We start from the raw sequence: 72,089 nt of genomic DNA on the forward strand, positions 1-72,089 counted from the left end.
AAATTTGAGCTATGTCTCAATTCATTCTCTGTTGCTGAGATTGGATATTTTATAAAGAAAAAAGTTTATTTAGCTCATAGTTTTGTAGGGTGAATGTTCAAGATCAAGCAGCCACGTCTTTTCTGCCACCAATGAGAGCCTTCTGACTACATCACAGTATGACCCACAGCATCATAGTAGTAATATCTGCAAGGGAAACAGAGAACATGGTGAGACAGCAAGACAGAGAAATTCAAGGACCAGGCTTACTTTTTCAATAACAACTGTCTCTCTCGTAGGAACTAACCACAGTCCTATGAGAAATACATTATTCATTTCTGAGAGCACAGTTTCCATGTCCTAATTACCCCACCAATAGACCCTACCTCTTAAATATTGCAACACCTCTCAACAGTATCACACTGATGACCAACGTTACAGCTCTTGAATCTTTGGAAGATGCACCATATTCCAAATTCAGTAAGGTTTCGGGTTACAAAAACCAATATACAAAAGTCAATAGCATCCCTATATGCTAACAATGAACCATCTGCAAAAGAAATTCCAAAATGACTCCATTTACAATAGCATCAAAAGATAACATAAATATTTAGGAGTAAATTACACCAAGGAGGTGAAAAATCTGTATACTGAAAACTATAAAACATTGGTGAAACCAACTGAATACAATGCAAATAAATGGAAAGAAAATCTATGTTCATGACTGGGGAGAATTACTGTTGTCAAGCTGCCCATACTATCCAAAATGATCTATAGGGTCAATATAATTCTTACCAAAATATCAAAGTTATTTTTTCATAGAAATAAAAAAAAATCCTAAAATTTGTATGGAAACCAAAAAAAGACTGCACATAGCAAAGACACTCGAGTGGCAAGAACAAAGTTAGAGGCATCTCACACTCTCTGCTTTCAAAATACATTACAAAGCTATAATAATAAAAACAACATGCTATTCACATAAAAACAAGATAGGCCAGTGGAACAGAATAGAAAGCCCAGAAATAGGGCTGGGGATGTGGCTCAAGCGGTAGCGCGCTTGCCTGGCATGCGTGTGGCCAGGGTTCGATCCTCAGCACCACATACCAACAAAGATGTTGTGTCCGCTGAGAACTAAAAAAATAAATATTAAAAAAAAAAGAAAGCCCAGAAATAAAACAAAGTATTTATGGTCAATTGATTTTCAACAAAAAGACCACAGACACACATGGGGGCAAAAGGAGAGTCTCTTCAATAAATGCTGTTGGTAAAACTAGATATCCACATGAAGAAAAATAAAATTGAGCTCTTACCTCTCAGCATATGCAAAATCAACTAACTATGGATTAAAAACTTAAATATAAGACTGAAACTGGGCAATTATTAGAAGAAAACATAGGGGCAGTGCTATTGGATAGGACCCAAAAGCTCAGACAACAACAACAACAAATAGAAAAATGGATTGCACTGAACTCAAAAGCTTCTGCACAGCAAGCCATAGTAAAAAGACAACCCATGGGTTGGGAGAAAATATTTGCAATCAAATAAGGTGCTAATATGCAAAATATGAATGATCTCAATACAAGAAAACAAGAAACCTCCATTTTAAAATGGGCAAAGGATATGAACAGACATTTCTAAATAGAGGTATGAGTTGGCATGGTGACTCACATCTGTAATCCCAGCAACTTGGCAGGCTGAAGCCGAAGGATTGCGAGTTCGAGGCCAGTCTCAGAAACTTAGTGAGACCCTGTCTCAAAATAAAAAAATAAAAAGTGCTAGGGATGTATTTCAATAGTAGAGTGGCTCTGGGTTCAATCTGAAGGAGGAGGAGGAGGAGGGGGAGGAGGAGGAGGAGGATGATGATGATGAGGAGGAGGAGGAGGAGGAGAAAGAAGAAGACAAAAATAAAAGTGAGATATGAATGTTAACAGATATCTGGGGAAAAAATGCTCAACATCTCTTAAAAATGCTCAACATTCTCATGTTAGCTTTTCATTCAATTTGTGGTAAACACAAATTGAAACCCCAATGAGATATGACTTTATACCTGTTAAAAGGACCATCATCAAAAGAAAAATAATAACAAGTATTGTTGAGGAAAGGGAATCCTATTTGCTATTAGTAAGCATGGAAATTAGCCATTTTGGAAAATAGTATGGAATTTCCTCAAAAAACTAAGAATAGAATTACCATATGATCCAGCAATTCCACTTCTGGGAATATATCCAAAGTAACCAGTTTGATGAGTATATGTGAGCATTCTCATGTCAGCTTTTCATTGCAGTGACCAAAATACCCAACAAGAACAATTTAGAGAAGAAAAGATTTTTTTTTTTTTTGGCGTATGGTTCCAGAGGATTCAGTCTATTAATTGCCTGACACATCATGATGGAAGAAAGCTGCTCAGCATGTGGCAGCTGGGGATCAGGAAGAGAGAAAGACAGGAAGGGGCCAGGGATAGATATAGTCCCCAAGGCCACACCCACAATGACCTACTTCCTCCAGGTACACCCCATATCTCTACAGTTACTACCTAGTAGTCCATTCCAGTTATTAATCCATCAAATGGATTAATTCACTGATGAAGTTACAGCTGTCATGATCTAATCATTGCCTTAAAAAGCCCCACCTCTGAACCTTGCTGTACTGGGAACCATACTTTCAACACACAAGCGCTTTCGGGGGACTTTCCAGATCTCAACCATAACACCATGTTGTTGTCTTTGACCAATAGAATGTTAGCCAATGTGACATGAACAGAGGCCTGAAATATGCTGGTGTGGTTGAGCTTGCTTTCTTGTGCTTCTGATGTGACATGTGCTTCCAAGGGTAGCTCAGTGGTTCCACAAGAATGAAAAACTCAAAGAAGCAGACCTGAGCCCAAGTTCTGCTGAGCTACATCCAAGTCCTGCTGAGCCCAGCTTAGATCAGATGACCTGCAGACACAGAGAGAAAAACAAATGCTGTCATCAGCTAATGAGTACCACAGTGGGTGGCTATGCAACATTGTTGTAGCAAGAGTTAATTGGTATAATGACCAAGGTCACTTCTTTCCTATTCTTTAAATTATTCCTTGAGCCTCATTATTTTTTAAATGCCTATCCCAAGGCTTGATAAAAATTTGAATTCGGCTTTACCAGATTTCAATATTTCAATCTATGTCAATTCATAAAAAAAAGTCCTCCCCAAAAATATTAACTAACCTTAAAGATTATTTAAGAATTTTATTTAAAAATAATAAGAAAAAAGAAAGAAAGAACGAGGCCATAAACTTTGCTGGCTGTGTAGAGTGATCAAAACCAATTGACTTAACCTTGACACATGATTCTGAACTTGGAACAAAGCTGGGAAAAATGAATCCAAACATTGAAATGATAGCATATCTGGAAGGAGCAAAAATTTACTGCTAAGAAATTGGAATGTTCTGGAAGGAAAAAAAATCTCTCCAAAATAGCAAAAAGTGATCCAAAATTATGAATATTAAAGACCAAGTCTCATGGGAAAGTTTTTGCCATTTACTGACCTCTTTGTCAGGTCCCATTTCATGGAGTGGAGATCACTGGAGAATATAAAGTTCTACAGAAATCAGTCTGCCTCTGCCCCAAGGAGTAGTCATGGAAACTATTATTTACATTTGACCTTCAAAATATTCAGTGGAGAAACCTTCTTAGTGTCAATCACTGACCTGCATTAGAATCCAAATGGATTATATTCTGACTTGTGCTTCTTATCCTACAGCACAGAAAGCTAGAAACTATAGCTTTCTGTGAAAAAGAAATCCTCGGACTCACGCTGTATTCTAACAAGTACTTTAAAACTTTTGAAAGTCTCCAATGTGGCAAAACAGAGCAGGTCAGTGATATTCTGGGGAGGAGAAGGGAAAAGAACAGATCCAAATTTTTAAAAAATAAAGTAATCCAGAGCCAGCTTTGTATGAATCATACCATGATTCACCTACATATGAATCACTGCCAGTGTGCCAGGAAGGATGCCCGATGTTGCATATCCAACATCTTTGACTAACAGCAGTAGTTAATATGTATGGCCTGCTTCTGTGAATCAGGCTGTGTGGCATCCCGATGACTGATCCTTTCCTCTCTTCCCTTGCTCAACAGTTTTAGAAAGGGATTCCTAAATTATGTAATGCCTCAAATTAGCCCATAATAGACAATATAGAATGTGTGTGTGTGTGACAAATCATCATTTACCATGCTTTCATTCTATTCAAGATTGTATGTCATACTGATAATTAATTGTCAAGAAAATTATTATTGCACTATAGAGATATACAACTTATTATTTACTGTTTATGCTATGCACTGCATACATCTCATTGAATCCTCCTATAATCCCAATCATTATATTAATTTCCCAGTTTCTCTATCAGTTGACCAGTTTATGTAGATCAGGAAACTGAGATAACCAACTTTCCAGGGGTTCCCACAGCTAATAAGATACAGGGCTGGAGGTAGAACACATATCCACTGAACTCCCAGGTCTCTGCGCTAAACAATTTCCCTAAACTACCTCTATTTTATCATAAATGAATTTTTAAGTACATGAACTCTTAAGGACAGAGAAGAGCTAATTGCACAGATTGTTGGAAGTGAGAAAGCAGATAAATATGTGGTAACAAACTTAGCAGAACTCAGAAAGCTGACTCTTGGCCAGAAGTAGATCAGATGCAGCCTGGGTTGACCCTCAAAGCCCCCAGAGTCTCAGGAATGACTGGCAGCAATTATGCCTGGGAGTTGGGTAGAGGTGAGGCTAAATGGCTCAAAGCCTTGACCTCAGTTCTCCTTCCTCAGTGCATAAAACCAGATGCCTGTCCCTCACCACTGTGGCTGAAAAAAACTGTCATCCTATAACCTGGAGAGGTCCAAGCCAGAGATCTCTGAACTGGGAGCAATTTAGTACAAGAGTACCATAGTGAAGACAAGAGGTTTAAGTAAATATTTATTCACTTGTAAGCTGAGACCCAAACCACTCCTCAACCTTCTTCCCAAACAGGCTCCAAGAATCAAGCAGCCAGGCCTATGTTGTCCAGGTAGGGGCTCCAGAAGCCTTGTCTGGGGAATATGACCATGCCAAGAGGTCAGACTTAAGGACCTGACATCAGTGATGCCCTCAAGGAAATTGCCCAACCAGATGGTCCTAGGGTGAACCCCACTGCCTCCAAGAATAATCCACCCACAGCCTTGGAATTCCCAATCCACTTTTTAGTGCCCCACTCTTAAATATAAACAGCAAGCAAGTGTCAACAGACATCTGAATTTCAAAGACTATACATCACTAGAAAGAAACAAATTTAAAAGACAGATCTTATGCTGCAAAACCAGCAACAAAAATCTATCATAGAAAGAAAAACATGTGCATCTTCAAAGTAGGTACAGGATACAGGATACTGGGAGGAAAAGAGAAAGAAACATTCAGAATATAATGAAAGTCCTTGGACATTAAAAAGCATGAAAATGATCAGTGGAAGGCTTGAAAGAAGATGTTGAGGAAATTTCCTAGAAGTAGAAAAATCCAGAGAGGGAGAAGGAGGAGAGGTAGAAGGAGAGAGATGGAGGGAGAGAGGGAAAGGGGGATGGAGAGAGGAGGGAGATGGAAAGGAACTATTAAATGAATGAATTGATGACAAATATAAGATGCACAGCACCCAAATAATAGGAAAAAGAAATCAGAAAAAGAACAAAGAAATCAGAAAAGAACTAATTATCTACCAAATCCAAGACAAATCTGCAGAACTGAAGTATATAAGTTTCCAGGTTGGAAACACCCTTTATATTGGGGGAGATAGAACCACAGTAAGGTGTGTCAATGTGAGATTTCAAAATATTGAGGACATTCTTACAAATACCCAGAAAGAAAAGACAGATCATATGCAAAGAAACAGAATCATAATAGCTTTAGACTAAGAGTAATATAATTAATATTCTCAAGGGAAATAATTTTTCATCTAGAATTCTACATCCAACCAAAGAATCAACTAAATGTTGGGGAATACAGACACTACAGACATCAAATTCTAAAAAAAAAAAAAGAAAAGAACCCCAGTATTCTTTCTTTAAAAGTATTTGACTTTGGGGGTCTGGATTATTTCACTCATCATGATATTCTCCAGTTCCATCCATTTACCAGCAAATGCTATAATCTCTTTCTTCTTTGTGGCTAAAACTCCATGATGTATCTTCTTTTTTTAAAAAAAATTATTTTTTAGTTGTAGTTGGACACAATACCTTTATTTTATTTATTTATTTTTATGTGGTGCTGAGGATCGAACCCAGGGTCTTGCACGTGCTAGACCAGCACTCTACAATCCCAGCCCTGGTTTATGTTATTTATCCATTCATCTGTTGATGGCTGTTTCCATGACTATTGTGAACTATGCAGCCAAAACAGGGCTGTGCCTGTATCACAGTACGCTGACCTTCATTCTGTTGGGTAAATACCTAGGAGTGGGATAGCTGGGTCACATGGAATTCTATTCCAAATTGTTTGAGGAATCTCCATACTGCTTTCCAAAATAAGGGGGGGGGGGAGATGAGGGATTCCCATGAACATAGAAGAGAAATAGATCAGTGGAACAGAGGAAGGGAATTGATGGGGAGGGCGGAGAGATGGGAAAAGGGAGGAACAGTGGAACAAAATTGACCAAATTATGTTATGGACATATATGAATACACCACAGTGAATTTCACCTCTATGTGTGTCTATACAGCATGAATTATAAAACACTAATTTAAAAAAAAAACTATAAATAGAAGGAAGAACAGTAGAGTAGAGGGAGGGAGGAGAGGAGGGAGAAAGGAAGTACTGGGGACTGAAGCAGAGCAAATTATATCTCATGCACATATGATTATGTCATAATAAACTCAGTATTATGCATAACTCTAATGCACTAATAAATACATTTTAAAAAGTTAAAGGAGAATGTGTTCCAATAAAGCAAAGTAGTAAGCCAAGAAAGAGGGAGACATAAGCTTGAGGAAGGAAGGGCTCCTACCCAGGAGTGAGCAACAGTGATGGTCATAAAGGGAGAATCCAGAATGGCAGGTGTGGGAGGGGGGGGGTGCAGAGAGCAGGAAAGACCTGAGTGTCAGGAATCTCCAGGAGGGAGAATTTTTTTCAAAAAAGATGAACTGGAAAAAAACCAATAACATGAACATCCTAAGAGGAGAACTGAACCACTGGAGCAAAGTCAAGGTTGAATGGGTAATAAGTACATAAGAGACCAAGCAAGCAAACAAGCAGAAACAGTGATTGCTAAAGAGGAAAACGGACTTTTCTGGAAAGGGAAGTAATCACGGAATACTTGAGCTTGGCTGTGAAGAGCATTTTTACAGCCAAATGAAGGTGAACATCAGCAGAACCCAAATTAGATCTGGATTGTACTGGAAGGACGACAGGACAGAGGCAAAGCTAGATGAATCTCCATCTTCCGAATACAAGACAATCCCAATTCCACACAAACCAAGTAGAATAAGAGCATTTTCTTCAGAGAATTGGAAATAATACCCAAAGCATTAGCCCAAAGAGTTGAACATGCTTCTTTTTCCCTGAGAAGAAAGATGTACTTGTTTTCATTACAAAACCTATTTTGTTCTTTGTATTATGAGCTTATATAACTTGATGAAAGAATCAATTATTAAAGGACACAATTAAACTGCACTCACTTAATGTTTTTCACTGCAATAAGTACATAAAAAATTAACCTTATTAAATCAGAGCTCTTGAGATTCATACAGTCTTTTTTGTCTCTTTTCAAGTAAGTGAATCTCCTTCTCACCAAGGAAGAGATACTGTTCTTGCAGTACCATGGGAGGCCCAGGAGTATGGGGGGATGGAAATTGAAAAGATCTGGGTCTCAGATCCCACCCTGACCACTTTTTTGTTAATTTATTTATTTTAATTAGGTATATATGACAGCAGAATGCATTTTGATTCATTGTACACAATTGTAGCACAACTTTTCATTTCTCTGATTGTACACAATGTAGCATTGCATCATATGTGCGGTCATACATGTACCTAAGGTAATGATGTCCATCTCATTCCACCATCTTTCCTTCCCCCATTCCCCCTCCCCACACTGCCCTCCCCTTTGCCCCATCAAAGTTCCTCCATTTTCCCCATGCCCCCGCTATTATGGATCAGCATCCACTTATCAGAGAGAACATTTAGCCTTTGGTTTTTTGGGATTGGCTTACTTCACTTAGCGTGATATTCTCTAACTCATCAATTTACCCACAAATGCCATAATTTTATTCTCTTTTAATGCTGAGAATATTCCATTGTGTATATATATATATATATATATATATATATATATATATATATATATACCAGTTTCTTAATCCATTCATCTATTGAAGGGCATCTAGGTTGGTTCCACAGTTTATTTATTGTGAATTGAGCTGCTATAAACATTGATGTGGCTGTGAACTACAGTATGCTGATTTTAAGTCCTTTGGGTAAAGACGGATAGTGGGATAACTGGGTCAAGTGGTGGTTTCATTCCAAGTTTTCTAAGAAATCTCCATACTGCTTTCCAGAGTGGTTGCACCAATTTGCAGTCCCACCAGCAAAGTATGAGTGTGCCTTTTCCCCCACATCCTTGCCAACATTTATTGTTGTCTCTATTCTTGATAACTGCCATTCTGACTGGGGTGAGATGAATCTTAAGAGTAGCTTTGATTTACATTTCTCTAATTACTGGAGATGTTGAACATTTTTTTATATATTTGTTGATTGAATGTATATCTTCTTCTGAGAAGTGTCTGTTCAACTCCTTAGCTAATTTATTAATTGGGTTGTTAGGTTTTTTGATGTTAAGTATTTTTAGTTCTTTATATATCCTGAGATTGGTGCTCTATTTTATATACGTGTGGCAAAATTTTGCTCCCCAAATGTAGGCTCTCTCTTCAACTCATTGATTATTTCTTTGCTGAGAAAAAGCCTTTTGGTCTGAGTCCATCCCATTTGTTAATTCTTGATTTTATTTCTTATACTTTAGGAGTCTTGTTAAGGAAGTCAGGGCCTAATCTGACATGATAAAGATTTGGACCTACTTTTTCCTCTATTAGGCACAGGGTCTCTGGTGTAATTTCTAGGTCCTTGATCCACTTTGAGTTGAGTTTTGTGCATTTTGAGAGACGGGTTTATTTTCATTTTGCTGCATATGGATTTAAGTTCTCCCACCGCCATTTATAGAAAAGGCTATCTTTTCTCCAGTGTATGTTTTTGGCACCTTTGTCTAGAATGAGATAACTGTATTTATGTGGGTTTCTCTCTGTGTCTTCTATTATGTACCATTGGTCTACATGTCTATTTTGGTGCCAATACCATGCCATTTTTGTTACTATGGCTTTGTAGTATAGTTTAAGGTCTGGTATTGTGATGCCTCCTGCTTCACTCTTCTTGCTAAAGATTGCTTTGTCTATTCTGGGTCTCTTATTTTTTTCCAAATGAATTTCATGATGGCTTTTTCTGTTTCTATAAGGAATGATGATGGGATTTTAATTGGAATTGCATTGAGTCTGTATAGTGCTTTGGGTAGTATGGTCATTTTGACAATATTAATTTTGCCTATCCAAGAGCATGGGAGATCTTTCCATTTTCTAAGATCTTCTTCAATTTCTTTCTTTAGCGTTCTGTAGTTTTCATTATAGAGTTTTTTCAAAACACTAGAAAAACTAGAAATAGTAGTAACATACCTCAACATTGTAAAAGCTATTTATGCTTAGCCCAAGGCCAACATCATTCTAAATGGGAAAAAAATTGGAAGCATTCCCTCTAAAACCTGGAACAAGACAGGGATGCCTTCTTTCGCCACTCTATTCAACATAGTCCTTGAAACTCTAGCCAGAGCAATTAGATAGATGAAAAAAGTTAAAGGAATACAAATAGGAAAAGAAGAACTCAAACGATCATTATTTGCTGATTACATGATTTTATACTCAGAGGTTTCAAAAACCTCCACCTGACTGCTTTCTAGTTGTGTGAACTTTGTTGTTATTGAAACTTTCTGAGCCTAAGTCTTCCTGTATTATTGACACCTCTCTGCCTTTGAAGATCTATTAGTCCCTTCACGCTGCTAAAACAGAGTCTCTGAGGTTGCATACATTTTCAATGAACTGAAGTTTATTTGGCTCACTGTTCTGGAGGCTGGACAGTCCAAGATGGAGGGGCTGCCTCTGGTGGGGGCCATCATGCTGCACCCACCCATGGGGGAAGGTGGAGGACAGGAGTGTGATCCTGCTGCAGTATACCCTCTTATAAATAGAGCCTAACTTCTGCTGTGAAGGAGCCTGGAGCCTCCTAAGGGACCCATTAAATGAAACATACAGTTTCCATACCTATCTTCGCTTGGTTCTGGCTCCCTGCTTCCATTGATTTCCTTTTGGACAGGTGATGGGCATAGGGTGGAGGGCTTTCAGAGAGATCAAAGGGAAGATGGAGAGGAAGCATACCAAGAACATGAAACTTGTCCAGCTTTCCTAGCTTAGTGACGGTGCCTCAGCACCTCAGTGACACTCATCACCACCTCCCTGCTTCCTTTGCTAGGTCCTCCTCTTTCCAACAGAGACCACCTCTCCCAACCAGCCTGGCCTCTGGCTGCATCCCTTCCTATTTATGACTTCAGGAGGATGTCTCTCTCCAGATGATAGTTGGAACAGATTTTTTAAAAATAAATATATTTTTAATTTTTTTCTTTTTTCTTTTGAGTTATACATGACAGTAGAAAATATTGTGACATATCATTCATACAAGGAGTATAACATCCCATTCTGTGGTTGTACATGATGTGGAGTTACACTGGTCATGTATTCATATATGAACATAGGAAAGTTATATCTGGTTCATTCTACTGGTTTTCCTATTCCCATCTCCTCTCCCTTCCCTTCATCCTCCTTTGTCTAGTCCAATGAACTTCTATTCACTCACCTTTATTGTGTGTTAGCATCCAATATCAGAGAGGACATTCAGCCTTTGGTTTGGGGGATTGGCTTACTTCACCTAGCATGATTGTCTCCACTTCCATCCATTTACCGGCAAATGTCATAAAGTCATTCTTCGTTGTGGCCGAGTAATATTTTGGGACAGGTTTCACTCAGCCAGCGAAGCCAGGGAGACCCTTCCCACCTGTGGGGCACATAGCCTTCTCCTGTGACCGCATGGTAGCAAGCACAGGCTGTGGAGGGAAGATGCGGTGGGAGACCTCTTCTTTCACCTCCTGCTTGGTCACCACCCAGGTAAGTGGGGCTCCTTTGTGAGAGGAGATTGCCAGAGAAAACGACAAAGAGTAAGTCTGATGCAGGAAATAATGTGAGGATGAAATGCAGGGCGGGAGTTATAAATGTCCCCCCTCACCCAAAGAGCAAGTAAAGAACATTTTACCTGTCCAGGGTATCAAATGGTATCAGACACCTCCACAGTTTCCCAGGAACTGTGCAAACCTGGATTTTATCCTGACCTCAAGAGTGAAAACAACAACATCGCAGGGAAGCCGCAGCAGGGACATGCATCTGTCCAATGATTCAGCCACGTTCCCTCCACCAGGGTTTAGGGATTATTCAGGGGCTCAATTTTTCGCCACATGACTTGTCATTCACGGGCTGTCTCAGGAAGCTAAATGGGATGTACAGAGGCCCCCAGAGAGCCCAGAGCTGTGGATGCCAGCAGAGTTCAACAGTTCTTGAACAGTTCATTCTTGAACTGGGCACTAAAGAGACAGCTTCTATGGGATAGGAACTATCGCCAGCAAAAGTTTGCCCATTTACTGAAAAAGTCATCAGGCTTGTTAGGCTAGTATGAGAGCCCTTATTTTTAATGGACCCAAGTGTGGGCGGAATGTCTTGTAAAAAAATGACAATAGAGCTGGGCATGGTGGCTCACGCCTGTAATCCCAGCAGCTCAGGAAGCTGAGGCAGGAGGATGGTGAGTTCAAAGCCCAGCCTCTGCAAAAGTGAGTCACTAAGCAACATGACAGTGGCCCTGACACTGGGAATCAGGGGGGTGGCAGAGAGGTGAAGCAAGGGAGTGCACCCCTGAGGCCCCCAGGGCCATCCAAGGAGAACCCTGTCCACTGGGGAGTACGGTATCGAGGGACTGAAAGCTGCAGTGTTCATTCATTTCAAAGCACAAATGGCCAGGACACTGTCCCTGGTACTCAGCTCTGCTTACACCTGCTTCTGTGTTCTTCCTTGGTGTAGGAGCCGGGGCCTGGAGGAATCTGTACCAACCTGGTTTCAGTTACAGTGTAGGTTTCACACTCACAGCGATTTAGAAGACAGAGGGTGGCAATTGCCATGCTTCACCCAGCAGAAGCTGGCGCATGTCCACACCTCACAAGTCCCCATTTTTTTGTTTTTTGTTTTTTTTATTTTTGGTACCAGGGATTGAACCCAGGTGTGCTTAACCACTGAGCCACATCCCCAGCCCTTTTATAGATTTTCTTTAGAGACAGGGCCTCTCTGAGTTGCTTAGGGCCTCGCTAAGTTGCTGAGGCTGATTTTGAACTCACAGTCCTCCTACCTCAGCCTCCTGAGCCGCTGACACTGACTGTCTACCCTACCGGTCACCTCACTTGAGCCTGCTGAGCGATTGGGAAGTTGACAGCAGTTTCCCACAAGTGCTAGACATCCTGGAAATAGCAGCAGCTCTCTGACTCCTTGCACCACAGCTGCTGCAGTAAAACCTAGAGCCAGCTGACTTTTCTCCATTAGCTCTTTGGCCAATGTTGCCAGCAACAAATTCCATGAAGCCTCTAGAAAGCCCTGAGGGGAGCTTTCTACCAGCATGGTGCCCCAGGAACCCACAGGACATATTAACTAAATAAAAGTGATGCTCTCCACCCTTGGGTAAGTTGCTTTGGCATGAGATGAACCAGCCTGCCGGCATTATTGAATAAAATAATTTGATTGACACTTTGCACCTGGTTTTGTTGGAGCCTGGGAGAGGGGATTTCAATGGTTATGGCTGGTCATAGGGTTGGAGCATGCTTACATACTTACATAACCAGCTCACTGTCAGACACTACCATAACCAGACTCTGTTCCTGAGATGCTTCACCACTGTGCTGCTGTGAAGCCCAGAGACAGGGGACATCCCTGGGAATCAGCAATGTGAGGACAAGGAAGATTGCACTTGAGATCGCTGAACCCCTTTGAATTTTGTTTTCTGCTGCTCTTGTCCCATATGTACAGGTGTCCAGAAGGAGTATTTTTGCTGATGAATTTAGTTCCTGGGGAAACTTTGGGGAAGGGAAAAAACATACTCAATTATTTAGTGTCAGGTGTAGATTCAAACAGAAAAGGGTTCTGAGGACTGAAGCCTAACAGTGACCAGGAACAGGAAGGGACAGCAACAAAGAAGGTGAAGGAGCAGTGAGATAGGACAAATGCCAGGAATGTATACTGTCCCCAAAGTCGGTGAATTGAGTGTTGTAGGAAGAGAGAGAGTGATCGTCAAATGCCGCTGAGAGTAAGATGTGGGCTGAGAGTTGGCCTTAGGATTTGGGGGCAAGTAGGTCACCGATGGCCCCAATAAACATGCTTGCAGTGAAGTGGATCTGAGAGAGAATGGAAGGTCAGGGAGGGACAAGAGGAAAGTTGGACCATTCTTTTGAGGAGTCCTTTGAGGACATGGCAAGAAATCTGAGGCCAAGAGAGAGGCTTTTAAGCTGAGAGATATTACAATATGTTTTATGATAATGTTATCAATCGAACAGGAGGGGAAAGTGACCCCACGTGACTTGTCTCTTGACAAGTCTGAGAGTAGGCAAGGGGGACCGGGGGCCAGGGTGTGAAGGGAGAGCCCTTTTATTTGGGGGCATCAACAGTTCATCCATAGGGCTGGGCTTGTGGCTCAGTGGCAGAGCACTTGCCTAGCATGTGTGAGGCACTGGGTTCGATCCTCAGGACTGCATAAAAATAAATAAAATAAAGGTATTATGGCCACCTACAACTAAAAAAAAAAAAATTTAAACCCAGTTCATCCATAAAGATGATAGGGTAGGTAGGCAGAGTATGTGGGTGAGCAGAGGTGTTTACAGGAGCCTGCAGATGGTCTTATCTGATGACTTCTGTTTCCTCAGTGACATAGGAAGCAATCTCATCAGTGAAGAGGGTGGATGAGGGAGGAGGTGTTAGAGATTCAAAGAGAGAGGAGAAAAAGTGTGAAATGCTTATCTAAAAGATTGGAAATGTAAAGGTCCATTTTATGATGGTTGTTAAGAATTTAAAGTGACACCATTCCATATGGTTTTGTGGGATTGTTGTTTTGTTTTTTGTTTTTTCTCCTCTTCTTCTTCTTCTTCTTCTTCTTATCCAGATATGTACAGCTACTGGGGTACAAATCAGAGTAGGTAGAGAATTGGGCTTAACTGGGATTGAGTGGTCAGGTGAATAGGTCAGAGAGAGGAGAAGGGACTGGGGTGGGGTGCACACATGACATTATTATCATAGCAGTTTGGAATTTGATCCAGAAGAGAAGTGAGGTGATGAGGGACATGAAGGACAGTGAGGTGCTAGTGTCACGTCTTAGAGACCACAGCAGAGTCAAAGAAGTGAAGTTAGCCAACTGTTCACGGAATGGAAGGATACGCAAAGAGGGGGCACCTACACCTGAGATTTTTGAAGATGGTGGAGTTATTGGTAACAACAAGGCCAAGGTATGGCATTGGGAGTGAGGGTTGAAATGAGGTAGAAGATAAAAATCTTTGCAGGTGATGGCCCTGAGGTACTGAGATGCCAAGGTGCTGGTAGCACCAAAAATGATGACCCCAATAGGGCTGGAAAAACCATGAGTCAGGAGCCAAAATCTTCCACAAATGAGGGACAGGGACAGAGAATGGAGGGGGAACACTTGCTTCAAAGAAGCCAGAGAACTTTCTGGAGCAAGGAGAAAGCAGCAATGAGAAGGGGGTTGTGTGTTTCATCTCCAGCCCCTGAAGTATGTAGGATTTGAGATTAAAAGAAAAAAAAAACACCCTCTATTTAAGGGGGATTCTGAAACAGTGTTCTGAGGGTGAGACAGTTATAGTCTCCATACTCCAATAACAGACCTGGCCAGGATACTCTCAGGATAATAGTCATGGGTGTGCATTCACACACACACACACACACACACACAGGCCCTCCCCTCCTGATGGCAGATCTGGAGCAGTGGATTTCCAAACAAATTTAACACAGGTCTGAGAAGTAGGAAAGGGCTCAGGTGTTGGAAGACCCCCATCACCTGACTGCCACTCTCTCAATACCACCACCCGCCTGGGTCATTCACAGCTAGGAAAACTGAGCTCAGAGAGTAAAGTGGTTCAACAGTAAGTGGCAGAGCCAGGAATGAGTCCTGTGGCTTTAGACTCTCCTCAACCCGGTGCTCAGACTCCCAGAGACAGATTTGTCTGGAGATACTTGGTGAAAATGCATGCTCCTGAGCCCCACTCCTGCAGACACAATTTGGCTGGTCCAGGCATGACCCAGGAATCAGCTTTTTAATGAGCTGATTTTTATTCTGACATAAATTTGGAGATGCTATAGATCACCACACTGCCCGCCCTATTGACTGACTTTGTACTTTTGAGAAAGTTTCCTCCATTTCCCAGTGTTGGGACTGAACACCATGACAATGACCCATTGCCCTGTGCTAGTTGCCCAATATCTCTATAGTGTGACATCTTAATAAAAAAAAACTGGAAACTCAATTTTCTAGCTAATGGATGGATTGAGAGTTAACATCAATACACCTCCTTGGGTTTGGAGGGGCTATAAATAAGGGCTACAGGTTCTGAGGAGACACCCATCCCATCTCCATCACTTACCAGCATAGAGTGAAGCCGAGTTATGTAGCTCCATTTGCCTATCTGTATAAAGTTATAATTCATATCTATCTTGTGAGGTTGTTGCAAAATTTGGAAATATTGTATGTAAAGGTTTATGGGTGATATTTGTAAAACTGGAATACGGTAGCTTCTGGTAATACAAATAAAATTAGCAGGAGTCATTGTTATTGGGACTTTCTAGTCTAGCTTTGGTCCTGCCATAAACCAGACGAGGAGATACGATTCTGAGTCCTGTCATGGCCAGCACCAGTGGGCTTTAGAGGACAGCCCCCTGCCAGGAGCTGCCCTTGGGAAAACTCAGTGAGGTGGTTCCAATCAATACATTAACATTTGCTTTGTCCTCGAGCCTCATGCCCATGTTGACACAAGTGGCCATTAGGGGACAATGAGCAGCAGCAAAAGTAATGGGCTGGAAGGAGGCGGCAGCATGTTGGATTTGGCTCTTGAGAAGATAGTGTTTTAATCAGTCACAGGTTGTCATTCACGTCTGGGTTAAAGTTGGGTTGAGATCAGGCACCTTATCACTCCTGAGACACCTCCCTCAGAAACACTGCAGATTCTGAACTCAACAAAGATGTAAAAAAAAAAAAAAAAATCACTCTCGAGATCTCAAAGGCTTCTCACTGACCCCCATAGGAAGAGCTGCCTTCAGCAGGAATTTTACTGCATGAATTATGTCATGGGGGGGGGCGGGGGGATATGTCATACCCTGTCCTCTAGAGAGGAGAGAAAGCCATATAACAGCACTGGATCAAGCTGACGGAGCAATCCTGAACTTGAATAAAAGTTCTGCCCTGGAATTGTAACTTAGAACCATTTCTTCTCCTTTCTCAAAGTGACCAAAATGCAGCCAGAGAGAAGCGCAGACTTGCTCTAGGCCCTGCCTACCTGTAAGATTCCCTAACTTGTTTATCACCAGCTTGAAAAGAAGAGCAATAAATGGTTACTTACATTATAATTTGTCCATATAGTGGGATAGTGGATGGTCATTAATGGTGCTGGTATTCCTGGTGTCATCGTGGAAAGATTAGACCATAACATATTATTAAGCAAATAGAAAAAAAAAGCAAGATATAAAACTAGTTAGCAGTAGTCCATTCTTAAAGGGGAAAAATTGCATGCATGTGCGCGCACATACAGTTTAACTCTACCCATCTCTAAGTTGGGGTTCTCTCAACTTTGACTACCAAAAAATGAGGCAAACTCATGTTTCCAGGAGGGGGTGATGGTATTTTCAATTCCCTTATTTATGACTTTCGGGTTAGCTCTCCAAGTTCTCTTCATTTAATATATATTGTTGGTATGATTTTTAAAACGTAAGAAAAGAAAAAAATAAGAATAATAAAATGGCAGCACCAGACAGACACCATGGTGCTCTTTGTAATGATTTTTTAAAAGGCAACACCTAAAAATCTAATGCAGGGAGAAAGTCAAATGAAATATGGCATATTCACAGAACGGAATAGTAACTGTCACTACATTTTCATTTTAAAGACTCTGTGACAACACGGGGAGGCAGATGATGCAGACAGATCCTCTCAACACTGTTCCAGCACTTTCCTTCTTGTCCAAGGTCTGAACGATTAAGGATTATGTTTTCCGTAGCCCATCATGGCTTGGGTCCCATAGGTGACCTTATTCTGATAAGCAGTTGTCTCTGTGGCTGCTGCTGCAGCTGCTACCAGATCTTAGTAGGTATATCCAGAAAGCCTAAGCTGGTACATGCTGCTCCATCCTGGGCTTCTGAAATAGACCTCTTTCTGCTTAAAATTAAAAGACACCAAGGAGGAAGGCTTGTTATCATATTTGTTTTCCTTCTAAAAAGGGAGGAACAGAAGGCGGGGTGGTGGCTCAGGCCTGTAATCCCAGCAGCTCCGGAAGCTGAGGCAGGAGCATTGCAAATTCAAGGCTGGTCTCAGCAACTTAGCGAGGTCCTAAGCATCTTAGCAAGACCTTACTCAAAATAAAAATAATAAAAAGGGGTGGAGATGTGGCTCAATGGTAAGTGTGCCCGTGGGTTCAATCCCTGGTACCAAAAAAAAAAAAAAAATGTGAAAAAACAAACCTCTCATTGTTCAAAAAGATTAAAAACCTTATACAGAAAAAAAGATCAGAAACCAATGAAAACAAATTGTGAGAGTGATTATTTGAGGTATTGAAATCATAGGAGAACTTTTCTCTTTTTTAATGTTTCTATAAGTTAAAAAATTATCCAATACGAGTGTCATTTACAATTCTTGGAAATTTAATTTTAGAGGAAGAAAGCAACTGTCTCTCGATTTTCTCCGTAGAACAAAGAGGATTTCGTGGTCTCCTCACTGTACCTGTGTGTCCCAGGGAAGGGATGGGAGGCCCTGCCTGCCCCAGCCTCTCTTCCTCTCTTCTCTGATTCCTTTTTCCCCCCACTGTGTCTATTCTTCTTTTCTCTATTTAATATTGGCATTTGAGGACACATCTGGTCTCCCAGAGAGCTTCCTTCCTCCAAATCCTCCATCCGAGATTAAATAATAAATCACGAAAAGGGCAAATCATGGTGATCACACCAAGCATCATGATACACAACTGCAGACCTTTGGGCCCAAGATGAGTAACAAACTTGGTTTATTCTGTATCCCACATCCCTGAATAAAGCAAACCTGCCCCCTGTCCATCCCGAGCTGTCAAGTGGTGAGATAATATCAGGATTAAGTGAAGCGGCAAAGAGAGAAGCCTCTTCTGTCGCAAGATGCAGCTTCTGAGTGTTGCAGAACCTCTGAACTACAGCCTGCACCCATCCAGCCACCGCGACAGAGTGTCAGAAAACTGGCAGTTCCGGGTCCAGTTGAGCCTACAGAGAGGAAGGTCAGGGAGAGTGATCAGGAGGGAGGACTCCTTCAAGTCAGCGCTCAGGATCCCAGGGTTCCCACCCCAGCCCAGTCCGTTTATACTGCTTGCCTGGCCCCTGGAGACACGATACCCTGACATGAAGGCTGGTGTCCCAGGTCCATACCACTCTCACCTTGCAACTTAAGCCCCTGATGGTTTAGAGGGGCTTGAACCGTGAACCACAAAGTTCTCCTCAATCCTTCAAGGTAAGGATTAGCTTCTCTGAAATGAGCTTTAGAGAAGTTCTGACTGGTCACATGGTGTGTCCAGAACACTTGTCCTTGGGCCAGGCCCCCTTTCACCTTTCCGTGCACCTACTTCACTTCTTAAATACCTTTCAACTCCCCAATCCTCCTAGGACAAAGGAACTGAGTTTCTCCAATCTTTTTTTTTTTTTCCTGGTGCCCCTAAGAGTTATTGCTCATTCTCCACCCAGTGCTAGCACCCAGCTACGGGCTGGGGAGGTACCAGCTTAGCTGCAGCGAACTCAGACAGACAGGCCTCCAGGGGTCTTCCAGGGTAGAGAGTCCCATCCTGGAAGAAGGGAACACATCCCCCTCTCCCCACTGTAGCTATAGAGAAGAGCAGAAAACACACACACACACACACACACACACACACACAAACAAACATTTTCAGGAACACCAAGGGCTAAACAATGCTGAAGGGACTCCTGGGATATCCAGCTCTTGATCCACTTGCCCCCTGTCTGCCCTGACCTTGAAGAGTGGCCCCCATCTGAGCTTTGGGAAAGCCATGGCTGCCTATTAGCTTGATGAGAGGTCACTTCACCTGGAGCCTGAGCAAGTAAGGACCAGACACACAACAAAGATGACATTAGTTTGTTAGTGCTTACCCCAGAAGGTCAGCCACATTTACCAATTAATTGGAAAGTCAAGACCATGTATGAAAGGTGTTTCAAGCATTCAGGAAACAGTTAACTTTAATGAGGGGACATCCACTTTCATAGGCAATCTATTCAGTTAGCGGGTATAAATGGATTAATGGATAAATGGTGTTGAGACCAATGACTAATCATTTAAAAAAATATAAAGCTGGATCCCGGCTTTTTTAATACCCAAATAAATTTCAAGGGGGCCCAAATTTTAAGCACAAAAACAAAAATTGTTAAAATTATATTTTTAATTTATTTTAAAACAATTCAATATAGGGCTTATTTTGTCTAGCATTGTCTAGCAATGGGCTCAATTTCTCTATAATCTTAAGAGTATGAAAGACCTTTCTAAGAAGGAAATGTCATATAAACCCAGAAGCTGCAAAAGAAAAGATTGAAGGATTTAAGTTTGTGAAATTATGAAACTCGTGTGAGTGAAAATACTATAAACAAAGTCAAAATACAAATAACAAACCTGAAAACAATGGTTCACACAGAGATGTCCCTAATTTACAGGACACAGAAAAGAGCAAATAAGAAGAAATTTGGAGGAACTTTCCTCCGGAAACAACATACTGCAGGATCCACAAGTAAATTTCATAAAACTGAACTCCTCCGTAAGATATATCCAGACATGACCTCTGGAAAAAACTAAAGAGATACTTTTAGAAAGAAAGACAGCAGTTTGAATTTTAAAAAGAAGATGGATAAGTTAACACAGAATTGCCAAGAAACTAAAAGTGAAGTAACCCAAATTAGACATGTATTTGTAGCAAAAAATCATGTAACTACATAGAAATGGAAAGGAACATTCTCAATTTAACTAAGAATAGCTCAGAAAATGTAAAACATCACATGTAATAAATTACAAAATATGAATTTCTTCCTTGTAAGATTGGGAACAAGACAAGATGCCACTATCCTCATATCTATTTAGCATTTTCTGGAGATTACAGCAAAAGCAATAAGTCAAGAAAAAGAAAAAAAGGTGTTGTAGAGTCAAGTGTGAAAGGCAAAGCAGTAAAACTCTTAGGGAAAAAAAAAGAGAATATCGTTATGACCAAAAAATACCTGTGACAATATGAACAAATATAATGTTGAGTAAGAGAATTCAGACACAGGCCCAACCATGAACATTTTAGAAGACTCTCCTGTGTAAATACCTGGCAAAAGGGGAAATTAAGAGATGCAGTTATTTTTGGCAACAAATATACAAGAGTTAGTTAATATGCTGAACTTTAAAGAGCTCTTTCAAATCAATATTGGTGTCTTGAGCTTTTTTTAAAAAAAGGGCAAAGGACAGGGACAGGGTAAATAAAAAATCACAAAAGAATATCACTATTTAAAAAAAACAGAAGGAAATACCTAATGGAGTATCATATATAGTGCCCCCCCCCAAAAAAAAGAATGATTGTTATTCACCTTTCAAATGGCAAAGGTTTTGTGATCAGTAAAGAGGCACTTGCTAAACTCTTTATAGATATGCAAATTGGTACAAGCTTGCTGGAGAGTCATTTCACAATACCTATCAGGAACCTCAAAAGTAAGCTTGGAATGGAATCACATTTGACCCAGTTATCCCACCCCTCCTCATACAATCAAAGCACTTAAAATCAGCATACTACACCGACCTGGCCACATCAATGTTTATAGCAGCTCAATTTACAACAGCTAAGCTATGGAACCAACCTAGGAGCCCTTCAACAGATGAATGGATAAAGAAAATGTGGTACATACACACAATGGAATATGACTTAGCCATAAAGAAGAATGAAATTATGACATTTGCCACAAATGGATGTAACTGGAGACTATCATTTTAAGTGAAATAAGCCAATGCCAAATGTTCTCACTGATATGTGGATGCTGACTCACAATAAGCTGGGAGTAGGAAGAAGTGGAGGTTCACCAGATTGGACAGGGGGAATTGGAGAGAAGAGAAGGGAAATGGGACTGGGAAAGACAGTAGAATGAATCAAACATTACTTTCTATGTTCATATATGAATACATGACCAGTGAAACTCTACATCACGTACAACCACAAGAAGGGGAAGTTATATTCCATGTATGTATGATATGTCAAAATACATTCTTATGCCATGTGTAACTAAAAAGAACAAAAATAATCTTAAAAATTGTTTAAAAGTACCTCAAAAGTATTCAAAAATCTTGTAAGAATTTATAAGAAAGAAATAATCAGGGATATACACAGAGAGTAATTTTAAAGAAAAATGAGAAATTATACCCCATCTGATTCAAATGTATGATATGTCAAGATCATTGTACTGTCATGTGTAACTAATTAAAACAAATTTTAAAAATATGGAAATAAAAAGAGAGAGTTATTTTAAGTATGTTCATCCTGGCATCCTATATAATCCTGAACGAGATTTGGGGAAAATCTTGAGGCAATTTGTCTGATAATTACTTTCTTTCCTTCTGTGGCCTTTGAGGTGGGTTGAGCAGTAGCCAAGACTTGGTTGAGCTCAAGATGAAAGGTAACGCATGAGAGTCATTAACAGGGGCATGTAAAGATCTGCCACTTACCATGCCCCCATTCCTTGTTTTCCTTTTACGATTTTCTTGACACACTCAATCGTCTTCTTTAAATCCGGATTCAGTAACTCTGCAGGAGAGAATACACTGGAATGACATCACACCACCCTGTGACGGCTAAGTCGGAATGACGTGGGGAAGGCAGGGAGGACTCACTAGAAAGGCTTCATGTAATTCTAAGAGTCAGTCTACTTCTAGATTCTTTTTTTTTTTTCAGGAAATACCAGAAGGTAGCAGAATGTTGTCATTTTTTAAAGCAAATCCATTAGGTTTTTTCCCTTATAATTTAGACAATTTGTCCATTAAAGATATACATATATGTCAGCTGTCCCATGAGAATCAGTGGAGAGACAGTGGCCGGCATGATAATACCATTTACCCCTCTTCATGGAACCTGCAGGCTGGAGGAGAGGAGAGTCAGAGGCAACTGTAATCCATGGAGCTGGAAGGATGGGGCAGCTTGATGGGCGGGCAATTAACAGGGGCACGTGATTCAGACTTGAAGGGCCAGGGAAGGGCTATGGGACATCTAGGGGGGCAGGTAAGGAAAGGGGATTGAGAGAGTCACCAAAGGAAAATTGTTCCAGGCACAGGAAACAGCATGTGGGAGGGGCCAGTAATGCCTCTGAAGAACCAACCTGTCTATGCACCAGTCCCTCCTTGAGGTGGAAGCCAAGACCTCCCACTTGGGATTTTGCAATACCTGTCTTCTCGCCCATCCTTCTAGTCTCCCCTTTCCCTGAACCAGGCTCATAGTTTTTTTCCTTAAACATCACTTCATCACTTGCCTCCAAGTTGCCTGTAAACCTGAACCCCAAGCCCCTGGCTTAGTCCAGTGGTGCCCAGCCCCCCTCTCCACTCCATAATCTTATCCCGTCGCTTTCTACAACCCTACGTTCAGGACAGGCTGAGGGTGGGAGACTGACAGTGGCCTTCAGGAGTGTGCTCCACCCAGGAGACCCACAACTTAGGGATCGTGCCCCTTGTTCAGATCATCTCCCAACCCAGATCTGCTCATCCCAAACTGCAGTCCTTAAAAGTCTCCCTGGCCCACTAGCCCATGTGCCAGCTCCCCTCTTCTGAATAAACGCCACTTTGTCAGTGCTGGCCTATGGCATGTAGACAGACAGACAGTCAGGCAGGCAGACACACACCCTAATCTCAACTACCTCATCCCATCCTTGAAAAAAGGGAAGGTGTTGTTCCCAAGCCCCATGCCATAGGTGTGCCAGAAATGGTGCTCAGCGCTTGACATACACCGAAGCGCCTAAATGCTTCATGAGGTGGGTATTATTACCATCATCTCCATTTCACGGATAACTGAGGCTCAAATCACACAACTGTAAGAGGCAGAGCCAACCTTCTGAGTGGCCTCAAAGCCTGCGCTCCTTCTGTCCCCACCCTGCCTCCAGGCATAGGGCTCCTCTTGAACTGCCTGCAGTGCTTGGCACAGGCTCTTGTCCCTCTAGGTGGTGACTCGCTTGCTTGTGAATCCTAATTGGCTGTGGTTACAAATTCCCAGGGAAAACTGCTTCCCTCTCTGTCTAGAATGTCCTCACTTCCAGGACTTTATCCTGATAGTGCAGTCATCTGGCTTCGTGGCCTGGTGTGGAGGTCTCCAATGTACCTCCTTACCTGGGTGCACAGTGACCATTAAACCTATGCTTTAGGCAGCATCCATCTCCCCAAAGAAAAGAATAATGGTCAAGTGTGGGTGACATCAGGCCCACAGGGAACCCTCTGCTCCCGCCCTTCAGCCTTGGGTGGGCTCCAATGCCTCCGCACTCCTCTACACAGGAGCTTCTCTACCCGTGGGATGTGGGTCTCCATCTCTCCATCCCAGCTAGCTGCCTGACTCGCCTGGTCCTTTCTCACCGTCCACCCTGGCAGGGCAATGCCCAGCCTCCCCCTGGTGGATATGGCCTAACCCAGATCCCTCCTTCTGCCTCCTCCCAGCATGTAAACTCTGGTCATCGAGAAGGCCAACCTCCAAGTGTGACCCCGCAGCCCCCGGAGCACCAGCATGGAATGAAAAGAAGTGACCTACCAGAACAGGACACACCACAGAGATTCTTGCCATGGTCACACCACAGGTCCTCACGGATCTGAAAGAGGCCGAAGCCAGTGTGGCCAGTAATCTCATTCTCATACACAGCCGAGGGGTTGAACTTGCTCTCATAATAAGCCAGGCAAACCCCTAAGATGGAATAGAATGTGTGGTCTGAGGAGCTGGGGATACCTGGGCAGGGAATGGAGGGAAAGGAGGACAGAGGGGGATCGGGGATCCTACTCACAGTTTTCAAGTTTGTAACCTTCAAAATAATCCAGGCCTCCTCTGTAGAGCATATCAGCCACGGTGCAACGCCCCAAGACTCGAGCACCACTTGGAACCATGAGGTAGCCAAGGAGGAAGAGCATCACGGATGCCTTCATCTTCTCCAGGCTCCTGGCAGCCCAGCACAACAGAAGCCAAGAAAGTGGATGGAGTCTCAGGTAATTTCCTACCAAGATCACAAGGACATTGTTCCTCCAAGGAGAAGCAGGGCACTGTGCTGGGTGGAGAAAGGAGTATACAATTCGGTGTGTACAAAAATAAAAAATTCTCCTGACCTTCCCTTCCTCTATCCTGATTCCCTGCCTCGTGTCACTACAAGCCTGGGACACTTAAGGCTCTCTGCCTCTTCTCCTTATTTGACCCCCTGTTTTCTAAAGAAACTGCACCCTTGAAGTCTCCCCTCCTCCCTGATTCTTTCCCTCCAACAAACCCACTGTCTTCTTGGGCTGTGTCTCACTCCCTTCACTCTGACATCAGATACAGTGGCTTCTTTCTTCCCCTTTATGGAAAAAGTCATCAAACACAGTTTGGCAAACAGAAAAAGAGAAAAGAAGGTCATATATCCTGATTCCACCATTGGCACTCAAACACTTCTGCCATGTTGAATTTGTTTCGCGGATGCCTTTTAGCTCTAAATATGTCCCCAAGATGTGATCTTACTCTCTGCACAGTCTTTTCCCCAGATTTTTTTTTTTTTTTTTTTTTTTTTTTGCAAACCAGACTCCACTGAGCTTTTTCCTGACTGTCTACAGAAGGAGACCCATCAAGATGCAGCCCAGACCCGTCCCTTATTAGCTGGGTAACTCTAGATGACTCACTGGCTTCTTAGGCCTTTGCTTCCTCACCTCCAAAAGGGGGTCATTTGTGGGGTGCCTTGGAGAATTGACTCTTTCTGGAGGCGGGTACTGAGGATTGAACTCAGGGGCGTTTGACCACTGAGCCACATCCCAGCCCTATTTTGTATTTTATTTAGAGATGGGGTCTCACTGAGTTGCTTAGCACCTCACTTTTGCTGAGGCTGCCTTTGAACTCATGATCCTCCTGCCTCATTCTCCCAATCTGCTGGGATTACAGATGTGCACCATAGTGTGTTCTCAAAACACATCACTTAGGTAACATTGCTGGTTCCCTCTTCCTTATCACACTTGTTTTTCCAAACCCTCTACCACCAGGATTTTCCCTGCCCACCCTCTATCAGGAGGAACCAATTCAGAAAACCCAGAATTCTCACTGTGCTCCTTCTTTGCACCTCCTGGCACCACTCCCCATTGGCCCTGCACCTGCCAGGTCTTACCTGGTGCCCTCATGCTTGGTTCTTCCCCATCCATACGGCCCTACCTTACTCTGCCTTTCCCTACCCAAATGTTTCCACCCCACATGCCTACTCCTTGAAGGCTGATGGATCTTTTGTGAAAGTTCCCTTTCTCCTCTGAGCCCCTATTTTCTTCAGTCCATTCTATGACATCTAGCAGATGACTGACCTGTTTTGTGTTGTGTCCCATTCCTCACACAAGATGTAATTGGAAGGCTGAGCGCAGTGGCACACGCCTGTAATACCAGCGGCTCAGGAGGCTGAGGCAGGAAGATCTCGAGTTCAAAGCCAGCCTCAGCAACAATGAGGTGCTAAGCAACTCAGTGAGAACTGTCTCTAAATAAAATACAAAATAGGGCTGGGGATGTGGCTCCGTGGTGGAGCACCCCTGAGATCAATCCCTGGTATCCAAAAAGAAAAAGAAATAGAAGCAATTGGAAACTCCCCCACGGCCCCTGACACTTTGTCAATGTCTATCAATTGGACAATCAGTTGCACATCCTGTTTGTCACTATCCAAAAACACGAGTGCATGCCTTTGGGTTGCATTTACCCACACAGGGGTCCTCAGCCTTGACACTTGCACTGGAAAATTCCTTGTTCTTGGGATGGACCTATGCATTGGAGTTCTTTAGGAGCACACCTGGCTTCCAGATGCCAGTAGCTCCCCTCCCTCAATGTGACAAACAAAATGTCCTCTGGGGGCTAAAATTGCTTCCTATGTAGAACAGGGAAATCTCCAATATGGGTAAAAGTGAGAAATAAGTACATTCATAAGCAACAAAAATTGTGCTTGCAACTATTTGCTTCAAGCTGCGTGGCTGGGTGCAGGCATGGTCACCACACCAGCTGCTGTCTGGAGGAGGGTCTGGCATTTGTGAGCCCAGACTTGGCACTCAGATTGCCTGGGGCCAAATTCCAGCTTTTCCTCTCAGCAATGAGGATGTCAGTTGATCTCAGACAAGTTCCTCAACCTCTCTGTGCCTTAATTTTCTCATGCATGACAGTTTAAAATAGTGCTTTCCTAATTGTGTTGAAGAGTAAATGAGTTAAATACACAGAGCACTAGATGTCCTGTGGACATTAGCTCTTTCTGAGCCCTGTTTGCACCCTGTGTTGTTAGTGAACTGAATTTCGATGCATGTGGGGAAGGCTGTTTGCATTTCCCAACAAAGCAAACAATATTTTCTGCCAATATTGTCTGTCTCCCACAAGGCAGGCCCCAACTCAACTCATAAAAGGCATGCTGAGCCCTCCCTCTTTCCTCTTCCCCAGCCGTCAATCCAAAAGCGAGTCTTGTGGTGTTCTTCCAAAACCTATCCACTTCTCACTATCCCTTCTGCCACCATCCTGGTCCGAACCACCACCATCTCTGACTAACTGAAGGTTTCCCAACTATACTCCTCCACCACGTTCTTCCTTCTTCCCCTAAATACCCATTCTCCAGGCAGCAGCTCAAAGTCCTTCTTAAAAACATGTACCCAGAGCCCAGCATGGTGGCACATGTAATCCCAGCTATTTAGGAGGTTGAGGCAGGAGGATGACAGGTAAGGCGAGCCTCAGAAACTTAACAAGACCCTGTCTCAAAATAAAATTAAGTCAGTGGTAGAATGTCCCTGGATTCAAACCCCCAGTACCAGGGATGGAGAGTAGGGTACATATATCCAATCATATTACTTAACTCCAATGGATTTCCCTGTATTTTAAACAGGATCAAAAAACTCTTCCACCTGGCTGACAAGCCCCTTCTTGATCTAACCCCCAAGCAGCTCTCCAGCCTGACTCCACACTACTCCCCATTGTTTGCCTTCACTCCACTTCCTGTCCTTGAACAGGCCGATCTCCTTCCACCACGGGTACTTTGCACCAGCTGTTCCTCCTGCCTAGAACATGATTCCTCCAACCACTACAAGGCTTGATTTTTCCTCGCCTGCTCTCAACTCAAATGAGTTCACCACTACTAAGAGAATTTCTAGACCCCTGCACCATCACAGAAGAAGGTTTCAATTTTCTCTGTGATGTTATGAGTAATGACCTTGTTCACTTGCCTGTTGCCTGTCTTCCATACCAGAGTGCAACAACCAGGAATGGAGACACCTGGTCTGTTTTGTTTTCTGTTTTATACCCAGAACTTATGGCCTAGTGCTCAGTGACTTTTCGTTGAATGAATGAATCCACAAATGACTCTTTCAAAGGAAACCGTCATCGGATGAGTATTAAGTGAATTTTCTGACAAGTGTCTCCTCTAGATGGGAATCATCTTACCTGACCCAGCTCTTGCCCACTATATACTCATTTACCACTAGTGTTTCCAAAGGCCCTCGGTGCCCCGAGCACGAGGGAAAGAGTAGACACTGCAGCAACTTTAATGTTGATTGCAGGGAATTCACTCTTCCTACATTGGTTCCCTGGAATTTTCAGATAGCACTTTCTTAATAATTCACCCAAGAGCATTTGAACCATTGGTCCTTCTTTATGACTGACTGTTCTAGAATTTTTTCTATGACCTCAGTTGCAATACATCAGAATATTCTAAAAGAAGAAGTCTGTCACCACCATATGTGTACGGGTTTTCAATTGCTGTGTAACAAACAACCAGGCTGAAACAACACAGGTCAATTATCTTGAAGTTCTGCCACCCAGAAGCCTAACATGGGTCTCACAATGCTAAAATCAAGGTGTGGGCAGGGTCAGGCTCCTTCCTGGCATCTCTAGGGAAGCACCCATTCTCTTGTTCATTGCATTGAATGGCAGAATAAAGTCCCTTGCAGCTGTAGGGCTGAGAGCCCTGTTTCCTTGCTGGCTGTCACCTGAGGGCCATGCATAGCTACTGGGAGCTATCTGCACTTCCTAACTTTGCTTCCTTTCCTCTGTCTTCAGAGTCAGCAAGAGTGGGCCTCTCTTCCGTCTACATGGCACCGGCTCATTCTTCTGACTTCTTGCCCACTCACAGGGACTCATTTAATTCCATTGGTCACCAGATTCCAAGATAATCTCTATATCTCAAGGACCTTAACCTCAACCACAAAGTCCCTTTTGCCAATAACTATTCAGAGGTTCTAGGGCTTAGGGCATGGACACTGTTGGGGAACCAGGGCTTCACCAGCTACAGGATTCTCCTGGGCCCCTACAAAACTCCTTCTGGGTGGAGCAAAGGAAGAAGCCTTTCTCACAGTGGGCCCATTGTCAAGGACATGCTCTTTTGGGGGCCTGGGTAACTTCATTTGTGACATGGGTGACCAGACTGGGTTATCTTTAAGATCCTCCAAGCTCCAGAAGTCAGGATATGTTGAGGTGATTAGGGGTAAATTGGCCTTTTGAAAGCCAAAAGTGCATCTTGGTGACTTAATTAATACTGGCAATTTGTTGATTGATTTAAATGATATAGTGAAGGATCCTAAGAGGAAAAACTTATTCTACATTTACTCCTTCAGCAAAGACTTTTTCATAATTCGCCTTTGTCAAGTATCTCAAAGAACTCTTCTTGGTTTTGATTATTACTGAAACTTTAGAGACCAACATGCATTTGTATGGGATGGTTGGTCCCCTTACCTTAAGTTTTATATTCCTACAGTTTTATATATACCTTAAGTTTTATATTCCTATAATTTACAGATTCGTACTGAGTACATCTCTACTTCCTTTAACCTTTCAACTGTATTTTCAAAAACTCACCAGTACTATTCATTTCACTACCTAGAACATTTTTCTATTTTATGTACTTTTTAAAGATAATCCTGAATGATTATGCTTTCCAGAAAAACTTTAGTCAAGAGGGATTCTTTCGTCCTAATAGGTACTTCACAGAAGAAGTACCTATTAATTGATTGATTGATTTCCCCCTTGGGACATGGGGAAAATGGAGAAATTTTGATTGGGCAAAGGGAAGAGATGGTGACAGAAAAGAATGAGAGTAGTGAGGCTAGGTACATGTATGGCTGCATATATTCTACATCATGTACAACCAGAGAAACGAAAAGCTGTGCTCCATTTATGTACAATGAATTGGAATGCATTCTGCTGTCATATATACCTAATTAGAACAAATAAATTTTTTAAAAAATGTTCAACATCTCTAACAATTAGAGAAATTCAAATTAAACACAACACTGAGATTTTATCTCACTCCATTCAGGATGGGAATTATCAAGAATACTAATCACAATAAATGTTGGCCAAGATGTGGGGGAAAAGGTATACTCATACATTGTTGGTGGGACTGCAAATTGACACAACCACTCTGGAACGCAGTATGGAATCCTCAGAAAACTTGGAATGGAACCGCCATTTGACCCAGTTATTCCACTTGTTAGTATGTACCCAAAGGACTTAAAATCAGCATACTATAGTGACACAGCCACGTCCGTGTTGATAGCAGCACAACTCACAATAGTTAAACTATGGAACCAAACTAGGTGCCCTTCAACAGATAAATGGATAAAGAAAATGTGGTACAAATACACAATGGAACATTATCCAGCCATAAAGAGAAATAAAATTATGGCATTTGCTGGTAAATGGATGGAACTGGAGGCTACCGTGCTAAGTGAAATAAGCCAATTCCAAAAAACCAAAGGCTGAATGTTCTCTCTGATGTGTGGATGCTAACTCACAATAAAGGTGATGAGGGAATAGTAAAGTATAGAAGTACTTTGAATTAGACAAAGGAATGAAGAGGAGGGAGAGGGATGGGAATAGGAAAGATAGTAGAATGAATTGAACATAACTTTTCTATGTTCATATATGAACACATGACCAGTGTAACTCCACACCATGTACAATCACAGGAACGGGAAGTTATATTCCATGTATGTTTGATATGTCAAAATACATTCTACTATCATGTATAACTAAAAGTAACATTTTTTAAAAAAAAAAAGTAGCCATAGAGAATGGCAATGATTTTTTAAAAAATGGTGAGATTGTCTGTCTCTCTCTTCTCCCAAGTCAGAGGAAGAGATCATAGGTCCTTCCCTTCGGGGCTGGCCTGATTTCTAGACCTCCTCTGCCTTCCCCACAGCCCAGTGCTGTGAATGCAGATGTCCATTCCTGTGAAGGACTTTGGTGTGTGCACTGGACTGAGGAAGGGGGTCACTGGCATACACTGGAAGCACAAAGCATGTATCGTTACGGAGGCTGAAGCAGGGATGCCATGGAATGAAGGTGCAGGGCTGGGCTTGGCAAACTACGGCCCACAAGCCAAATCTAGGCAGCTGACTGTTTTAACAAACAGTTTTGTATGAGAGCAGTCACATCTAATCAATTACATATCACCGAATTGGGTCATCATAGCAGAGTTGAGGAGACAGATACTGAGAGGTCTGCAACACCTAAAGTGCTTATGATCCAGCCCTTTACCAAAAAAAAAAAAAAAAAAAAAAAAACAAAACCTGACCCCCTGGAGCATGGACTTGACTATACTGATGTGATTCTAGGTTTATACCAATGAGCTGTGTGACCTAGGGAAGTTACTCCTCTCTGTGCCTCCATTTCTTCATCTGTAAGATGGGTTGCAGTGAGGCTAAAATAAGACAATGTGCACAAAGCTCAGAGCCACTAGAGAACAGGGGCCAACAAGAGGGAACTGCCGCAGGTGTTCATATTCATTTTGGTGGGGTCCAACCCTAGGCAACTGTAACTACTCAGGGTGAAGTTCTCAGCTAACTCCCTTTTCTTTCCAGGAGGATGCTCAGATGAACTGGGAACAAAAGTCCCCATCTTTCCTTGCTTTGGGGCCTGAAAGAATCTGGAGTTCAGGCTCATGCCTGATGAGAACTGGAGCCCCTGGATTTAGGGGAATCTTTTGGAAAACTCCAGATGTAGGTGGGGTACGAGAGAAGGGTCAGCTGGAGGCTGATTGACAGAGAACCAATATGTCTCCACAGAAAACTGGCCCATCGAGAAACATCTGCACAACTCCCATCTCTGGAAAGATGTTTCAAAACAGAAACACCCTCCTCATCCACTGAGGTAGATTAAGAAAAGAAAGGCCACCGTTGTGCTCTGTGTCTGTCCCCCTTCACCAATAAGTCATGTTGTATAGTTTCCCACCCATTACTTGGGTTGACCTTGGGTCTTGCTTTTGACCAACACAACAATTCATATGACACAACTTGATGAGGAAGGGAACAAAACAGAGCAGAGATCTGGAGGAAAGTCTGATCTCAAAGCTCTCAGGGTGATATCCAAAATTATATCCAAAATTATAAAGGCAGCACATTTAATAAGACCTTCAATGGATGCTGCTCAGTGATGTGCATGCTGATTTCCTACCTCCAATCTTTCCTGGGAAATACCAGAGGACAGACTACTGTCAGTCACCAAACCTCTGGCTGCTCATCTTCCGTTCCCCAGGCTTGGGCACCCAAGGGAACATACCATGGGGTTAATGATTTAGCCTCCTTGGTTCTGAGTCCTCCAGCAAAATTCAGGGGGAACCCACCCTCACAGGGGGAGAGCATCTGAATATGCATGAAGGCTGCCTTTAGCTCCAGAATGCAGAGATGAAGGCCAAAAGGCACTCTGCCAGTGGTTCCGCCACAGCTTTGGAATTTTGTTCTGTTTTAAAATTATTTGTCAGCTACAATTCAACAGGGAGATAGATTTAGCTAGTTCAAGTCCCCAAGTCCCTTTCAGAATCCAGGAGCCCTGAACTGGGGCTTGACTTCTGAACTTGGAGATGAGAAGCAGCCCAGAACCTTTGAGTCTCACTGTTCTCCTGGGGCTAAGGATCCTCGGTTTGCCCCAGCCCTTGGCCCTCACTGGACGACTCAGGCACCTTCTCTAACAGATGGATCTCCATCTGCTCTGCAGAGATCCTCAGATACCACAGTCTATAATTACACTTGTATCTGTGTCAATATCTGCATCTCTGTCTCTATGGTGTCTGCAAAAAATGCCTGGCGTCAAGAAAGGATGGTGGCTGGCCAATCCCACATGGGCCACTGAAAGACATTCAGAAACCTCTGAGATACAAGTCCACCTTAAAAACATTCTAGTTTACCTGCTTTCAAAGTTGTCTCTTGCTGTGAAGCTATTAATAAAAGCAATATCATGCAGAAAACTTTACTCCTGACTCACCTTCTGTTTTTTTTTTTTTTCCTTTCTAAGTGGCCCTAGGGGCCATTATCAGGGCTTGAAGATGATGCATCCATCATGATTATTTATACATAAGCAAGATCATAACAGGGCCAGGACCAGAATTTAGGTCTTCATTTTTTGGTCAGTCAGTCAAAGCCACTCTTACCTAAAAGAGTCCCCATACTGCTTATGCATAGGACAGAGACCCCTTGGGTGGTATCCAGCCCAGTTCTGACCAGGAAGATAGAAAGGGAAGTGTGCTGTGAGAGGGAGGGCTCTGGCAATCATTTCCTCCTTTGTCAAGGAGACACAAGGCAGAGGGGACTGTTTTAGGCCACCTCTCTCCTTCCTTCTCATCTGTGCAAGGTCTGATGTTTGGAGTAGCTGCTGTCATTTCTTGACCCCGAGGGACCCTGAGAATGACACTGGCACCAGTTCAGAGCCTGACGTTGCTGACCCCTGAATCCATATGAGCAGCACCCACCTTCAAACTTCCTTTGCAAGGAAGATAAAGCTCTGTGGTCGTGAGCGCCTGTGGTCACCTATTGTTCCTAACGTAGGCAAGGGTTTTCTGTGTAAGTCTGCCACACACTCATTTTCAAATCCAGGCATTCTTAGCTGTGGCGCTGCTTGCCTGGTTTAAAAATATTCAACTGGCCTCAGAAAGAAAGCAGCCCCACTGGATGTATTCATTGTGTGGTTTGTCTGAGGGGAAAGTGTGTTCACAGCCCTGACAAAGGCCAGGTAAAGGCGGAGGGAAGTGGAGGTGCCCGTCTGTTGTGAATACGCTTCTTGTTACCTCCCTCGGCTACCCACAATGCATTGCAGGGATGGAGAAAGACATCAGGCTGTGCAGAGAGAAATATTGTGCAGGGAGCAGGCAGGGGACCCGTCACGATCCAATCCGTAGGTCCCAGCATGGTGGCAGGCAGGAATGCCATTCCTAGTCCTGGGCAGCTGGTGACCCCACATCACAAAGGGGATGAGAAAAACCAGCAGGACCACCCCCACCACAAAGGACTCTCCAAGATGAAAGGCTGGAAGACCCTGAGGCATCAGGCGCGAGAAAGGAAAGGATGTCACCCCGGGGCCTATGTGGCTGTAGCAGGGTGATCCATTGTCCCTATTTATCTGGGACTCAGGGTTTTGTCAGGGTGTTGGACAGAAATGTCTTGGTTTTGGAGCCCATAGAGAGGAGTCACATGAACACATGAGATCTACCCAAGGTAGAGCCCCCACACTCCTCCCATGGGGGACATAAGTTGGGGACAAGCCTAGCCTGTGGCTTGAGAGATTCAGCTGAGTTGCCTTGAGTCACTCTTGGGGTCTAAGTCAACAGAAAGCAATGAGTGAATGACTTCTTTGGAGTAATTACTTGCATGTATCTGACAGTTCTGTTCCTACACCATTATTCTCCATCGACTAAAGTGTAAATTCCATCCGTTGGCCAACACGGGTGATCCTCTGCCTCCCACTGTGAGTTCCCATGGAGTGAAGCAACACATCTGAGGCTATGAATCAAAAAGTAGCCAGGCACCGTGGTGCATACCTGCAATCCCAGCAGCTCTGGGGGCTGAAGCATGAAGGATTGCAAGTTCAAAGCCAGCCTCAGCAACTTAGTGAGGCCCTAAGCAAGACCTTGTTTCTAAATAAAATATAAAAAGGGGCTGGGGATGTGACTGACTGGGTAAGTGCCACTGGGTTCATTCCCTGGTACACACACACACACATACACACAGACACACAGACACACAGACACACAGACACACAGACACACACAAAGTCACATTTACACCCATTTCATACTTTTACCTTTAATTTGAAGAGTTAATGTGTGCATAGAAAAGATGAGTTACAAACTAGGCTTTGTGCCCAGTGTCTCAGAAAAGGGACCCACGGAGTGCCATGGAGATGCTATGTGGCATTGAGCTGGTGATGACCATTCCTGTTGTCCAGGCTCCAGGAGCATGTTCCATGTGGGTCTCCTTTTATGCTCCTGATAGTCCTGAGAAGTGGGTACTTTTACCACCCTCATTATACAGAAAGACAATACTTGCAGGACCTAGGTAAGCTCACACAGGAAAGTAATGGATCCTAACTCTGACTCCTGAAGTCATCCTTAAAAAGTTTAAAAACCCACACCTTGCTACTTTTGTGTTCTAGGATAGGTCCTGGTGCTGCTTCTTCACAGCTATGTGATCTAGGACAAAAAAAAAAAATCAGTCTCTAAACCTCAGTGACTCTATGTGCAAAATGGGTGGAAGTAGTGCTGATCTCATCCATTTGTGTGGCAAGTTCCTGGTCCACAATAAGCTGTCCATGAATGCAAAAGAGAAGGAGAGAAATATACAGGAATGTAGCACAGAGGTGGTGTGGGCAGGCCAGGCTGGCAAGTGGGGAAGAGCTAGTGGGCAGAGGCTGAAGGCTTCGAGGGTCAGAGGTTCTCTACCCTGATTGCACATCAAAGTCACCTGAGAAGTCACACCCAAACCTGAATGTGTTAGAGTGGGACACAACCATCAGTACTCCTATAACTAACTCCCCAGGTGACTCCAATGTGCTGCCAGTTTGGAAAGTCACTTGACCTAGCCCTTTGCTGTTAGGCACGTTGACCTTGTAGGAGCATCACTGTCAACCGGGATCTTATTAACATGCAGAATCTCATGCCCCATCCCAGATGTGCTGAATCAGATCTGTGTGCACCAAAGTCTAAGCATCCCCGGACAAGCCTTTGAGTCATATAGATGAGGAAAATAAGCAAAATGCCAAGCAGGATTTGAACCTAATTAAAATCCAAAGTGCAGGCTGAAGGGGAAATGAGGGGCGGCTATTTACCAGGATCGCTTACGGGTAACCTCATCTCCTGGCAAACACAAAGGGCAAGGGCAGTAGGTCTCTGTGTGTTTCAACTTCAATGAATCTGTGATTGTGGATGTTCAGGAAGTCAGGGATTCTGCCGGCTGCACAATGTTTGCTCACCCGCCACTGTATCAGCCAGAAAACTAACATCATCTGGTATCGACAATGCACACACTGGACCCTGGCCTGGGATTCGCAGAAAAATATCAGCCTTGGAATTATTATAAGGAAACAATTCCCAGAGGGCCTTTCTTACCCAGAACGAGCAGGTCTTTGAGCCTGGGCAAACAAATGCTGCTGAGGTAGGCTCCAAGGTGAGCTGAGCAGCCAGCACAGGAGCTGGCCCTCTGTGGACAAAGTGAAAGGCTAAACAATCCTTAGAGTGCCATTTCTCCACTGGAAAGATGCTCTGGAAGTCTTCTTAAAACACAGAATGTTGGTCCCACCTCCAGAGCTTCTGACTCAACCAATCTGGAGATTCAGTGACAAGCCCTGTTATGATCCTTAGGCATCACTTCATCTCAGGAGTTGGCAACGCAGCACATTGCAACCCAGCCACGGAGCTTTCTTGGAAGCTTTCTAGAATCTGAAGAAATGACATCCACTAAATTCTTAGAAGCATTTACTCTCTCTAGTAATCCCAGTGGGCCCACCACCATTGGCAAAAGGCAGTTAAAGAGCAAATTCTATATCCAATATGGAAAGCTTTCAAGAAAACAGGACATATATGAAGTCTCAAGTTTTAGAAAAGCAATTCAGTCGGGTTATCTGTCCACCATTAACTCGGAATAGCCAACTCTTTTGGGCCATGGACCCCTCTGACAATCTAATCAAAGTTATGGATCATCTCCTTAGGAAGTGGATTAAAACCACAATCTACTTGGAAAAATGAGAGTTCATACCCTATTTGAATCAAATGTATGATATGTCAAGATCATTGTATGGCCTTGAGCAACTAATAAAAAAAAAACAACACCACAATCTGTACTTACAACTTCAGAGAATCTCTAGACCCCTGAATAAATCCCTTCCTTGAACCCATCTCAGAGTTTCCTAGATAAGACTAAAATTGGATTCTCCTGACAACATCCATATTTCATAGTACTGAGATTTAAGCCCAGGGGTGCCCTACCACTGAGCTACATGACCAATCCCCCCCTTTTTTTTTTTGAGACAAGATCTTGCTAAGTTGGCCAGACTGGTCTCAAACTGGCAATCCTCCTGCCTCAGCCTTCTGAGTCACTGGGATTATAGACATACACCTCAGTGCCTGGTCACCATCCCTGTTTCTTTTAGGGTCTACCAACTTTCAGCCCTTGTGCTCAAGGTTGGAGCAGGTGCCCCAGAGCTGAGCCAGTTGGTGAATCTTATTTCCCTGGCTAAAGTGGTTAACTCAAGAATAGGCACATAACCCATTGGGAACCAATAAGACTCAGTGAAAATTAAATGAAAATTCTCACTGATTCCTAGTCAAGCCACAGGAGTTAGGAGCTGGCAACTGCCACGTTGGGACCCCAGAGGAGAGCCTGTGAGAACGGATTCAACACAAAGTAGAGCTCAGAAATGGAGAGAGAATCCAGGTCCTGAACACAGCATGTTTGCCCTGGAGTACAGTCAGATCTGCCCCTGGACAATTGAGCAAATAAATCTTATGAGCCCATGCTCTAAGCAGCTTGGGTCCCTTGCAGTAAAAAGCACTTCAGTGAATAAATCTTCATTAACACATTGGATGTTTTCATGGTCTTTCCAGCAGCTGCCAACTAAACAAATAATGTCACTATATGAACGTTCTTCATCATCTTTTCAGTTTCAGTTAATCTCTTCATTCCTACAGTTAAGCCTCTACTTTAACTCCAGACGCTTTATAAATACACCCCTTTTGAAACAAAGATCCTTCACTCATTTCTATTAGTGATGTTGATCATGTACACAAAGTTGTAAATCTTGATATCGTATCATATTGCAATAAGTGAAGCATGTAAATCTGATCAAAACAGCCTGGCCTGAGGTCAAAATTTGGGGGGGGGGGACTACTTAACAGCACAAGTATTCTGAAACCAAACAATTACATGCTATCATTGTGATTAAAATGCAATTTTGATTAAGAGAATTCTTGGGCCTCAAGGATATATATAGTCATTTTTTCAGGCTACAGATGATTGATTTCTGACATGCCAGAGCAAGAAAAATCTTCTGCCTGCTAGATTCCAGGATTAGGTGAATTCCCTGTAGGCAATAGTTTGGTCTCTGCAGCCAGATTTGGATAAAATCCTGGTTCTTCCACATATTAAATCATGCTGCCTCTGTGTATTCACTTCCTCCTTCATAAAAATGGGTGTATTTGCCAGGTGCAGTGAGGCATGAGTGTAATCCCAGCAACTCAGGAGGCTGAGTTAGGAGGATCGCAAGTTCAAGGTCAGTCTCAGCAATTTAGCTAAGTAACTTAGTGAGACCCTGTCTCAAAATAAAAAATTCTAAAAAGGGCTGTGTGTCTGTGGTAGAGAGCCCCTGGGATCTCTGATACCGAAAAAAAAAAAAAAGTCAGGGGGTGCATTCACAACTCTCCTGCTAAACTATTAGAATTTTTTTTTAAAGAGAGAGAGAGAATTTTTTTAATATTTATTTTTTAGTTTTTGGCGGACACATCATCTTTATTTGTATGTGGTGCTGAGGATCAAACCCAGCGCCGCACTCATGCCAGGCAAGCACGATACCACTTGAGCCACATCCCCAGCCCCTAAACTATTATAATTTGAGAGCAAAGACTTGAGTGAGGCAGGGGAGTAAGACCCTCCCATGTAGAGGTCAGGCTCAGCTCTTTGCCACCCATAAATACAATTCCAAAAGCATAAGGGATGTACTTATTGTTTTGAAACTTGTAGAAGGAAAAAATAAAATGTGTCATGTTTCCTCTGTATGTATCTTAATTAGGGTAACTAAAAAGTTGAGGGAACGTTTCCCTTTTTAGAAGATTTGAGCTGACAAATGAAGAATGATAGGATTAGAACATCACCAGTTTGCAACCCCTGATGAACTAGTGGATTTGGGCACCGAGCATCAAGCAGCTGCTCTCATCCCCAGACAGTGTGTGCTTGCTAATAGAACACAGCCCCCGCCCCCCCCCCATAACACTGAACCAGAATCTGGTCAAACCACTATCAAACTACCAATATTCAAAAACTACAGGGGTAAAGGAACTGTTATGTATCATCGTATTTACGCTCAACACATCAGGACCACAAGAACTCTACAGATGAACAACATAGTTTTTCTTCAACACATAGATTAAAAAAAAAACAAATAAATAAAAGATCAAAAGGAAATCTACTGGTTAAAAGATATATAACAATCAGATTTAATACATGGACCGTATGTGGATCTTAACTGAAATGAACCGACTATAAAATAAATTTGAGGTGATCTGAATCCAAATATTGACTATATATAATAAGAAATTTTTAAATTTTAGATGCAATAATGGTAATTTTTTTGGGGGGGTACCAGGAATTGAACCCATTTTCCCCTGAAACACCCCTGGGCTCCCAAGGTTAGAACAGTTCTAATGGTAAAGACTCATAGAGTTGTTTCAAAGCCAACTTGGTCCTCCAGAGGTTGTCCACTCTCACCACCAGGGTTGAGGCCTCACTGCCTCCATCTCCTGGGTTTCCATACAGAGTCCCCCAAGGCCTTTGGTGTCCCATGTGAGCCTCTCTTGTTGAGTGACTTGCCTCTTTCCTCCATATCACCTGTTTCCTTTACTCCCTTCCTGACTCCTCCCTGTCCTGTTCCCTTCTACCACTCTTTCCTAAAGAAACATTTGGTAAACCCCAAAGGTCAACTCCAAAATGGTGAGTGCTCTAGCCACATGGCTTCTTCCCTATTTCCAGATTTGGGTACAGGGGCAAGCTTCACTCCTCCACTCTTGCCATGAAGACATTAGCAATGAACTTTGTTCCATGAGTCCCCCATTTATGTTTGGTAACCTCCAGCTGTATGTGAGCTTCTGAGGCCCAGGCTCAGGTGGTTCAGTTCTCTGTGTGGCTTTCACCAGGAACTCAAGGTTTGCAACGTTCAATCAGTGAATGGCTACATACTGGACAGATGGAAAAGCGTTTAATATCTTCTCCACAGCCCTCGTTGAGTGGCCCTTCTCTGTGTACTTCTGATGCCATCCATTTCCCCTGTTCCTATCTCCCAGCTTGAGCAGCAAAAAGTCTTGCTGTTTTGCTAACAGAGAGATCGGGAAGGATTCTCTTAAAGCAAACTCAAAAAGATCAGGAGAGTGCCGTAAGGCTGAGCACGTCTTCCATTGCCAGCGAGCGTTACTGCTCAGATTTCATAGCTCTTACACATAAATAGCAGGAACACAGGGAAAGCAAAACTGAGGGCCATGTGGAGAGAGAAGCAACCACAAAGCCCCCAGGGAAAGAACATCAGCGAGAAAAGCAAAGCGTGTATTTAAAAAAGACAGACATAAGCCTGGTGAGGGAAGGGAGGGCGGGGAGGACAGAAATCACAGGAACTCCAGGCTTTCTCAAAAACATGATGTAGCAATTAAAACAAGTAAGAATAGGTTGCAGGAACAGCCTTGACAGCTCACACTAAAGCAGAAATGAGGTGGGGTGGGGAGAGATGAGAAAAGAAAAGAAACCATCTGAGACACAAAAACATAAGGTAAAATGCATTTGACCCAAGAGAAAAGCACAAAAGATATTTTTCTGTCAGTTCAGAGGATTCTGAATTTGACAAAATGAAGGATAAAGAGAGAAGGCTGGTCTTTCAGGCAGGCACCACCCATCTAAAAGGCCTGCCAGGGGACCGCCAGGAATGTTGGGATCTGAACCTGCTGTCCTGCAGAGCAATCGGGACATCTAAGTGGGTTCCCAGCTGTTCTCCTGAGTGCTGGCAGCAAACTCTCCAGGAGAGACTGTCCCTTCACAGGACCTGCCTCCACCCACAACCACCTGCCAGGAAACTCTACCTGTCTACCTGGTTCTAACAGCCCTTTCATTCTGAACCCTAGGATTCTGCCATGCCTTTCCAATCCTTTGTTCACCCTTCTCCATCTTCAATCATATGATAATAGGATGTGAGGATTTGGAATGGGGGCTGGTCTTCAAAAGTCATCTTCAAAGCTGGGCACTATGGCACATTCCTGTAATCCCAGGTCTTGGGAGGCTAAGGCAGGAGGATTGAGAGTTCAAAGCCAACCTCAGCAAAGGCGAGGTGCTGAGCAACTTGGTGAGACCCTTTCTCTAAATAAGATACAAAATAGGGCTGGGGATGTGGCTCAGTGGTTGAGTGTCCCAGAGTTCAGTCCCCAGTACAAAAAAAAAAAAAAAGTCACCTTCAGTTTAGACAATGGAAATCCTGCTGAAATGTAGGTTCTGAGTCACAGGTCCAGAGTGGAAACTGGGAGTCTATATTTTGTTTCTCAAATGCCCAGGTGATGTGGATGCTGCTTCTCCTAAGATCATGCTTAGAAAGTAAGACTCTAGACCTAGCTGTCTGATACGGCAGACAAGCCAGATTAAATAGTTTGAAATTTAGCTTCTCCATCACACCAGTCACATTTCTAGTACTCAATGGCCACCATATTGGACAAAACAATATAGAACATTTTCATGATCACAAAACATTTATTTGAGCAGCATGGAAGGATCAATGGCCCCCTGAAACAGACTGAATATTTGTGCCCCCCTGAAATTCATATGTTAAATCCTAACCCCCAAAATAATAGTATTAGGAGATGGGGCTATTGGGTGGTTCCACTCTCATGAATGGAATTAGTACCTTCACAAAACAGACCCAGAGCTCTCCAGCCCTCTTTTCACCGTGTGAGGATATAGTAAGAAGTTGTCAGTCTGCAACCTGAAAGAAGTGCTCACCAAAATTACCCTCCTGGCACCCTGATCCTGTACTTCCAATCTCTAGAACCATGAGAAATAAATTTCTGCTGCTTCTAAGCCATCTGGTCTAAGTGCTTTGTTATAGCAGCCCAAACTAAGACAATTCCTCCAGAAGAAATCCTTGTTCTTCTTTGTTGGATGGAGTCCCCCAGAGTTCCTGCCTGAGGGACCCTGGGATTTTCATGACCACAATATGTTGCTGGCTGGGCTCATTTTTTTTTTACCTCATGCCCAGTTCATTTTTTGGTTTTGCTCACAACCCGTCATTCCTATTTTGAAGATGGAAAGGTGTCTCAGCCACAGCATATTAGTTAACTCTAAGTAACTATTAGCACATGGGGATCATCTCATAATCCCAGTGACAACCTGGCAAAAAAGCCTCATTTATTGCTAAAAGCAGTTATTATTCAAGGCTCCTGGCTCCTATGGTATTTGATTCATGAATCTACGAAAATCCAGAAATAAGGACTTCTTATTTTATGGGTTTCTCTATCCTTTCACCAGAGAAAACAAAAGAGAAACGATCCCTCCCGTGAGGCATTTAGCAAATGGCAATGTGGGTCACAGTTTTATGTCCAAGTCTGTGGGGGGGGGGGAGATAAGGGGCCTTCCCTCTTTCTAAAAGGCACATTGAAGATTTTCAGTCATGTACCAGAGTAATGGCTCATATGGACTTTGTTCTTGAATAATGGAAAGAATGCATGTGTTGGAGGCATGACTCACAGTGCATGAATTTAGGTAGTGAGGTAATGTAACTAGCTTCATTATTTTATGACTCCTCATGATTTTTTCCAATAAGTCCTGTACTAGGATGTGCCTTCCAGATCTCCCTTTTGGAGTAAACAAATTTTTGTCCCAGCTGCTTGGAGTGCTGCTGACAGAGAGCCCTCAGCTGTCTGATCCTTTGGCGACTGGCTTAGGTGAAGGGAGCCTCCATACCCAAGGTTATGTTCCTGTTTCCTGGGGCTGCATCCAAGGTCTGATCAGTACAGGAGCATTTACCACTCTTGCCCCAAGTCAGAACAGCTTTGCAGGTCCATCTCAGCTCCAGAGCTGCCTGTAGGGTTGGCTGATGTTTTCATTAGGACTCCATTGTCCCTCAAGTTGTCTCCCTGCCCAGCTCTGGAGTTGGTCCCAAGAGCACACCCTAAAAGAACATCCTACAAGCTAATCTCCATCTCAGAATCTGATGCTCAGGAACCCAACCTGCAAAAGGACCCATTCCATTGTCCCAGGTTGTGCCTAAGGTCAGGGGCTAGCATAAACCCAAGGCATCAAGGTTAGGGAGTAATGGTGGGATCTGGGAGGAATGATGATGTAGTTTTTTGATACTGTTGAACTACACTAGTATCACTGAGATGACCAGCATCCCATCTGGTCCTCAGAGCTCTTTCCACACTGGTCCCTGCTAAGTATCCCCTGATGCCTTCTGTGTGTGTGTGTCTTTTATGTGTGTCTTCCATGAGCCTGGATGTAAGGCAGTAATTCCTCTGCTCCCACACCATGCTGGGATTCAGAGGACTCTGTGTAATGCACACTGCACAGCTATCTCTTCTCAGGGTCTTGCTGTTTCCAACAGATCAACACCATAAGTGGTGCCAATCTGCTTTGATACTCTAGAAACCTATTTAGGGACTCCTGTGTCCTTCCTCCTCCATGGGGTTTGGGAGACAGAGTCCCTTGTGGCAGATTATCACAGTTACAAATTCTTTGACATTTCTCTCCATAAAAGTAAGATTTATGTACCCTTCTCTTGAATGTGGGTGGGCTTTGTGGCTGCTTTGAACAACAGAAAATGGACAAGGAACACTGTTAACTTGCATCTATTGCTGGACCCAGACCTAGCAATCTAGCAGTTTCCTGCTCCTTAAAACAGTCTCCCGGAGCCACCATATGAGAAGACCAGGCACCCCAAGTCCATCCTCATGGTGAGGCCATGCACAGGGGCACCAGTCCTCAGTTCCAGCTAAGCCCAGACTTCCAGTCATGCTTTGATGTGAGTGAAGCCATCGGGGGCCCTCCAGGTCAGCTATTCACCAGCTAAATACTCCTGAGCAACCCCAGTTCATACCACATGGAGCAGAAGAATCACCCGGCTGAGCCCTACCTAAATTCTTAGCCCACAAAATTGTGAGATATAATAAAATGGTGGTTGTTTTTTTAAGCTGCTGCCCTTTCTCAGCAACATCACTGTCTCCTCTCCTCTTCTCCACCTTTACTCATATCTCACTCAATGAATCTTTCCTGGATGGGGGGCAAGGCAGGATGAAGAAGAGAACTGCGATCTTTTATTCATCAGGTAGTGCTTCCAATTACTCAGGCATGAGTTCCCCTCATGTCCTGGTTTGGCTTTTGAGAGGCCAAGAAGGATACATGGCCTTCCTGGTTCAACTGGGAGTGGTATTGGAGATTGTGAAAGGAAACATGAGACAACATTTAATGATCATACTGCCACCCACAGTATTTTACTGACGTTCGCCATCCATATCCAAAACACTGATGTTACAAAGAACTTAGAACTGGAGAATGAGGTGATCAGCACAACCTACAAGGCTGAGTGGCAGGGCTTGAACTTCAGACCCAGGGATTCTAACTTCCAGCCCTAGGCTCCTTTGCCAAGTCTTCCAGAAATGTGAGTGTCCAGGGATTGCAGCTTGATGCTAAATTATCCACCTTAAAAATATAATTCACTCTTATTGAAAGCATAAACTGGTTTCATGACTAATCTAAGAGAAATCAGTTTGTATCCTCCAAGCCAAAAAAAAAGATGTACAAAAATGTTCATAACTAATTAATTCACAATTGCCAAAAACTGGAAACAACACAAATGTCCATTAGCAGAAGAATGTATAAACAGACTATTACCAGGAATACTACTCAGTGATGAAAAAGAATCAACTATCAAGCTTGCAATAAAATCATTTAATCTCAAGCATTTAAACTTGAGCAAACAGGCCCAGCAACCAGCCAAGTGACAGCAGCTACACGCGCCTGCGGGGAACGCGGACCGGACCCACTAGGACAGGTCCGGCGGACGGCTGAGGGCTAGGCCCGTCCCCTCCCCCAGTGTCTGCAGGTAGGCGGGACTGTGAACACCAGCAGAGCGGGCCCAAAGCCTGCTGAGGGGCGGAACCGGCCCCTCCCCCAGTGCCTGCAAGCTAGGCGAACCTGCAACCCATCGGGAGGTTAGGCCCAGCAACCTACGGAGTGACACAGGTGCCCCTGGCGCCTGCTGGGTAGGCGGACCTTTGACCTACCAGCAGACCAGACCTAGGGCCTGCCAGCATGGTAGACGGATCACACTAATTGGAGGAGAATCACAGCCACTACCTGCCCTGCAAGGGTGATTTTTCAACTATACAAGAGCAATATAAATAAATAGAGGGAAAATATCAAAGACACAACAATTTCACCAAGCAGAAAGAAACGCCAGCAGTATGAAAAGACAAGGAAAGAAAGGACCACAGGCAATGCAGGTCAACTCAACTTTAGAAGAGGTAATAGCTGCAACAGATGGAATGTCAGATAGAGAGCTCAGGACATACATGCTTCAGATGATCTGGAGTCTCAAGGAAGACATGAGACAGCAAAATCAGACAATGAAAGATCACATTGACAAACAAATCCAGGAAGTAAAAGATCAATTTCACAGGGAGATAGAGGTAATAAAAAACAAACAAATAGAAATACTAGAAATGCAGGAAACAATAAACCAACTTAAAAACTCAATTGAGAATACTACCAGCAGAGTGGATCACTTAGAAGATAGAACATCAGACAATGAAGACAGAGTATTTCAACTTGAAAAGAACATAGATAGCTCAGCAAGTCTACTAAGAAACCATGAGCAGAACATTCAAGAGCTATGGGATAATACCAAAAGACCAAACTTAAGAGTCATTGGGATACAGGAAGGCACAGAGCTCCAAACCAAAGGATTAAGCAATCTATTCAGTGAAATAATACAAGAAAACTTCCCAGACTTGAAGAATGAGACAGAATCCCAAATCCTAGAAGCCTACAGGATGCCGATTGTGCAAAATCATAAGAGATCCACACCTAGACACATTATAATGAAGACGTCCAACATACAGAATAAGGAGAGAATTTTAAAAGCTACAAGGGAAAGGAAGCAGATTACATTTAGGGGTAAACCAATCAGGATAACAGCTGATCTCTCAACACAGACTCTAAAAGCTAGAAGATCCTGGAATAACATATTTCAAACGCTAAAAGAAAATGGATTCCAACCAAGAATCGGGTATCCAGCGAAATTAAGCTTCAGGATGGAAGATGAAATTAAAACATTCCACGACAAACAAAAGTTAAAAGAATTTGCAGCTAGAAAACCATCTCTTCAAAAAATCCTTGGCAAAACACTACAGGAAGAGGAAATGGAAAACAACAATGAAAACCAACAGTGGGAGGTAGGACAGTAAAGGGGGGAAAATAATCAAAGAGGAAAACAAATCAGGTTTAATAGCATTAATAAACAAACTATGGCTGGAAGAACAAACCATATCTCAATAATAACCCTAAATGTTAATGGCTTAAACTCACCAATTAAGAGACACAGGCTAGTTGAATGGATCAGAAAACAAGACCCAACAATATGCTGCATGCAGGAGACGCATTTGATAGGAAAAGATATACATAGACTGAAGGTGAAAGGTTGGGAAAAATCATATCACTCATATGGACTGCAGAAACAAGCAGGAGTGTCCATACTCATATCAAATAAAATAGATTTCAAGCCAAAGTTAATCAAAAGGGATAAAGAGGGACACTACATACTGCTCAAGGGAACCATACACCAACAAGACATAACAATCATAAATATATATGCCCCAAACAACGGGGCTGCTATGTTCATCAAGCAAACTCTTCTCAAGTTCAAGAATCTAATAGACCACCATAAATAATCATGGGAGACTTTAACACACCTCTCTCACCACTGGACAGATCTTCCAAACAAAAGCTGAATAAGGAAACTATAGAACTCAATAATACAATTAACAACCTAGACTTAATTGACACATATAGAATATACCACCCAACATCAAGCAGCTACACTTTTTTCTCAGCAGCACATGGATCCTTCTCAAAAATAGATCATATATTATGTCACAGGGAAACTCTTAGTCAATATAAAGGTGTAGAGATAATACCATGCATCTTATCTGATCACAATGGAATGAAACTGAAAATCAACGATAAAAGAAGGAAGGAAAAATCATGCATCACTTGGAGAATGAACAATAGGTTACTGAATGATCAATGGGTTTTAGAAGACATCAAGGAGGAAATTAAAAAATTCTTAGAGTTAAATGAAAACACAGACACAACATATCGGAATCTATGGGACACATTGAAAGCAGTTCTAAGAGGAAAATTCATTGCTTGGAGTGCATTCCTTAAAAAAACAAAAAACCAACAAATAAATGATCTCATACTTCATCTCAAAATCCTAGAAAAAGAAGAGCAAAACAATAGCAAAAGAAGTAGAAGGCAAGAAATAGTTAAAATCAGAGCTGAAATTAATGAAATCGAAACAAAAGAAACAATTGAAAAAATTGACAAAACTAAAAGTTGGTTCTTTGAAAAAATAAATAAAATTGACAGACCCTTAGCCATGCTAACGAAGAGAAGAAGAGAGAGAACTCAAATTACCAGCATACGGGATGAAAGAGGCAATATCACAACAGACACTTCAGAAATACAGAAGATAATCAGAAATTATTTTGAATCCTTATACTCCAATAAAATAGAGGATAGTGAAGGCATCGATAAATTTCTTAAGTCATATAATCTGCCCAGATTGAGTCAGGAGGATATAGACAACCTAAACAGACCAATATCAATTGAGGAAATAGAAGAAACCATCAAAAGATTACCATCTAAGAAAAGCCCAGGACCGGACGGGTATACAGCAGAGTTTTACAAAACCTTTAAAGAGGAACTAATACCAACACTTTTCAAGCTATTTCAGGAAATAGAAAAAGAAGGAGAACTACCAAATTCATTCTACGAGGCTAACATCACCCTGATTCCGAAACCAGACAAAGACACTTCAAAGAAAGAAAACTACAGACCAATATCTCTAATGAACCTAGATGCAAAAATCCTCAATAAAATTCTGGCGAATCGGATACAAAAACATATCAAAAAATTGTGCACCATGATCAAGTAGGATTCATCCCTGGTATGCAAGGTTGGTTCAATATACGGAAATCAATAAATGTTATTCACCACATCAATAGACTTAAAAATAAGAACCATATGATCATCTCGATAGATGCGGAAAAAGCATTCGACAAAGTACAGCATCCCTTTATGTTCAAAACTCTTGAAAAACTAGGGATAACAGGAACATACCTCAACATTGTAAAAGCAATTTATGCTAAGCCTCAGGCTAGCATCATTCTGAATGGAGAAAAATTGAAGGCATTCCCTCTAAGATCTGGAACAAGACAGGGATGCCCTCTATCACCACTTCTGTTCAACATAGTTCTCGAAACACTGGCCAGAGCAATTAGACAGACGAAAGAAATTAAAGGCATAAAAATAGGAAAAGAAGAACTTAAATTATCACTATTTGCAGATGACATGATTCTATACCTAGCAGACCCAAAAGGGTCTACAAAGAAACTATTAGAGATAATAAATGAATTCAGCAAAGTGGCAGGTTATAAAATCAACACGCATAAATCAAAGGCATTCCTGTATATCAGCGACAAATCCTCTGAAATGGAAACGAGGACAACCACGCCGTTCACAATATCCTCAAAAAGAATAAAATACTTGGGAATAAACCTAACAAAAGAGGTGAAAGACTTATACAATGAAAACTACAGAACCCTAAAAAGAGAAATTGAAGAAGACCTTAGAAGATGGAAAAACATACCCTGTTCATGGATAGGCAGAACTAACATCATCAAAATGGCGATATTACCAAAAGTTCTCTATAGGTTTAATGCAATGCCAATCAAAATCCCAACGGCATTTCTTGTAGAAATGGAGAAAGCAATCATGAAATTCATATGGAAGAATAAAAGACCCAGAATAGCAAAAACAATACTAAGCAGGAAGTGTGAATCAGGTGGTATAGCGATTCCAGATCTCAAACTATACTACAGAGCAATAGTAACAAAAACAGCATGGTACTGGTACCAAAACAGGTGGGTGGTAATGTATGAAATATGATATGTCATGAGCTTTGTAATGTTGTGAACAACCAATAAAGAAAATAATTAAAAAAAAAAAAAACAGGTGGGTGGACCAATGGTACAGAATAGAGGACACAGAAACCAACCCACAAAACTACAACTTCCTTATATTTGATAAAGGGGCTAAAAGCATGCAATGGAGGAAGGATAGCATCTTCAACAAATGGTGCTGGGAAAACTGGAAATCCATTTGCATCAAAATGAATCTGAATCCCTTTCTCTCGCCAAGCACAAAAATTAACTCAAAATGGATCAAGGAGCTTGATATCAAATCAGAAACACGGCATCTGATAGAAGAAAAAGTTGGCTACGACCTACATGCTGTGGGGTCGGGCTCTAAATTCCTCAATAGGACACCCATAGCACAAGAGTTAACATTTAGAATCAACAAATGGGACTTACTTAAACTAAAAAGTTTTTTCTCAGCAAAAGAAACAATAAGAGAGGTAAATAGGGAGCCTACATCATGGGAACAAATCTTTACTCCTCACACTTCAGATAGAGCCCTAATATCCAGAATATATAAAGAACTCAGAAAATTAGACAATAAGATAACAAATAACCCAATCAACAAATGGGCCAAGGACTTGAATAGACACTTCTCAGAGGAGGACATACAATCAATCAATAAGTACATGAAAAAATGCTCACCATCTCTAGCAGTCAGAGAAATGCAAATCAAAACCACCCTAAGATACCATCTCACTCCAGTAAGATTGGCAGCCATTATGAAGTCGAACAACAATAAGTGCTGGCGAGGTTGTGGGGAAAAGGGTACACTTGTACATTGTTGGTGGGACTGCAAATTGGTGCAGCCAATTTGGAAAGCGGTATGGAGATTTCTTGGAAAGCTGGGAATGGAACCACCATTTGACCCAGCCATTCCCCTTCTCGGTCTATTCCCTAAAGACCTAATAAGAGCATGCTACAGGGACACTGCTACATCGATGTTCATAGCAGCACAATTCACAATAGCAAGACTGTGGAATCAACCTAGATGCCCTTCAATAGACGAATGGATAAAAAAAAAAAAAATGTGGCATTTATACACAATGGAGTATTACTCTGCAGTAAAAAATGACAAAATCATAGAATTTGGTGGGAAATGGATGGCATTAGAGCAGATTATGCTAAGCGAAGCTAGCCAAGCCCTAAAAAACAAATGCCAAATGTCTCCTTTGATATAAGGAGAGTAACTAAGAACAGACTAGGGAAGAAGAGCACGAGAAGAAGACCAACATTAAACAAGGATGAGAGGTGGGAGGGAAAGGGAGAGAGAAGGGAAATTGCATGGAAATGGAAGGAGACCCTCAGGGTTATACAAAATTACATACAAGAGGAAGTGAGGGGAAAGGGAAAAACAGTACAAGGGGGAGGAATGAATTACAGTAGTGGGGGTAGAGAGAGAAGAGGGGAGGGGAGGGGAGGGGAGGGGGGATAGTAGAGGATAGGAAAGGCAGCAGAATACAACAGACATGAGTTTATCAATATGTAAAGCAATGAAGTGTAACTGATGTGATTCTGCAAGCTGTATACGGGGTAAAATGGGAGCTCATAACCCGCTTGAATCAAAATGTGAAATATGATATATCAAGAACTATGTAATGTTTTGAACAACCAACATTAAAAAAATAATAATAATAAAAAAAATAAACTTGAGCAAACATATACCAACACACACAAACACACACACACACACACACACACACACACACAAGAGCACATACTACACAATGCCATTAACAGGAAGTTCAGGGACAGACAGCAGTAATCTTTGGGGAAAGAAGACCACTGGACTAGAAGGATTGATTGGAAAGAGGCATGAGAGAACATTCTTAAATGATGGAAGTGTTCTGTTTCTTGGAATATGCATATGTGAGAATTCATAAAGCTTAAAATTTTTAAATCTTACCATATATAATAGACCTCAATTTTAAAAATAAATATATGCATATATATATATATATATATATATACCATACCCACACATGCATATACATACTCCATATGTATACATTATATATGTTTATGTATGTCCAATATAAAAATATATGTAATATCTTGCATATATATTACAGTTTCCAAATCTAACTTGAAATTCTTTGGGCTATTTTCCTCAAACCAGTCTCCTTTATTTACATTCCACTTTGATTTTATTAATATGATCCTATTATTTGCAAAAACAAAAAAAGTGCTTTTTAAACTTTTGGTATTTTCTAAATGGTATTTTCTTTTTTTTTTTTTAAAGAGAGAGTGAGAGAGGAGGGAGAGAGAGAAAGAGAGAGAGAGAATTTTTAATATTTATTTTTTAGTTCTCGGCGGACACAACATCTTTGTTTGTATGTGGTGCTGAGGATCGAACCCGGGCCGCACGCATGCCAGGTGAGCGCGCTACCGCTTGAGCCACATCCCCAGCCCATAAATGGTATTTTCTAAATGAGGATCATATTTCTCCTCTCAGAAGCACCAGTCATCAAAAGCCCTTTCTGCCTAGAAACACTGTACTGTCCCTCCAAGGTCTAGCTACCTCCCCAGGATCCAGCAGGAGGGGGGAATGTCCTTTCTGCTCTCAGACCTCTGCATGGTTCAGACCCCTAAGATTTCACACATGCTGTTCCCTACACCTCGAGGAGTCTTCCTTCAAAACCCAGCAGTCCTTCTCACTATCCTCCCGATATGGTTTGGATGTGAGATGTCCCCCAAAAGCTCCGGTTCATGCAAGACTATTCCGAGGAGAGATGATTAGAGGACAAGAGCTATAAGCTCTGATCCATCCTAGTTTGAATGGCCTGACTGGGTGGTAACTGTAGGCAAGTGGGGTGTGGCTGGAGGAGGTGGGTCACTGGGGGACATGCCTAGGAAGCCTTTAATCTTTGAGGCTTCTCTCTGCTTCCAGACCCCAATCGTGAGCTGAGCAGCTTTTCTCCACTGGCTCCTTTTGCCATAATGTGCTGCCTCCCCTTGGGCCCAGAACCATGTAGTTGGCTGTCTATGAACTGAGGTCTCTGAAACCACAAGCCTCAAATAAACTTTCCCTCCTCTAAGTTGTTCTTGTTGGGTATTTTGGTCACAGTGATGCAAAAGCTGACTAAACCCTTCTCCCGATCTTATCTGCTGGTCAGGGCCTGGGTGGCAGCATACTTCCAGTGACTTCTACTCCTTAATCTTGACCTCTATGACCGTCTCCAGCTCACACGTGCCTGCAAGGGCTCGGCACCCCGTTCCTCACACAGTGCTCAATGAGCCGTGGGGGCTCAACCTGTTAGAAGAGGACCCCAAATGGATACATAAATCCTTAGATTCAAATGCAGCACAACTGTTTTATAGTGTTTTCATTATTTAAAAAAAAAAAGTCAAATCTCCAACGTTGCAAAATGAATCTGGAGTTTGAGGAAATAAAATGTCCACAAAAATCAAAGTGCGATGAGCACAAGTGTGTGAATGGGAAAAGCCTCTCCTTTCCATGGAAACTAATTGCCCCCAGTGGGCTGATGGCAAATCATGAGTAATGAAGGTGCCAGAATTATTTATAAAGATTTGGCTCCTGTGGCTTTCATAAATTTATCATGAAGTGCCCTACAGAAGCTCAGCTCCAGAGGGGGCCTATTGCTTCTGTGATCACAATTTGAGACACACTTTAAGGGTTCTGGGTTTCAGAAACATTAAATGCCTTTGTGTGTGTGTGTGTGTGTGTGTGTGTGTGTATACACAAAAGTATAAAATCTTCAAAAAAGTGGAGAACTGACAATTAGGAAATATGTCTTCTCAGGACTGTGGCTTAATGAAAGCTCTATTTTAAACCCCACTCACTTTTCCTCCCTGCAACCTCTAGATATGTTAGAAAGTCCCAATAAGACCTGCTTTTGTGGATTTAAATACAACCTTCCAAGCCAGGTGGATACCAGGAGGGCATTTGTGATTTTTAGGGATAAACAGATAAAAATCTCAGGTAAAAGTCTCAACTCTACCCAGAATTCATGTCCCAGAAGTCTCTCCAAACCATCTGCCTTCCTGTAAGCCCCGCCTCCAGCCCTCCAGGGCTCTCCTTAGTGTACAAATGTCTTTGGTAAATAAGATGAGGGAAACCAGACCAGGCAGCCCCTGGAGGCAGCTACCTACCATCTGAGCAGCTCTGGCGCCTCCCCAGGGTAGCTCTGGGTGGGCAGAGTTGTCAACAGGACAACTGAGTAACATCTTTCCATAAGTCTATGGAGAACAGGATCTTGCTACCTTGTGATTCTATTCGACTATAAAGAGCAGAACTCAATTCTCTGAATCCTGAAGCCCAATATCAGGCAGTAGGAATAGAAGAAACCCCAAGCAGGTGCATGGTCTTGGTGCCTGTGGAGTAGGATGTTAAAACGGAGGCTCTCCGGCCTCAGTCCTGAGGATACTTCCCCATCCCTGTTAAGTAGCATGGGAGTCTGAGGCACAGCGCCCCACAGGCAGACCTATCAAGAAAGTGGTCACCCTCAACTGGATCTTTCCACCAGATCAGGATGGAAAGAGAGAGGATTTAAGGAGGGATTTCTTGGAGGAGGCTGAACTGGCCCCTCGAAGAGTTAGGTGGGTTACCTGCATTGACCTGGGCTAGACAGAGATCATCTTGAGGCTCTATGAGTTCTGCAGCACCATGGCCTAGTCTCACTCTCACACAGGAAATCAAGATTCTGTGTGTGTGTGTGTGTGTGTGTGTGTGTGTGTGTGTGTGTGTCCATCCTGTGGACCTGATGTGAGTGAGGATCATAAATAGCAGGCCTCTGGGCAAGCCCAGGACCATGGGCATACTGATGGTGCCACTGCTAAGTCAACACTTGTATCCTGCCTCCATCTACTTAGGCTTACTGGAGTCCCAAGCAGTAGCTTGAATAAAAAAAAAAGGTGGGAGGGGGCAGGAGAGCAGAAGCCACCCCTCCTTCCCTAGGGGAGGCTGCTGGCAATCACAGGCCTCAGCAGGGAGAGAAATCTCACCTTGGAGTGATGTGGTCATCACGCCCTTCTAGTCCTTCCTTTGGGTGCATTGACATCTTGCTGCCTTGCTCATCCTCGAGGGACCACTTTCTCAAGACTAGCCAACTCCCAGAGGTGGTTTAAAAAGAAAATCAACTTGACTTTGAGCATGCCGTTCCTATGCAAACCAACCAATCCAAAGCCCATGACCCCCACTGACACTTTTATCAAGTTCTCAAACTCTGGGCCATGGTCCACCTACTCGGATCACCAGGCACCTAGGGACAGCCCCTGTACCTCAGAGCCTGCTGAAATTATTTGGACTAGTCAATCCTAAGCCTGTATACCCTGCGGCCTTGGGAAAGAAATAGGCAGGAATTACTAATGGGTGAGTTTCTTTGGGGGATGGAGAAAATGGTCTAAAAATAATTGTGGTGATGGATGTACAACTGTGTGACTATATTAAAAACTACTAAACTGTGCATTTTAAATAAGCAAATTATTTGGCATATGAATTATACATCAGTTAAGCCATAATTGAGAGAGGGAGAGAAAGAAGCAAGGTACATCACAGGGTTTGAGCCAAGGTTGAACACTCACTCCACTACCTACCAGACATGAGGCTTTGGCCAGTTGTTTAACCTCTCAAAGCCTCAGTGTCTTCCTCTATACAATGGGGATATACGTGCCTACTGCATATGCTTGTTGTAAGTGATATTGGAAAGACAGATGTGTGTGGTGGGAACAGAACAAGAGGTTAAGGAATGATTCTATAAAATGGCCCTCTGTGCTGAACCCCACATGCTTTCTCTTCCAAGAAGCAGTCTGCCTGTAACACAGCCTGGCCCAAGTGAACAGGCTGTGTCCCATTCCTCGGCAAACTACAGGTTGTCTGCAGGAGAGATGCAGGCCCCAAATAATGTCAATAAGAGGAACCCAGAAGACCCACAGACTCTGGAACTCAGGAAGATAAGGATAATTCCTCCTAACCATCAGATCTGTAAGAGTTTATGGTCAAGAGTCCAACTAGAACTGGTCAGCCTGGGCCAAGGTGACCTAGAATTGTCATGACAGAGGGGACTTGAAAGTTTGAGGTCATCCTGCTGTCAGTCAAAAGTCAAAAAGGTGAACCTGGGAAGGACTTTCCGGAAACTTCTCTAGAATCCCCCAATCAATTGGAGTGCAGATGAGACATGAGAGGACCCACGCTTTCATTGACAATGTCCCGTTTCCCAAACAAACTCATGCCTGTTACTCTGAGTGACACGTCTGGAATCTTTCTGACTTGATCACAAGAATTAGGGCTTGCAGGGGAGGGGTTATCTGTGCTGCCTCAGTTACCCAGAAAGCATCAGCTCTGTGACATAAGGACTGAATAAGATCCCAAGTAGGAATTACTTAATAAATGTATTAGAGCACAAGATAGATGCCCAAGTGGATGCCAACAGAAATGTTAATAGTGGTAAATGATGTGCTTTGCTTAGCCTCAGAGGTCTTCTCGTCACTCTATATTTGACAGTGTCAAAGTGCTGGGTTGCAGTGGTGAGCGTCAGGACAAACCCTGCCCTCATGGAGCTTATACTCCAGTGGGACAAGAAATAATAAGCAGACAGACTTGGTAGACATCAGAGAGGAACAGGCAGGGCAAGGCAAACCATTTTCATGTTTTGCATATTTAGCATTTACATAAGATTATGTTTCTGGAGCAGAAAAAAAATTTTGATATTTACAATAGGTAGAAAAATAAATAAGATTTTTTTGGAACCTACAATTCTCAAGGCTGAAATAACATGTTTCAAAACCCACTAAGTTTCCAAGACATTCCAAGCTCCACATTGGGGTATACAGGGCATCTCAGGCACAAATATGTTCTTTCCAAGTTTAATGTGACTTAAAACAGGCCCCTCTCCCAAGCCCCGTGAAATCAAATTTCCTATCCCTTCTAGTGGAAAGTATCCTCCCTAGCAAACACAGTCCCAACTAGTCAAGATTCGTGCTGCTAATAGGGCCTCACGTCTCTCTGATTCAGTTTGGATCTTTTGAGAATGCCTTGATTAAATTTGGATCTTCCAAAAATGTCAGCGGCTTTGAATCAGGAAGTGTGAATTCATAGCCAGTCTGCCAAGTGTAGGACGCTTCTCTTCGTCACACATTCACTTTCTTCAGTGACTAACCCAAATGGGTACATTTTTAGCCTGATGGCTGAAAAGAAAACCATCCAATGGCCAGAATTCAACCCCCATTTCCCTTGGTCTCACAGGTTCACCGTGCTATGTAGGTAACGTCATGCCCAGGTCTCTTCAGTCCCCCGAACACATCTGCAGAGGCCAGGCTGTGAGTCCTAAGCTCATTCAGCAGCTGCTCAGGCAGGAAGACGCGGGGACACTGCAGCTACATCTGCCGGAAGGTGTGCTTGGCCACTTCAAAGCACTAAGGTTCCAAAGTCTCCATAGTCTCCTGTCTCTGCTCAGCTCAGTCCTGATCACATAGCAGATGGATGGGCTGGGATTCTCTCAGATGCCACGTATCTGGCACAGATTTACAACACAGGCACAACGACAGTCCCTCTCTGGGAAACCACATAAACTGCTGATTGCTAAGTTTTCTGGCAGATCATGGGAGAGGGAGATGTGAACAGCCCAGGTAACCTGTCCTTTAATAGTCTGACAACTGCAACAAGGAGCATCCCAGTGGCCATGGAAACAAAGGGTCTGGACAGGAATAAGGCCAGACTGCTGGAGATTTAAAGGAGCCCCTCTGTGTGTCGTTGGGGAACACGTGGAAACATTTGCTGCATTTGCTTATGCATCCTGATTCTTCTTCTGCCCCCAGGCAGCTGAGACCTAAGGAATGGGAGAAGGAGGGAGTCAAAAATTTGGCTCAACTTTCAATTTCAAAAGTCAACTTTGCATATTATATTGTACACTACGACATTGCTAGAAGAGAAGAAGATTTTGAATGTTCTCATCAAAAAGAAAAGATAAATGTTCAAGATGACAGATACCCTAACTTCTCGAGTAGTACAAAATATATAATTGGACTGAAACATCACATTGCACCCTATAAAGATGTACAATTATTATCTGTCACCTAGAATTGGCAGATAAAATGCAATATTTGAGACACGGGTCTACTAAAACATTATTTGTTGTTGACAAGAAACTCAAATTTAACTGGATAGCCTGTATTTTTATTTGGTAAATCTGGCAGCCCTACTTACCCCACTCCCTGGGGGAACTAAAACACCTCCCCACCCTCAGCATAGTAAAGACAAGGGAGGGCTGCAGGGCACGGAGTCTAGGACATTCTCGGGGAGCATCACCACCCCATGGCCATGGCAGGAGAAGGAAACTGCTCTGCACCTCAGAGAGAGTCCAACTCCATTTCTGGACAAGAAATCAGATGGGGAGAGACAGCAGCCACATGCAGGAAGAAAGCCCTTGAGGTCAGGAGGTTGACCTTCTCATCAGACAGCACCAATGGGGACAGTAATATCCTGCAGATTGTGTTGCACATGCTGGTGTGTGAGTGCACGTGCACACACACACACACACACACACACAATGTGCTTCTGTCTGCACAAAAACAATAAGAGCACTTAAGGAGCACTTGCTGTCTACCAGGGACTGTTCCCAGAATCTTATGCTTAATGTTTTCTAAATGCACTATATTTTCCTTTGTCCTCCAATCCTTGCCACAACCTTACAAGATAGGTGTTTGTTTTTATCTCTATTTTCCTGATGAGGAAACAGAGACAAAGAAGTTAGTGAGTGTCCCAGACTCACCTTGCTGGCAGGTGGCAGGTGTGAGACCAGCTGTCTGGTTACCTAAAGAATCTGTACTCTTAGCCTCTACAATCTACAGGCCATGCATAGCCTTTAGGGTCGGGTGTGACTGTAATAGAAAACCTTAATTAGCAGTGCCTAAAACACAGAGATTTTTATTCCATTGTGTTAAAAATACATTCCTGAGGTGGGCAAGTCAGGACCAGTGTGACCGCTCTAAAATGTTCCTTCCAGAATTCCCTCTGCCATCACTAGATGATTATCAGACTTGTGGTCTAAGAGGAACCTCAGCTAGGCTGGGGGTATAGTTCAGTTGGTAGAGTGCCTGCCTCATGTGCATAAGGCCCGGGGTTCAATCCCCAGCCTCACCACAAAAAAATAAGAGGAGCCTCAGCTACCACTAGTCTGAGAGAAATGCAGGAACACTAGAATATACAAGGAGATATTAGATGATGAGTTTTAAACCCTCAAGATGGGCCCCAAAGAAGAGCGATGGCCCCTGAAGCAAGCTAACAGTCCCTCCCTTGCAAGTGCCCCCACCTCTAAGAAGCCAGGCTGCAGGGACCCTGTCAACTAGAATAGAGGAACTCACAGGGATGCTGAGAACTGTTTTGCAGATGACTCTTCCAACCACCTTAGGACCTCAGGTCCTGAGCTCAGGAAAGCTGACAAGGCTTTGGGGTGACTGGATAACAAAGCATCCCTCTGCATTTCTTCTGATCTTACTGTCTTCCTCAGAAAACAGTCTGCCACAAGTGACTGCAACATGGGAACACAGTGTAATGACTACTGGAGTTAGAAGTGGTGTGATGGCCAAAGAGTTAGGCTGGGGGACTCTGAAGCCAGCTCCCTGGGATCTAATCCCAGCTCTGCCTCATATTAGCTGGGGGTGACATTGGACCTCTCTGTGTATCAGTTTCTTCATCTGGAAAATAAGGATGATAATAAGATGTGCTTCACAGGATTTTCTGGGGAGTAAATTAATTCATATATATAAAGATCTCAGAGAAAACTTGAATCATAATAAACTCTCAATAAATGATGATCCTGGGAGGTTGAGGCTTAGCTTGAACTCTGCTGCAGTGACCCAATTCTTAGTCTGAGACTATCAGTAACTCAAATACACTATAGAGGAGGTAAGGGAGGTATAAATCCAGCCTCTTGCCCAAGGCCTGGAGTCTCTAAGTGGCAAAACAGTAAGTTCCATTCTACTGAGTGGTTCCAGAACCTGGGCTCTATTTCTGACCTCCTCCTCTCTGCACCTCAGGAAAACTCACTAGTTGGGCGTCAGGAACATGGTGCCACTGCCACCTGGTGGTGACACTGCACATGGCCTATGATTGAGACTTCCAGATGATAACTGCACGGTTGGGGACATCTCAGCACAGAGGAGCATCACAGGGTGGTCTGACCTAATGGAACGCCATGGCTCCCAAAGCCTCCCCGGAAACCTTGTCCCCAGAGGGCTTGGGCTTCCCACCACTAGAGCTGCTCCTTGGAAGAAAGGACCTTTGAGATCAATGCTCACCAAGGTTTGCAAGTGTCACCAACACATCAGTGTGTTAGCTGTTTACCAGCAGAAACCAGCTCCTGGGCTGGGATGTAGCTCAGTGGCAAAGCCTTTGCCTCACATTCGCAAAGCCTGGGGTAAAAACTAAGGGGAAAATAAAACAGATGAACAGCTCTTACGCCAAAAAAAAAAAAAAAAGAAAGGCCAAGAGAATGGGTCCCAGGCCAGGCAGGTGTTAAAGAAGATGTAATAAAAAGATTTGAAGTACTGGACCTCACCCAGGAGGTCAGCTTTGGGTTAGGGCACTGAAGTGACAGCCCCATTATACATTATAATTTTCTCCATTGGGCCGGGGTTTTTTGTTTGTTTGTTTTTGTTGTTGTTTTACCAACTCCCAAACTTAGGTGGGAAAATGTGGGTGGGAATCTTTAAGGAGAACTATAAAGTCCTCTTGTGCTCTGAATGTTCTGACCTGTCTAGCCTCATGTCACCTCTGCCCACCTCACACCCTAGGAAGCTTCAAACTTTAGGTGGACAGTTATCAATCGGCTCATATTACAAACCCGTTTCTGGAAAATGTCCTTCACTCCCTATCGGCCCTGTGGTAGCTACTCTGAGCCCTTTACACATTGTGCCCTATGTGACTAGCATCCTTGGAGCCATAGATTGTCGCATGAATGATGCTTCTGGGGGCTTCAGCAAAGCTCTTGCCATTCCCACTATTGTCCACACAAGCCAGTGAGTGGGCTTGGCCTCCAGACCCTAGTTGGTCGGTTTGACGTAGGCTCCCAAATCAAGTGGGGTTCACCAGAGAGCTCCTACCCTTGAAAGATGAAATTGACTTGAGAGATCTCAAGCCAGACTGTCCAGGATCTCAAACAGAGGAGGTTCAGGTGGCAGCCCTAATCTGTATGTGGTGGGGACCCAGGCCAGCTCCCCTCCACCAGGGTGGGTGCATCCATCCCTCTCCATGTGTTGTGTTGTTGCTAACATGCCAACGGCACTCCTTCTGTGAAACATCTCCATCTTCACAGAGGTCACTAGTCCCCATCCTGCCAACGTACACCCTGCCAACAGCTGGAGAGGGACCACAGGCCAGTCCTGGAGACGCAACAACTCTGGGGTAGATTTACAGCTCAAAGGCCCCACTACCAATGCTGGATCTAGCCACATAACTCACGCAAACTCACTTCTTTCCTGTCATGCCTCTGTCCATCTCAGGCTTCTCCTGAATGCCCACCCCAACAGATGGCCCCAATCCAGGGAGTCTCAGGGCTTTCTTCTAGAGGAACTGCTTACCGCCTGGAGCCAGTCTATGGGGAGAAAGTGACAATGACTTCCTACCGGACCAAACTTTAGACTGGCTCCTAAGTGCTCTCTTTTCAAGGAGACCTCAAAGTTGGCCTATTAAAAATTAGACTCCTCAAAACAATTTCGTCCACCTCCGCACCAAAACACTTGAACACTAACATAGTTTCTAACAGCTCGAGGCCATCTCTAGGATGACCCTAGTGCCCTCTGAGTACACACCCAAGGAAGCTGAAGGCCACCAGGAGAATTTACTCGTTGTTCCAGGCAAAGCCTGGTAATAGACAAGCCCTGAACACTGCACCCTTACAGCAATAACTTTAGAAAGCTCACAGTTGTAAATCCTTTCTCTCCCCCTCTAAAGTGTGGATCTTCCATCACCTAGCTCTCAAGAACACAAGAGAAATTCCCTCCCCCGCCCGCACCCCACACCCCCTTCCTCATCAGGACAATGAAAGCTCATTAGGGCTTACATGTACCAGGTGCTTATGCTATTTTCTGGAATTGCAATGATAACATGACTATTTTAGGATTTAAAATTCTGGTGAAGGAGATATCCAAATGAACACAAATTTTTATCCCAGTATTTTTGATGTTCATATGAAGGTTCAGACTAGGAGCAAGTGGAGAACAATCAATAGAGTACCCTGAATTTTTTTTTCAGATTTCCTTTATTTCCAGTGTTTACATGAGTAAGTTCACCACAGTAAGTTGATCTAACATCACCTCCCCATCCACACCGACTCACCTCTCCAAAGGTGACACTATATACCACTGATGTTTGCCCCCTTCAATACCCATGGGCCCATCTACCAATCAAATATTTTGACCTCATTGGGATCAGTTGAGGTATGTCCTGGGAATTTGTAGTGAGAACTCCAAGAGATGGAGTTCTGTTGGTACCTCCACTTAAGATTGGCCAATGTAGCACCACTTCCCAAGAATTTCAAAAGAAGAAAGTGTCCACTTACATCAGATTTTGAAAACAAATCGAATAGGACATAGCCCAAGAATTAACCATTGGATATAGCAACCAGGAGGTCATAGAGACCTCCAGAAGTTTGAGGGCAGTAATGGAGATAAAATCCTGAATGAAGTTGTGCGAGAGAGATTCAAAAGAAAAATTTGGAAAGTATTAGCAGAGAGAAGTCTGTAGGAATTTCTGTAAAGAGATCAGAAATGGTATAATAAATATAAAGGAAATTAATATCAAAAATGATCTTTAACTCCATGTATATCTATATGTCAAAATACATTCTACAGTCATGTATATCTAAAGAGAGCAAAAATTTTAAAAATTTAAATATTATTATTATTATTATTTGGTACCAGGGCTTGAACTCAGAAGCTCTTAACCCCTGAGCCCCATCTCCAGCCCTTCTTGTATTTTATTTACAGACATGGTCTCACTGAGTTGCTTAGGGCCTTGCTAATTTGCTGAGGCTGCCTTTGAACTTAACAATCCTCCTGCCTCAGCCTCCTGAGCCCTGGGATTACAGCTAAATATGAACTTTGAGGCCAAAAAAAAAAAATAGCAGAAGTTTTGGATACTGATGAAAAAGATTCATAAGGAAGAGGAAATGGATGACACATGAAGGAAAAGAAAGAACTACTGACGCAGTGCTTTTTAGAAGGCAAGGTACTATGGAATCTAGGATCTGTGTGAGGAGTTGGCACATGTTAAGAACATGGACTGTTCATTGCTGGTAACAAGAAAGAGCTAGAATACATGGGCTTAGATGCAAACAGATGTGTTTGTGAAAATGGGATTGGAATCTGTGGAAGTTTTCTGATTACGTAAACTTTGAGTGAAATATGAAGTGAGGTCACAAGCTGAGAGTGAAGACAAGAGGACGTTTGAGGTTTGAGGAGAGATGACACATGCAGTCGGGAGAGGGGTGAACTCGGCAACATAGTAGCCCCTGGTTGTGCATATTTCCCAGCCACATGCAGCTATGGGGGCAATGTGGGCACAGACACATGGTACGTGGTCAGGTGGATTTGACCAGGTTGTGGTTTAGCTTTGTGCAGGCACTGAAGCAAGGGAAGGTCAAGGGAGTTAAGGGTATCTGCCAGGGAATGATTCTAAAGAATGATCATGGAAATAAGAAAGCTGGGTAAGGTTGGACACAAAGACATAAAGGGTAAGTGAAAGACAAAGAGCTGGCCAGATCCATGGATTGAATATCCTGATGAGATTAACAACATGTTGGTCTTGGGGTGTTGAAAGGTGTGAGCATAAAAGTTAGCAGATGGTGTGGTCAGAAAGTGGGATGTTGACTTTCAGATCATGTGGGAGTGGCAGCTTTGTGTAATGACAAAATCTGGGGTGTGAAGATGGTAGTGAATGGCAAAGGTTGGATTGAGAACAAGTTTTTTTTTGTTGTTTTTTGTTTTTTTTTTAGTTTTTGTTTTTGTTTTTGGTTTTTTTTTTTTTTTTTTTTTGCAAGAGAGGAGGTCAAGGAACTAATAGGCTAAATATTGCAAGGTTGTTCTATGATTCAGGTGAAAAGTCCACAAATTACCTTAAGGAGTATTCTTCAGGGTTTGTTTCCAATGTCTAAGTCCCAGACCAGGTCATTTTACAGGGTCAGAGCCAGAGCTAATTTTCAAGCTTTCACTTTAAGGTCTAAGTTCGTGTGACATTTCCACATTCAAAGTTCTATTTGGATAGATATTGAAACAGAACATTGGATCTGGACTTTAGCTTTGGGACATTGAACCAGAACCTGAACTTCAGACCTAGACCTGGCCCTGGCCCTTGAGTCTGGACATGGACATGGAATTTTCAAGGTCCTTGGAACTGACCTTATATGTGGAACATGTACCTGGAACTGGATTGGGGATTTATGTGGGAACATTTTGTAGTGAATGTGGACTTTGGATCTAATCCTCAAACTCTAAATTTTGGACCTGAGTCTCAAACCTTGGACATGGATATTAGACTTGGAACTCAAATAAATATGGACTTTAGACATGGATATTAGAAATGAACTTTGTATCTTGTCTCTGAAGCCCAGACATTTATTTTGAATTTTGACCTTAGATCTAGATCTTATATCTACATCCTGAGCCTGAACTGGATCCTAACCTTGGATCATGATTCCCTCTAAAACTGGAACAATACAGGGATGCCCCCTTTTACCACTTCTATCTAACATAGTTCTTGAAACACTGGCCAGAACAATTAGACAGATTAAAGATCTCAAAGGGATACTTATAGGAAAAGAAGAACTTAAATCAGCACTATTTGCTGATGATATGATTCTATACCTAGAAGACCCAAAAAGCTCCACCAGAAAACTTCTAGAACTAGTAAATGAATTCAGCAAAATAGCAGGATATAAAATCAACACCCATAAATCAAAGGCATTTCTGTATATCAGTGACAATTCCTCAGAAAGGGAAACGAGGAAAACTACCCCATTTACAATAGCCTCAAAAAATAAAATAAAATAAAATACTTGGGAATCAATGTAACAAAAGAGATGAAAGATCTGTATGATGAAAACTACAGAACCCTAAAGAAAGAAATCAAAAAAAGACCTTAGAAGATGGAAAGATCTACCTCGCTCTTGGATAGGCAGGATTAATATTATCAAAAGCACTATACACTGTAGTCAAACTAATGACTACAGATTCTTGGAGCTTGCTTTGAACTCACATTAGTAGTCTTTGCTATGAAATTCACTTTGATATTTCTTTTGATTATTATTAACAACTTTTCCTACCTCTTAACATTAAACTTAATTTATCTTTACATTCAAAGGTTTTCTTGTAGGCTTATTTTTTATGAAGTTTGACAATTTCTGCCTTTTAATTGTGGTACTTAGACCATTAACATTTAATGTGATTTTAGGTATAGTGGGCTTCTTTTTGCTTAATCTGTGCCTTGTTCTTTTTTCCCACCATTTTTCATATTACGTATATTTTATGATTTAATATTTATATCTTTGTTTCATTATTTTTACATTTGCTTTGGGATTTAGATTATTTCTTTAACTTATCACAACATTCCTTCCGGTAATATGATGCCACTTACACATAAAATAGAATCTTACAACAGAATGGAAGTGTGAGGAGCTTGGGAAACCATCCCACAGAGAAATACTGAAGAGCTTAAATAAATTGTAAAGCACTTATTTAACAAAATGGATGAGAATGCAGTAAATAAAGTTTTGGGGTGAATAGTGTTTATGCTGCATAATGGAAGCAGAGGCTATGACTAGAACCCAGGTAATCCTCATGGGCTTCTCTGCCACGTTCAATGTAAAAGTTCATCGTAAGACCACAACATCACCATGCAGCAGAGAAAGAAAGGCTCAGATACCTCAGGGATGAAGCCCAGTCCACTCCACAGATTAAAACTCATCTACAAGGCTGTTTAGGGTCATGGGAACATGGGATTGGTCTTGAGAACATGAAGGCATAAATGACCACTATGGCTATTACAGAAATAGACACCACCAATATTTTCTTCATTGTAGAATCTTGAACATCAAATTTCATTTGGATTTATTTGGGATCTAAAGTCTAGCTTAGTATTAGACACAGAAGATAGATTTGGACTTTGAACCTAGGCCATGGCCTATGACCTTACTCTCATACCTGGTTCTAGACCTTAGATCTTCATAGTAAACTGGAATTTGACTCATTGGACTTAACCATGGACTTAGACTTTGGAAACTGAATATTAAAACTTGGTCTCAGCTCTGTATATGAATCTTAGACCTGTAACTTAGACCTGGCTTTGAACTGCATGTAGGACCTGGCCTAAGGAATGAAACTTTGCTCTGGAATTGGACCATGAAACTTAGTTTTAGATTTTTACATATACTTTATCATTGGACCAGATATTGCATCTAGACCTTGGACATGAACCTTAAACTTGGATATGGATTTTGGACCTGGATCTTGGATCTTGCTTTGAACTCACATTAGATCTGAACCTCAGGCCTAGAACTTGGATTAGAGCCATAGACATAGACCTGAACCTAGGCTTAGAAATTTAAAAAATGTAATTCAAACCTACAACCTAGACCACAGATATGAACCTCCCTGTTTCCATGTAGAATAAACCGTAATAGACATAAACATTATCTAAGCAAAAGTCTAAAAAAATACTCATTCTTCTCAATTACATTGATGAATCCTAGCAGGATTTGTGAAAATGAGCTAAGACTCAGAGTTCTCAAAAGTTCCCATTGCAAGTCAGAGTGAAAGTGAATCAAAAAGGTGCTTGTGTAAGAGTCCATATTTACACATTGTTAACAGAAGTCTATTCTTATTGCAAGTTAGAGCCAATTAAGATGAGTCAGATAAGAGTTTGGAAAGACAGTTCTCCAAAATGTATTAACAAGATCAGCTTCATACACTATTCTCAAAAGTATGTTTCACTTCAAGTTAAATGAAATCAGCTGTACTTGTAAAACAAGAAAGAAAACAAGTTCAGAATCAGAATCAAAAGTCCAAATTTTGATTCCAACATTAAAGTCCAGATACAAAGAAAAAGTAAAAGACCTAAGTCTGTATCTAGTTTTCCATATCTAACGTCTTCCCAGTATCCAAGCCAAAATAAAATCCAAGATCCAGGTCCACAGTGTAGATATAAGATCCAAAGATCATGTCTAAAGTGCAGGTCCAGGTCTGAGATTAGAGCTCCTGATCCAGTGTTCAAAATCAAGATCCAGGTCTAGGGCAGAATTCTATGTTCCAGGTCCCAGGGCAAAGGACAGATATAGGAACAAGGTCTCTCTCCTTGCTGGCCTTGAAGTAAGCAGTTTGCTCCACCAGGCACTCCCCTCCCCATCACTGCCTTCTAGCACACTCACTAGAGGCCCAAAGCTATGGTTCTGCCCAATCTTGAACTAGAACTTCCAAAACTATGAACTAAAATAAATCTTTTCTCTTCATAAGTTAATTATCTCAGGTATATAACGATAGTGACAGAAAGCTGATTAGTAGCAATGGCTCTGGGGCAGCCTTCAGCCCATCCCTCAGTCACCCTGCAGGAACCACCCCTTCCTCCACATGCTCAAAGTCAGAGTCCTGATTCCCAGACCAGATATGTCCTATTAACAAGCAAGGGTGTGCCCTCCCACCCCGCCACACACACTGCCAATAGGTCAAAGACCCAAACCAATCTATAGCTGGCATAACTGGGGTTCATCTGAACAGACCCTTCACCCTTCCTCTTCTCTCTTCCTCCTCTCCTCTTTCTTCTTCTCTTAAATGCTATCATTTCATAGTGAGGACATTAAGGTTCACAAAGAGCAGAGGCTGAACCAGTAGCACTATCTGGATTGCACACAATGCAGCCCCCAGAAGAGCCTTGTGCTGGAGTAACAGCACCACATTGGGATTCGCCAGCCCTGGCTTTCAACAGGCTGCTCACTGTCATTTGGAGCAAGTCACTGTGACCATTAGATCCCAGTTGATGTACCCTCAGACCTGGCCCCAGGGAGGGCTATGGGCCATGGCATGTCTTTCCCCGCCCCCTGCACCCTGCATATCACCACTCTGTACCCAGGGCAGAAGCATTCTCCAACAGTGGAAACCTCCTTCTTAATGATCTCAACTCCTTTACCCAAATACAAATTCACCATCTCCATGAACAAACAGACTATCTACACTGGGAAGTCCTTTCTATCATTCTATGGTCTGATAAAGACATACATTGCTTCATGACATGCCAAGTGGAATTTCATATTTCTTTATTTAAAAAAAAAAATTCAGACTCACTATTATCCTGACTCAAGTTTACCCACTGAAATGGGTGAGAAATTTTATAATAGTCAATGTCTTGAGTCAGGGTCCACAGAAGCAGAGCCTATGACAGCTTTTATTGAGGGAGGGACTCAGGAGAAGAGGACTAGGGGCAAGCAAGATGGGATGCAGAAAGGAGATGAACAAGGATGGTCTCAATCAGACGACTTCAGACTAACCCCACAGAGTCATTCCCACTTGGAGGCAAGGAGTCACACTTTTTATCCCTGTGTCAATTGGACTTCAGTCCTGAATTATGCGGAGTGGTGGGGCAGGTTGACACCACCCATCCACCCCAGGGTGATGTGGCTCCCACAGGTAGTGGGCAATTCTCCAGAGTAGGCAGAAGCTGAGAGCTGTTAGCACCACATTTACAGCAGCTGCAATGGGTGGTCCACCTGGTAAGCAGGATCTGAGTGTGGCAACACACCGCCCATTGCAGTTGATGTTCAAGGTTCTGCTTCTTGGACCATCCAATACCTGGGATCACCCAGCCCCAAGAATGCAGGAAAAAATCAAAACCTGAAGGCATTCACTTCTGGGCTTCACATAGTCCCAATTGCTTCACTCTCTTGGAACCCAGCCAGTGCCTTAGGGTCAGGTAACAGCACCTCTTAGAAGCACCCCCACCCTTCTCAGACCCCCAGGAAACCAACACTTTTCTGGGATCTGATCCACCAACCAACCCCCCCACCCTACTCTCAAAGCAAAGTCTTCTCCCTCTCCTCTGTTCCCGTACAATCCAGCTTTGTCCTGTTTCCTCTAGGAGCCAGGTTACAGGTGTCTAAGAGGCAGCCCTCCCAGGCAGCCTCCCCTCTCCCACTCTGGAATACAAAGAGGTGGTTGACTCTTCCCTGGCAGGGAGGAGTGCCCAGACCTTGGAACAAGGCTGCTGGGATGGTGGGTTTGCCACTCACTCCTTCCGGATGGGTGTTTAGCAGCTAGAAACAACACCTCCTCCTGTGACACACCTAAATCGCTTCTGCTGCTTCCTGCCAGTTCCATCAGGCACCAAGGGAAAAGCCATTGTGCAACTTCAGGCCTTGTGAGCCTGTGAACTAGGTGGAGGTCAAGACACCTGCCCTTCAGGTCTGAGTGTGTGGTCTAAGTGTGTGGGTGCCATTGTCCAGTGCTGAGTGTGTGGGTGCCATTGTCCAGTGCTGGCCTCAGCCCACAGTCCTGAGAGGAGGCCAGGATCTGGCTAGTCTTCAATATCACCACATTAGAGCAAAGATTCCTGGTGAAAAGGGGCCCTTGCCACCTCCACAGAAAGTTTAGCCATCCAACAGGGCAGCAGGGTTTGGTGGAGCTCTAAGTCCAACAGTTCTCTGTGCACCAGGCCATTAGATGACCCAGAACATGCCCTGCTCTGGCTCAGCCAGCAGAGAAACTTCCTGTGGGAATCTGGGTTTTGTGGATGTGTCCTGGGACCCTGCACCTCTAGAGAGGCTGTCAGAAATGGGGAAAGAACTCCAAATTCCATCCCAGTCACACTCTGTGTACTGTCTGGCTTGTGGATCATCTTTGGGTTTCAGCTTCCTCAAAGGTGTGCAGAAAAATCTACCCCACCAACATAGGGATTGCTTCTTATCTCTAACACATACCAGCATAGGGATCACCTCTTATTTCTGTTTACTTATTTTTATATGGTGCTAAGGATTGAATCCAGAGCCTCACATGTGTGAGTCAAGTGATCTGCCCTGGAGCTCCAACCCCAGCCTGAATCACTTATTTCTAATATGAATGCCATCTGTTAGTTCCCCAAGCATCATCTGTCTGTTAAACCTTCCTCCTAATCATCATTGGTCTGAAGTCCCAAGTCCTCCTCAAAGCAGAGACACCTGGAAATTCCAGAAGGCAATTGTCCTCCTGAGTCCCAAGATCCCCCAGATCTCTCAGCTGTATCTCACTGCCCAAGGATGATGCAAAAAAAACGTAAATTATACATATTGGCCCTAAAGACTGTGACATTGCAGCATGGGAGAGGGATGAGGGCTGTGGGAACGCTCTGCCCTAATGCACTATATGACCTACCCCAAGTCCCTCATCTCTTCCAGACTCAATTTCCCCATCCATTTAATAGACAACAGAGCCTAGAGCCCAGACTCTCCTTAACATCTGCTCTGTTTGTTCCCTGCTTGGAAGTTTACTCCTCTGCCCACACTGTACTTAGTCTCATGCTGCAGAGAAAATCAGACCATTCTCCCCCTTCTTTCAGGCAGTCCTGCAATCCCATCATTAAGGAACAATGACCAGGCCCAGAAGCAGCCTCATCTATGAAGATCTGGCCCAGAAGAAATCATGCTCTCCTCTTTTTTGAGCCAAAAGTGGGAGTGGGATTGAGCAGCACCTGTATAGCCAGCAATTCCTGCCTTTATCCCAGATAAGCAGAGGGATTTTGCTGAGAATGAAAAATAAACCCCTGCTGTTCCCTATTTCCTTCTGCCCCCAGTGCAACCACTCTGCTTCATGGAGAGAACCCAGGGTCTTGATAACTGTGGTCTCTCTACAGCTTCTGAAAAGACAGTGTCTGAAAACAAATTGATCATTTCTCATTGTTCAATTTTAAAAATCCCAGACCTTTTCTAGCATGTCCTCAGAGCTCTATTCTCAAATCTGGACTAGAATAAGCCCTGACCTTGATCTAGATTCAGACATAACATTGTTGAGGCTGGGATCCCAAAAGAAATCTGAACCCAGTGAGACAGAGTGTTTACAAAAATAACGCTGTTGCACAAATGGTGAAATAATTGTCATACTAGACAGATGAACTGAGAATTAGGAGCAATGACAGGGAGCTTTTTGGAAGGGAAAACTCAATGGGTTGGATTGTCTTATTTACTGTCTTACCTGATATAGGGGCTGACATGGATTAGATGCTCAGGAAGTATGGAGCAGAGGGAGCAAGATTGATCTTGAAATTTAGAAAGAGCCTTTGAGACAAAAGAAGAAACGTGCAGAAATAGAGTTGAGGCCTCGGGTGGCCTCACCCCGCTTCCTGGTATTAATGCCTTATCATCCTCTCCCCTTGAATGTGGGCAGTGCATGTGACTTGCTTCTAACCAATGGAATACAGGAAAGAGGGCAAGGTGTGCACGGGGGACTATGTAACCATGATTGCATGCGTATATTGCATAAAACTGTAGTGCCCATCCTGCTTGTGTTTCCCTTCCTACTAGCATTGAGGAAGCAAGTAGCCATGTTGAAGAAGCCCATTAGACAAGGAGCTCAGGGTCCTCCTGCAGCAAGCAACAAGCAAGAAAACGAGGTCCTTAGTCCTGCAGCCACCCAGAACTTAACTCCATCAACAACTCCATGAGCTTGGAAGCAGATCCTTCCCCAGCTGAGCCTCAGATGAGACCCCAGTCTTGATGGCACCTTGGCTGCAGCCTCCTGAGACCCTGAAGTAGAGGGCCTGCTTGAACCATGCTCAGACTCTCGATCCACAGAAACTGCAAGAGAATAGATGGTTGTTTCGAGTCAATAAGTTCATGGTCATCTGTTACACAACAGTAGATAATAATAATACAGGTCATTGGAAATAGATGAAGGTGGCTGTCAAGTGTCAAACTAATGGGCAGAAGTCAGGGCAGGGCATGGTGTGAAGTAGATGATAATGACTACCGTTGGCTGAGCACCTACTGGAAAGGTGGGTTTGCCACTCAGCCCTTCCAGGAGGGTCTTAAGGCATGGAGGGAAGCTTCCCAAATGCTAGTTCATTCCTTCACACAAATGCAAGAGATTTAGGAACTATTATCATCCCCACTTTACAAACAAGAAAATGAAGGTGCAGAGAAGTTAAGCACCTTGCCTGAGATCACACAGCTGATAAGTGGCAGCCCTGAAACTCAAACCAAGAAGCCCAAATGCATTTTGCCCCTATTTTAAAGGTCTTTGCCATTCCTTTTCAAGAGTGGAGGATGCTGGAATGTCAGTCTCAGGAGCTATATTCTTCAGGCAATGGGAGCCTCGCGAGCAGGGGACAGGAGAGTGGCACAGTCCACTGGAAAGCAGTAAGGAGACTGGGGGGGCAGGTTATAGGGAGGCTTGGAGGCTGTGGAACTTGTAGAGGATAGAGGAGTCAGAGGGGAGACTCAGAGCCAGGTACCTGGGATAGACAGGTGGTAGTGGAGGACCAAGGGGCAGCACTGAGATGCGGATGAAAAGCCACCTATGGTCAGCAGCTTTTCTGGGGCCAGGACTGGGTTAAAGTGAGCCCATGGTCTCTGAGCCTTCATACTTCCATACTTCTGCTCTGTGAGTCCGTAACCTGTTCTTCCTCCTTAGGGAGCCGTGGAGCCAACAGGGTCTGAGCCTTCCAGTTCATAGGACCCCAGCCGATCCATGGGCAATTGACCAGTGCCCTCGAATGCTCTTCTCTCCTCCTCCAAAGGTTCCTGGGCAGCGGACTCAAGGAGAATGTGATTGCCTGGTACACAAAGGCCAGGTGGGTATAGCCAAAGCCACTATGGAATCAGAACCTTGCGCTCCCCAGGGTACAGCACCCACTGTGCTCTGGGCTCAGGTTTGCCCAGGGTCCCACTGAGTCCGTCTCTGCAGCTTCCACAGCCCCTTACCAGAAATTAAACAAAACTGGGCCTCAACAAAAATGAGCCAGACTTAGGGCCAATGCTGCAATTATTATTATTATTTTTAATCTGGTGATTTCAAACCTCTTAAACATTTAGGGCATTGAGCTTCAAAGCAGCTGATCCCATGCTAGCTAATGAGGACGGTGGCTTCTAACTGGAGTGACTGGCAGCTGGCACTTCTGCAAGCTGCCCCAAAGCCAAGACTGGTAGCTGGACCGGCTCTCCCAGTGGCCTCTGCAGAAGGAAATGCCTGAGGCTCAGCAGAGAGGAGCTGCAGTCCAGCCTGCCTGCCTACTCTGCTTCTTTTCTTCCAGAA

At 43.1% G+C, this 72,089-nt stretch overlaps 1 protein-coding gene across 1 annotated transcript; it reads right to left on the reverse strand.

Moving 5' to 3' along the window:
• Nucleotides 1-18,583: 18,583 nt before the first annotated feature.
• On the reverse strand, nucleotides 18,584-24,576 carry Lyzl4 (lysozyme like 4). The gene is made up of 4 exons (XM_026408117.1): nucleotides 24,438-24,576; nucleotides 24,191-24,340; nucleotides 22,135-22,213; nucleotides 18,584-18,653 (listed from the first exon to the last, which is right to left on the reverse strand). The coding sequence occupies exons 1-4, from the start codon at nucleotides 24,574-24,576 to the stop codon at nucleotides 18,584-18,586; spliced, it is 438 nt and encodes a 145-aa protein (XP_026263902.1).
• Between the last annotated feature and the right edge of the window lie 47,513 nt (nucleotides 24,577-72,089).

Source organism: Urocitellus parryii, chromosome 3 (assembly GCF_045843805.1).
Source record: "Urocitellus parryii isolate mUroPar1 chromosome 3, mUroPar1.hap1, whole genome shotgun sequence".
Classification (NCBI taxonomy): domain Eukaryota; kingdom Metazoa; phylum Chordata; class Mammalia; order Rodentia; family Sciuridae; genus Urocitellus; species Urocitellus parryii.

What these genes read in the sequence shown, in the direction of transcription:
- Lyzl4 (XM_026408117.1), bottom strand. Translation starts at nt 24,576, where the DNA reads ATGAAGGCATCCGTGATGCTCTTCCTCCTTGGCTACCTCATGGTTCCA. An exon ending in AGGTTACAAACTTGAAAACT is followed by an intron (nt 24,341 to 24,437) that starts GTGAGTAGGATC and finishes ATTCCATCTTAG; the next exon opens with GGGTTTGCCTGGCTTATTAT. An exon ending in CTGTGGTGTGTCCTGTTCTG is followed by an intron (nt 22,214 to 24,190) that starts GTAGGTCACTTC and finishes TCTCTCCTGCAG; the next exon opens with AGTTACTGAATCCGGATTTA.